At 36.3% G+C, this 72,089-nt stretch overlaps 2 protein-coding genes and 1 long non-coding RNA gene across 10 annotated transcripts; all 3 read left to right on the top strand.

Annotated features, from left to right (window-relative positions):
• Positions 1 to 7,896: 7,896 nt before the first annotated feature.
• Positions 7,897 to 18,713, top strand: LOC110799291 (probable linoleate 9S-lipoxygenase 5). Its single transcript, XM_022004519.2, has 9 exons — positions 7,897 to 8,385; positions 11,274 to 11,560; positions 15,862 to 16,102; positions 16,216 to 16,551; positions 16,631 to 16,716; positions 16,801 to 16,908; positions 16,996 to 17,300; positions 17,396 to 17,659; positions 17,757 to 18,713. The coding sequence occupies exons 1-9, from the start codon at positions 8,073 to 8,075 to the stop codon at positions 18,523 to 18,525; spliced, it is 2,709 nt and encodes a 902-aa protein (XP_021860211.2). The 5' UTR covers positions 7,897 to 8,072; the 3' UTR covers positions 18,526 to 18,713.
• A 9,836-nt stretch (positions 18,714 to 28,549) lies between these two features.
• LOC130470737 (uncharacterized) lies at positions 28,550 to 47,061 on the top strand. Its single transcript, XR_008931458.1, has 3 exons — positions 28,550 to 29,230; positions 29,311 to 29,341; positions 46,527 to 47,061. It is a non-coding gene; the product is annotated as an uncharacterized lncRNA (long non-coding RNA).
• Positions 47,062 to 47,284: 223 nt separating this feature from the next.
• Positions 47,285 to 49,762, top strand: LOC130470738 (vacuolar protein sorting-associated protein 35B-like). 8 transcript variants are annotated; one of them, XR_008931464.1, is made up of 7 exons: positions 47,285 to 47,858; positions 47,941 to 48,038; positions 48,181 to 48,265; positions 48,429 to 48,520; positions 48,819 to 48,932; positions 49,121 to 49,242; positions 49,340 to 49,762. XR_008931464.1 is itself a non-coding variant. In XM_056841258.1 (5 exons), the coding sequence occupies exons 3-5, from the start codon at positions 48,871 to 48,873 to the stop codon at positions 49,354 to 49,356; spliced, it is 303 nt and encodes a 100-aa protein (XP_056697236.1). In that variant the 5' UTR covers positions 48,068 to 48,265; positions 48,420 to 48,520; positions 48,819 to 48,870; the 3' UTR covers positions 49,357 to 49,762. The 8 variants fall into 8 exon arrangements, 2 of the variants coding, with proteins under 2 accessions (XP_056697236.1, XP_056697235.1); XR_008931461.1 differs by having other exon boundaries at positions 47,289 to 47,858; positions 48,420 to 48,520; positions 49,041 to 49,242; XR_008931462.1 differs by having other exon boundaries at positions 47,289 to 47,858; positions 48,200 to 48,265; positions 49,041 to 49,242.
• Positions 49,763 to 72,089: the final 22,327 nt, after the last annotated feature.

Raw genomic sequence — 72,089 nt, forward strand, 5'->3', positions numbered from 1 at the left:
TCTTTTAGTGTAGGACTATGTGCAAGATTTCAATCAAATCCAAAGGAGTCCCATCTAACTGCGGTGAAAAGAATACTAAGATATCTCAAAGGAACTGATGACCTATGCCTTTACTATCCAAGAAGTGGATCCTTCGAGCTAAGAGGATATGCAGATGCTGATTATGCAGGTGACTTAGTGAATAGAAAAAGCACATCAGGTATGGTACAGTTCCTAGGTCCATGCATGGTTTCTTGGGGTTCCAAGAAACAGAATACTGTTGCTCTATCCACAGCTGAAGCTGAGTATGTAGCTGCTGCAGCTTGTTGCTCACAAATTCTATGGATAAAACAACAGCTAAGAGATTTTGGTATTATCTATGATTGTGTTCCTATCTATTGTGATAACACTAGTGCTATTTGTATTTCAAAAGATCCGGTTCATCATTCCCGAGTCAAACACATCCACATCAGACACCATTTCCTTAAAGATAATGTTGAGAAAGGTTTGATCAAATTAGACTTTTGCCAAACTGATCACCAAATTGCTGATATTTTAACTAAGCCTTTGAACAGAGAGAAACATGAGAAAATGAGAATGGAACTCGGAATGATCAAGCTAAGGTAATTGCCAAATTGGAGTTCCTCTAAGGCAAAAGCAAAAATCATGGTACATATAGACTATTACAAACACAAAATCTTGTGTGCAAACATAGTTGAAGCTTACCATCGTGGCAAATTCACTCACACTTCAAATGAGCAAGGTAAGCAGTTCCTTTCAAACTAGTTAAGTCAGAGATACGAAATTAAGCAAGTCAAAGTCAAACACAATTTTTTTTCATTTTCCTTTTATTTTTATCTATTTATTTTTTTTAATTAAAAACCGAATACCCATATTCAAAGAATGTTTGGAACGGTTCCATTGGCAATAAATAGGAGAAACTCTTCACTTTCCACAATCAATCCATGCAACCCCCTTTCTCTCTCTCACACGCCTTCTCCACTGACATCACCTCTCCTTCCACCTATAAAAAAAAAACCTCAACCATGGTTCTCACAAGCAACAACACTGATCTCACATCCCTCAAACGAAAGAGAAACCCTTCATCTCCTGTTCCCATGGATACCTCACCCATTCAATCGCCAATTCCTCTTCGATCCCACAATCCAATGCTCGCAATCACTCAGGGGGAACAAACCAACACTTACATCGAAATGAAATCCCCAATCTCAAACCCTAGATCCTCCACAAGAAAATCCAAAAAACGACGAGTGGAAGCTTCTGGTGAAAACATCGAGGAAACAGAGGAGAATGCTCAAACTCAGGGGGAAGCAAAAGGGTCCAAGAAACTCACTGCAAAGGAAAACAATCTGGTCGAGGGGTTCGCAATCAACTCAACATGGTGTGAAGCCACGAAATTTAAAGAGTTGATGGAAATCCTTGAACAACAAAAGTGGGTAAGTCTGTTGAGTACCTATGCCAAATCCCCCTTAATTCCTGAAGCTATGAAAGAATTCTGCAAGAACTTTGCATGTGTTGATAATGTATGCTCAAGTAAAGTGAATGGAACTCGCATCGAATTTGATGCCTCTTATCTGGAACAGCTGTTTGGTACACCCAATAGGGGTTTTGATATGTGGCTCAAAGGTCAAATCACAGTGACCATAGATAATGTAGATGAGAAAGATATAGTTGGTTCCATTGGAGGAGATTCTAAAGTATCCACCTCCACCTCACACAACTGCTTTTCACCTCTTCAAAAATTACTGTTTAATATTGTGTGGAGAGGTGTAGTTCCTCGAACTCAGAAAAGGAACATAGCAAGTCTGTTTGATGCATGTCTCATGTATTGTCTTGAAAGGAAAATTCCCATAAACTTTCCTGCAATCATGATCAAACACTTATCCACCTGTATCCCCAAATTCAAAATTCCATACTCCTCCCTTCTTACAGAAATCTTCAAAAGCTTCTCAGTTGACCTTAGCCCATACTTTGTGATTCCCTTAAAATCCACCCAAATCCTTCAACTTGAAATGCTCCATCTATTAAATCTTAAAGTGGTTCAGGGTAAAGTCATTAGGGCTGGAAAGGAAGAGAAACAAGATGAGGAAGATCAGGAAGGAATTGCAGTTAAAGAAGAAGTGGAGGAGGAGGAGGAACTCGAACAAATAGAGGTCCCTTTACCTCGAGGGAACAGGAAGAGTGTAGGAAAAAGAAAGAGCATGAGGGTAGCAATGAAGGAGAACAAGAAAAGAGGGCCTGTCTTCATGGAAATAAATGAGGAAGGGGATGTCAAGGAGATGCCCATAGAGGAGGATGCTGTTCCACTGAATCAAGAGGAACTGCCTGAAACTGTTAGGCCAAGAAAAAGGACACCCAGATCCTCCAAAAAGTCCAAAGCTCGTCGTGTTCCATCTGAACAGGAACATGTTCAAGATCATGGGGGTGCCTGGAACACAAAGGATGATCAGATATTGGAGCTAAAGGCAACAGTTGCTCGTCTGGTGGAACTACAGGAGGGAACAGATCACAGGATTAGCTCAATGCAGGCCCACATAGGTGCATTGGTTACAAGTGTCAAGACTCTCCAAAACGATCTTCACCACTACTCAGAACAAGCCAATGCAACTCGTGCCACAATCCTCACCAAGATCAACAATCTGGAATCTTTTGAGGAGACTGTGATAGAAGAAACTGCTGGTTCTGGTTCCCCATCCCAAGCCTAAATCACCCTATCCCATGTTTCTTTTATCTTTTGCCATGGAACAATCTTTTTAATTTGCTTTCGGTTTGTATAATTTTTAAACTTGGGTATTTGTTCCATCTTATTTTGACTTGCTTGGTTACACATATCTATGCTTTCTAGTCTTGATCATTACTGCTTGCTTTCAATTTATTGTATGAGTTAGTTTAATACTTTGAGGCTAGCTTAACTTGCCAAACGTTGATCGTGGGGCACTGTGTTTGGAATGGCTATATTTCGTGCTATGCTTTTTGTTGATGTCAACAGGGGGAAGTCATGGGTGCAAACTTCCAAGGCACACTCAATCCAGTTCCTGAATCAATCTCTCTGAATCTCTCTGTAAGCCAAGGGTGCTCCTCTTTCTTCTCTCTAATCTTTCTCTTTTGTTTTTCAATTTTTATGTTCTGTTTCACAATAGTCTGTATAAGTTCTTGTTTGTTTGTACTTACTCTCTTTGTAAAAAGTTTGCAAGTGTTGTCATCACCAAAAAGGGGGAATATTGTTGTTCCTAAGTTTTGGTTGATGACACACACATATTGCAAACTTCCTGATTATGGTTGCTAAATGACTTTGAACAGGCATATGCCCAAGTTTCTATTAGGATAGGAACTTGAATAAACTGGTGAAGTTCCTGAGGTACACTTGGAACAGTCAATGGAGTTTCAGAGCTGGAAGTTGTATCTGTTCCAGTTTGAAGTCACAAGAGGAGCAACACAGTTACATATCAAGAGTTCCGAATATCCACAAGAACTATTACAGACTCATAGCCAAGAGTTCCTGTGTTAGCTAGAGAGGAACTCATCAATGTTCCTTGGCTGGAACGTCTGAAGCTTCTGAGTTGCAAGTTCCAGACAAAGGGAAGACATGAAGTCTAGGTAGTCCACTGTACTTAGAATTTTATGTAAATATTAATTATGCTAATGGTATATAGAGTACTCAAGGAACTTATGATTTAATTAGGCCATTTATTTTATTGGAAGCGATTTTTATGGAAAACATTTTCATAAATAAAAACAAGTTTTGCATATTTAATATAAAATAGATTTACGTTTTATTTTATTTAAACAAAACTTATTTTCCTAAAAATTCTCCTAAGTTTTTGTAGATAAATAAAATCTGTTTTAAAGAAATATTTTAGGGTTTGATTGAGTCAAATCACCAACTGCTTTATGGCTGAACGTGGGAAGTGGTCTTCCCCTTGTTCCTCAAGTCAAGGGACGTGGAGACCAAAGTGCTGGCAGTTAGCAGTTGAGGTTTTGAAGGGAACTAACCCTAAGGATAAACACTATAAAAGGGAAATCGTTTTTGGTTTAAAGTACACAAACATTCTGAGAGTTCTTGCTTTCCTAAAAACGTTTTGTCTAAGATTTTCTAAAACAGTTTGTGTCCTAGTTAATTCAAAGTTCCTAAGTTCCTTATATCCACACAAAAGCATTATTAATATCTAGAGTTATCCAAACACGAATTATATTTTGTATTAGTAAGGATAGAGTTATCCTGTTTAGACTTAGAGTTTAAGTCTGAGAGAGAGAAGTTAAGGAGTTGTAATCGAAGTAGATTACTGTGAGGAACACGAGTTTGAGAGGAACTTGTGTTGGAGAGATTATTGTAATCGAGGCATTACCATAATAAAAGAATTCTCTTCTTGATTAGTATCAAGAAGTTTTCACAATTGTTGTTATTGTCTTCTCTATTCTCAGTTTCTTGATTGTTTCTTAAGTTCCGCAAGAAACTTTATCAAAGTTCTAATTACAATTCACCCCCCCCCCCTCTTGTGCGTGTTCCTACTGGAATAACAAACTAGATACCAACAATACATTTTTGCATGGATATGTAGATGAAGAAATGTACATGAAACCTCCAAAAGGATACAAAGGCGAAAAATAAGGTCAAGTATGCAAATTGAAGAAGAGCTTGTATGGATCATATTAGTGAATGACAATTGTAGTATAGATCCTGAACAAGGAGAGTTATTGGAAGATCCTGAAATATACAGAAGAATTATTGGAAAGTTACTTTACTTGAATCTCACAAAACTGATATCTCATATAGTGTTCAACAACTGAGTTAGTTTATGAATGGACCAAGAAAACTACATCTTCAAGCTGTTATCCATGTGGTGAAATACTTGGCTGGAACCCTAGATTGGGGATATATTATACTACCTTGCAAATTAAGAGATCAAGTTAACAGCTTTTCGTGAATTAGATTGGGGTAATTGTGCATTCAATGCTAAGTCTCTGACTGGATATTGTTTATTCCTAGGAGATTCTTTGTTCCCATGGAAAACAACGTAGCACAAAACCACTTCAAAATCATCACACAAAAGCAGAATATAGATGCATGTCTCACACTACAAGTGAGATTGTTTGGTTAGATGGTATTTTGAAAGATCTTGGGTTCACTATTCCCAAACCTATTGATCTCCTTTGTGATAACAAATCAGCCATTCATTTGGCTCACAACCCAGTCTTCCATGAATTGGAACTAAGCACCTCAATGTGGATTGTCATTATGTAAGGGATCACTTACAAGATTGCACCTTAAATGTTCTTGATGTTCGATCTTTTCTCCAACTAGCAAATTTGATGACTAAGTCATTAAGCTAGCAGCAACACAAGCATTTATCATTCAAGTTGGGTATTAATTGTTCCCATAATTCCAACTTGAGGAGGGGATATTGAGAAAGTGAATGGAGTGCTGCTGCATAATGGAACATCTACACTTAGTTCCCTACACCTCTGCACATGTAAATATTTCTTTTGATTCACATATCTGAGGAAGCCCATCCAACAACCTTTCCTTTGTATTGATCCTAGGTAGATTTCACATGTGTTTATTTGTCTTTTTATACAATTATTCCTAGGTTAATTTGTGTAACTTCTGTATATAAGACATCAATGTTCCTTGCTGCCGTTTTTGTAACAAAATACACACAGAAATATAGAAAGAGGAACCACCTCAAAAATACCAGAATTTCTGGTGAAGAAAACTTGATTGTTTGTTAAACTTCTTTAATTGTTAATAGTCTTAATACACAATTTATTGTTATCGGACATAATTAATTAAGTAAATTATTGATTATCGCAATTTACAACATTTAATATTTTGCAATTCCTTTTACTAAAAGAAAAACAATGCCTAGCTAGCTTTCATTCTCACACTCATTCTTATTATCTTTTATCTTATCCTTTAGAAGAAATATCATCACTCAATTTTTAATATTGTAAAAGTGGTGTATTTGGTGCATTAAAGCAAATCTCAGGGGCATTTCATGAAAAATCCGTTATTTCTTTTTCCTAGCCAATTAGCCGTGGTATTTGGTATCAAATTCTTATAATATAGGCCCATGCAAATGGGAGTTGAGAGAGGTGCGCACTTCCGTAAGCCATTTTACGCACAAAAGTTATAAAACGTGTATCATATTCACCATAAAATAAGAATATTAACTACGGAGTATTAAAGAAAAATCAATGAACAAATAACGAATCAGGTACTTTAATTTGTTCTTTAAAAGGAGATAAAGCCATAAAGCTTACTATTCTTTACTGGACCCCACAAATTAATAACACCGTGTCACATGGAATTTGTCAAAAGTAAAGAAAACATTGAATACTTGCACCATCTTAGTTTTAGCACTATTCGCTTATTTTTATATAGTTATTTTTTGTGATTTATATGTAAGGAAAAATATACTCATGGGGAACTTGTTAGATTCGTCTCGAAATATACTTTCAAATTATCAAATCTTTATAATTTTTTAAAATGTATAATGAGAGATATTAATAGTTAAAATAGTGCATTGGCAAGCGTGAAATCCCAGATGATGCAATTAAAAAAAAAATGGAGGAAGTATTAGTTTTCCATGTACTCCGTAAATAACAATTTATTTTACAATAGCAATGTAGGATCAAACTGATATGGGTGTCAAATCGAGTTATTGGTTCGGTTTCGATTCGGGTCCATCGGTTCAGGTTGAAATCAGTTCATTTTGCGATCGTTTCGGTTCGGATCGGGTTAAAAAATTAATAGTTCGGTTAGGGTTATGTGTTACGGGTTCACATCGGGTCGGGTTCATATCGGGTCGGGTTCATATCGGGTCGGGTTCATATCGGTCATATATACTTGGTCGGGTTCAGGTTCATATCGGTTCGGGTTATAATCGGGTCTGGTTCATATCGGGTCGGGTTGTAGTCGGGTCGGATCAATTCGGTTCGGTTTGTTAACGGGTTTAGCCGGATTGTAATCGGGTCGGGTTCATGTTGCAAATAAAGGAAGATGGAAGTCAACAAGAGAAACAATGAGGGAACGAATAAACAAAATAACAAAGACATTGAGGGGAGTTGAATAGTAAACCTATGGTAGGTATCAAAACTTTAGCACTTACTTTCTACGAATGAGCCAAGATATAACATGTGCATTTAATACGTTGTTTATTACTAGTACTAATTTACTGGACAAACTAATATTTTAGGTCCTAGGCAGTCGCACCCCTACCCTACCCCTTAGGGTTGGGCCTGCTGTACCCCACTTAGAACAAAAAAAAAAATAGTTAAAATTTCATTAATTCTTTTTTAAAAATACGTACTTCTAGTTAAAGTTTCATTAATTTTTAGGAAAATTTGTCAAATACAGCCTAGTAAAGTTTTCTATTTGTCAATTACAACGTTAAATTTCTATTTTTTCCAATTACAACCTTAAACTTATACATCCATTTTAAATTACAACCCGAAATTATTTTCTGGCAAAAATCACCGGAAGATGATGTCATAATGTTATTAAAAAAAATATTTACATATTTTCTATAAAAAAATTAAAGCGATAAATAAGAAATAAAACAAAAAAAATAAAATTATCGAAAAAATTATTTTCTTTTGCACTTCATCATTTTTTTTAATAACGTCATGACATCATTTTCCGGTGATTTTTGTCGCAAAATGGTTTCGGGTTGTAATTTAAAATAGATGTACAAGTTTAAGGTTGTAATTGGCAAAATTAGAAATTTAAGGTTGTAATTGGCAAATAAAGAACTTTATTAGGTTGTATTTGACAAATTTGCCTAATTTTTACGGAGTAATTAGTAATCCTACTACCTATAATTTCAGGATCCGCTACTGCCAATAACCCCAAAAATCAATATACACCGTATCACATAAAATATGTCGAAAAAAAAGAAAAAAAAAAACACATAAGTATAAAACCAATAAAGCTAGCCAAAGGATCTATGTTTTCCTCAAATCAAACGTTTCACTTTTGGTACCACTAATATATCAAACCCCTTTGTATTTGTTTTTTTGTTTTGGTTTTTCCTCTGTCCAAGACTCGAAGCTGTAGTGTAGAGAGGAGGGAGATGGGTTTTTGTCCGTCGACAAAATTGATAAACATGGCCGCAGATAAATTGATGTGCGGCCGAAAAAGTGTTTATAAAGAAGTTGGAAATGACGCGACTGTGAATAGTGTATGTCATTCCCTAAACGACGACAACAATAACGGGGAGGTGCGACGACATGATGATAGTATTAAGACGAAGAAGATTAGAGGGACGGTGGTGTTAATGAAAAAGAATACTCTTGATATGACTGATGTCCGAGCTTCGTTGCTTGATCGTATTCATGAACTTGTGGGTAAAGGTGTTTCTATCCAACTCATTTTCTCTCATCCAGGTACGTCTAGTCACTTTCTCTTTCCAACTCTAGTACTTTACTTTTGAATTTTAAACACGTACTTTTGAATTACTTGTATATTATTGGTTCACAAGTTCCAAAAGCTCTAAACAACGACTGACAAAAGTCAAAAACCATGCACCCATAATAACAATTGAGTACAACAACTATGCAGTATGCACCCATAATAACAATTGAGCACAAGAACTTTTGGTATCTCAAACTTGTACTCCGTAATTCTTACTTCCTCCTTCTTATTTACATGGATATGATTGGATTTTGGACATTATTCACACAAGCTCTTTTGACTTCATTTTGTGGTATATACTTAAGAAAAAACATAGTCGTGGGGGCTCTGGTTAGATTCATCTCAATAAAAAATTTTAAATATCAAAATTTTGTAATTTTTTCTTATCCACAATTGAAGATATTAATATTTGAAAACGTACGTTGGTAAACGCGCCTAAATAATTGTGTCATTTAAAACAGCAGTGGAAGTATTTTATACACCCCACCCATCTCAATAACACATTGTATATGTCCGGGTCACTTTTTGTCTTAATGTCTTCATAAAGGTTTTGGAAACTATTGAGTCTCTATATATTCTGATTGCTCGTTTGATGATCATGATAATCATAATGAATTTGCATGCATCATTACATTAAATTATAAATTTAAGTATGTTTTTCATTTGTAAGGAAAATATCTTCGCCCCTAAAATATATAAGGAAAGTATCCTGTGAAATAAATTAAGAATGTAATTCATGTTCAAATTCCTATAACCATTTAAAATTACATTTCGAGCCTTACCTAATATGCTTCAAATTAAAGTGATGTTTTGAAGGTACAAAACGGTTTTGGATCCTCTGGAGTTCTAAAATAACTCTACAAAGTAGAGTTTGAACATATCAACCATTGAATAAAAAATCAATGGTTCATATATTATTTTTTCAAAATTCCCCCTATTTTTTCTCATCAATATGAGTCATTGATTTTAAAATATACGGTTTAGATACAACTCTACCTTGTAAGGTTTATTAAAACTCTAGAGGATCCGAACTCGTATAAAACACGTGCTCATGGCCTCGTGATTAACGAAATAGTATCATCCTTTAAAATTGATACTCCGTATCAAACTTGTGTTATCTAAAAAAGTTAGGACATACGAAGTAATAAATTAAGAGAAAACTATCCTAGTAAATTTCTAATTTCCGTGTACTTTTCCAATTAAAAAAAAAAAACATTTTAAATGACAATCCAATTTTGATATTACATACTTGTAGCCATATGAAGTCGAGTCCGTTCAAAATAAATGAGAAAAGTTTTGATATTACATACTTCCTCCGGTTTTTTTGAATGACACAATTTTTTTATCACCTTTGTCAATGTAGTATTTCAATCATTAATATCTTTAATTAGCAACGGGTAAAATTATAATAAGTTGATATTATAAATCTATTCAACGACACGATTATAACAAGAAGTCATATGACTATATTATTTCTTAAGTATAAATCACAATTGATATGTACTTAACATTATATGAATAATGTCAAATTGTGTTATCTGAAAAGAAAAAAAAACAGAAAAATATATGGTTCCACATAACTTTAGCGCATGTCTGTAGGTTAATTACGGAGTAACATTCTTCGTCGTTAAGGGTGTACAGATTCCGGCCCGGTCCTAAAATACTTGAATTTGGATCTGAACAGCACCGGAAAGGACCGGAGACCACCGGGCCAAGGATAGGTTGTTTGGGCAGATCTGTCACGTATCCTTTTTGCCAGAAGACATGATTTATTTCTTTGAGTTCTCTTATATGTGAATATGTGATTGCTTGTTTTTTAGAAAAATAATGTCTCAATCTTGGTCTTTGAAGTCTCAATCTTTTTCGATGTATACTACAGTTGTACGTCATTCACTAATCCGATCTTATAAAATGATGGTGATAACGAAGAGATATATTAAGATCAAAGGAAAGATATCCAATAGTTTATTAATAGAAACCAAAAAACCTCATTAAAATATAAGCTATTATTATAGTTGCATTTTATCTGACCTTAATTGTAATTATATATATTAAGTTATTTGTACTTGTTGGAGCTTTATGGAAATTATCTTGACTTATCTGAAATTAATTATAAAACTGATCAAACTTGATTGTAACAGATATGACCTTATTGGACCTGATTAGAACCTATTATTTTTTTTGATTTTATATTTACTGCACCTGACTGGAACTTATTTAATTAACTTATTAACCCTAATTGTAACTCATTTAAACTTATTGAATCTGAAATTTATTTTTAAGGTGAACACAACACCCCTGATTGCAAATTTCAAAAGTTGGAAGCGGGTTCAAAACCGTACCATACCTGTAAAAATTATTTTCGTACTGTCTAGGTTAGAATAATCCTGATCTAATCCTCGATCCACGAAAAATAAAAATTTTGATTTTCCCCTCCAATACAATTTTGAACCAAGGCACAATCCTTGTAGCCATATGAAGTTGAGTCCGTTAAAATAATTTAAGATTAGAACACTAGTCAAATTAGATAACCCCTGAATGTTTCCATAAAGTTTTCCACTTTCCTATTATACGTGATCTTGAATGCATTACTTTGATCATTAATATCTTGATTTCACATTAATAAAACTAAGGTGTCTTCTACTCGATCCGTGTTCATCTAACTTTCACAAATCATAATTTATTTAAACTTATCTTAATGTAACCGAACTTATTTTAAGTTGTTCTTTGATACTTGATTGTTATATTATTTAAACATATATTGATTTGTATTTATATAAACTAATATTTGTTGAAAGAACAGGGTTAATTAGTTGTAGGAAAAATTGTTGGCTGATAAATGTAGTGTATTTTTATGCAGAAAATGGATTAGGAGGAAAGTTGGGAAAGATAGCATACTTAGAAAAATGGATTTCAACAATAACATCATTAACGGCTGGAGAAACAACATTCAATGTGACATTTGAATGGGATGAGAGTGAGACTGTTCCTGGTGCTTTTATCATAAAAAATCATCATCATAGCCAGTTTTACCTCAAAACTGTAACACTAGATATTCCTGGACATGGCCCTCTACATTTCGTCTGTAATTCATGGGTTTATCCGGCTCATCGTTACAAATACAATCGCGTCTTCTTTTCTAACAAGGTACGGAGTTATACATATCATGTCTAATATATAGGCTCAGTACTTACATTTTCATTACAATTTCAAAGGCATATTACCCGATATAAGGAGATTTTGCACATGTGACCTATCATAATTCATACATACACGTACTGCCGGTCTTAATAACTAGGTCAATGCCTCATTACTTAATTTTTATTCAATTTAATTGAGTATTAACTTATTTTTATTAATTTTATAGGGCATGTTTAAATTTATTCTTATATTTTAGTCTAAGAAACATTCCTGTCTCATGTAGACGACCAATCATCATATCATATCGATATAAGGAACCGCAAGTATTGTTGTAAAGTCAAAAAAGCACATATTAATCACCATCAATACTATACTCGTCAAAATAATACATTACCGGTGTGTTAGACGGGGGAATATAAAATAGCCAGTTTCACTATCATTCTTAGTTATCCATGGACTAATTCTAGAGGAGAAAGGGAGATACACAGCTAACATTCACTACCAAAAAAAACGGTCGTTTTTCGACCGATCGAATTTTCCGACCAAACAAAATGAACATTCGTCATCGCCCTGACACCAATTAAGATTTAAGGCTTTACCATGCATCACATAAGAATATAAGATCGTGATCAACACTATCAATGGACCAATTCTGTAGTAGAGACTAGAGAGGAACAAGATTAACCCAGTTACCTATGCACAAGGCCAGTTACCGCCTCGCCGGTGGTAATTAGTAATTAATATCATCCATGGACTACTAGAGGAGGGAGATCTAGAATTATTGGGAGACCATTTTGACCGAGTTTCACTGATGTAGATATGGCTTATGGGTCCATTCAATAATTTTTTTTTTTAAAAAAAAAACCTAAAAACTATGGCCTATGGGTAGACGGGCACGGTAGTGGTAAACAGTGGCGGACCTAGGATATTTGGTCAGGGGTGGCACGAAAGTGATAGTCGTTGAGATATAAAATGACAATGTCACAATTTGGGTATTGAATGTTGGTAACTTGTAAGTACTTTTTTAGTGTTAAATTTGTATTAGTTGATTGCATGGAACTTCAAATAGTTGAGATTTTTTTTTATCAATATACACTAATATTTTATTTTATAAAAAAGTACTAAGTTTAAAGTGGCTATTATTAAGATATAGCAGTAAATAATTGGATTGAATTTTTTTTATCTGACAAAGTGTTTTTTTACAGTGTAATTGAATTAAAAATAAAGGTTAGGAAAAAAGTAGACAATGCTTCCATTGGTTTAAAATAATATTAAAAAAAAAACTAAAGCTAGAGAGAACTAAAGGATTTATTAGAAGAAAACGAATTAAAAAGAAACAAATGAGCTGAAAATTTACCAAAATTGATTGTCATGTTTATATTTATTTATACAGTGTAGTCCAATATATAAAGGTTGTAAAATAAAAATAGAACATATTTCAATTGGTGTAGAACTAATGAAAAAAGCTAAATAGACAACCAAGGGAAAAAACGAATTAAAAAGAAAAAGAAATGAAACAAATAAGGGGGACCCTAGGTTAAAGAACTCATTTCTTGTAAACCACTGCGACAACATACATTTTCATGTTTATTTGATCACGTTTAATATAACAAATATTTTTTGCTTTAATACATTTCAATATTTTTTTTTTTTTTTTTTTCGGGGGTGGCACGTGCCCCCCTTGGCCCCAACGTGGGTCCGCCATTGGTGGTAAGGTTAAAGACTCTTATTGGACATGATCTTTATTGGAATGAGTCAAGGTCAAACTGATAGCCCAACAAATTAAAATGGTTATCTATACTACGGAGTATATATTAAAATGCGTTTTTAAATAAGTTTACGTACGTGACACATGACACTCTGCTTATTAATCATTAACTTTATCTGATTTTCACATATATGGAAAAAAATGGGAAATATGGTTTGCATAAGGTTTAAATCCCCAAACTTGTGTTTAAACAATAAAACCATTACCACTAAGACATGCCAAGTTTCATGTTATCATTGCGGAAATAAAAATAAATAAATGCCAATGTTATTGATGTAGTAACACGGGGCATTGCCCTAACCCAAATACTACTCCCTCCGTCCCGGAATACTCGACCCAGTTTGACCGGCACAGAATTTAAGAGACTTAAATTGACTTATTTAATTTAATAGGTAGTAGTTGATAGTGGGGTATAATTTTAATGTAGTTAGTGAGAGGTGGGTTAAGAGGTGAGATTGGGGGAGAGTAGGGGTTGAATTTTTAATTATTTTTTGTATGGAGTAGGGGGGTAGGTGGGTTGATAGGGGTGGAGTGAGAAATAATATAATATTGTTAGAATATTTCCATTTTTAGAAATAGGTCAAGTATTAAGGGACGGCCCGATAAGAAAAACAGGTCAAGTATTCCGAGGGAGTAGTTGATATTAAAAAAAAAAAAAAAACATACGTGTGTTTAACTTTGATTTCACTTGTACTTGCTTTATCTCTTTCCTGTTTCATTTTTTCTTACTCCATAATTGACCGCCCATTAGAGATGGCTAACGTGGTAGGTTGGGTGGGTCGTGGGTGAGTTTGGTGGGTCGTGGGTCGGGGATAATTGACACACGACCCGCCTCAGTTAAAATAGGGTGGGTCGAGTCGTGGGCTGTGTCGGAAAAAATTGACACAGTACATGATGGGTCGTGGGTCGAGGTGGGTTGTGCACGTCGGGTGGGTCTGATGAGTTTGGTGGTTTACGACAGATGTGATACCGGTGGGTCAGGTGAGTTTGGTGGGTTTACATGAGTTTTACCAACTGATTTGGATAAGGTGAGTTTGGACGATTAATAACGATAAAATGTTATAAAATTTGTATGAACTTAAATTAATTAATTTTTATGTTATTCATTTACTCACATAAATGTGGTTAACATATATTTACACAATAAAGTTAGAATTTATTAGCATTATTTTTAAACATACAAAATTGTTAAATTAGGATGAGTTTTGCGGGTTGGATTCGTGTGTTGGGTGGGTTGGGTTCGTGTGTTGGGTTGGGTGGGTCGGGTACGCCGTGGCGGGTTGTGTCGGGTCCGATTGGGTGGGTCACAATATATGGGCTGTGTTGAAAAATTCTGACCCACAACACATCAACAAAATATCGGGGTTGTGTCATGGGTCATAAGTGTGTCCGACTCATGTGACCCACAATGGGCTGGGTCAAACCCGACCCACTGGCCATCTTTACCGCCCACCATCAACTCACTGTTGTCCCATGACCTGCTTCTACCCAACCCATTTTAATGTAACCAGCAACGGATCTAACATTTTTATATTATGTGGACCAAAAGTCAATTTTCTAATTTTCTTTAAAAAATGTTACAACAAGCATACTATTAAACTATATCTATATTTTGTTCTCAAACGAAAACTAGGTTAATATTTTGAGACTGGGACGTAGTTAAACGTTATGATTAAATGACAGGGGTCATCTGACATCACTTAATCCATAAATTTGTTTAAAAATATAAATATAAATATATGATGTCTTATTTTAGAGTCTGGATCCTCTAGAGTTTTAGCTAGTTAAAATGAGAAACATAACATGTGAGTTCAATAAAATTTTCAATTTTAGAGATATTGTAACATATGTCAATTTATGTACACTATTTGTATAATACTTCTTTCGTTCATTTTTACTGTCAACATTTGTCACTTTCACGCATGTCAATGCACAACTTTTATCATTAATATCTTTAAATCTCTATAAGTAAAAATTATAAAAAGTTAATATTTTGAACATACACAATAAGACGAATCTAAAAAGATCTCACATGACTATATTTTACCTTACGTATAAATCACCAACAATGAACAAAGTATAATACGTGAATAGTGTAGAAATCATAAACGTTGCGAGTATTAAAAATCGGAGGAAGTATATATGTATTATATGCATAAAATATAATATATGTTTGAACATGCTACTTCAATAAACGTTGTTACATCTCTTATGTGCAAAAAGTTACCAACTACATTAACCCGACCGGCCGCATATTTAAATCTAAGATACAGTTTTTTATACATAAATGTTTTTTAAATGATGGGGTCAGCCTTGACAGGTTGAAGTATTTTTATGTCAATGAGAAGCTGCAAAACTGAACCCCGTAATTCATCTCCAGTTTTAGTACGTAGTAATAAAATGAGGAAAAACAAGAAATTAATATCCATGGATAAAAATGAGAAAAAAATGTCATGGGGAAGAATGTGATGTGAGTAGCAATAATATATACTTCTACGTATGAAAGGTTTGGTGATGTTGATTTGCTTTCCTGCACCAGAATTACCTTCCACATGAGACACCAGAAGCATTACGCAAATATAGGGAAGAAGAGCTAGTGAATTTACGAGGTGATGGAAAAGGTATGCTCAAGGAATGGGATAGGGTATATGACTACGCTTACTACAATGACTTAGGAATGCCTGACAAGGGAGAAGAGTATGCACGCCCTGCTCTTGGGGGCTCCAATGATTACCCCTATCCACGGAGAGGGAGAACAGGCCGCAAACCAACAAAAGCTGGTTAGTAAACTATATCACATTTTCCATATGTAGATAGATTGCATAAGTGAGACTTGCAGTGTACTTTAAATCATATTAACAGAAAACATATATTGGTGTATTGACTTTGGCAGATCCAAACACAGAAAGCCGATTGCCTCTTATCAGTCTTGACATATATGTACCAAGAGATGAGCAGTTTGGACATATCAAAATGTCAGATTTTCTGGCATATGCCTTAAAATCTATTGCTCAGATATTACTCCCTGAGCTCAAATCCATATGTGATAAAACTCCTAATGAATTTGACTCATTTGACCATGTCATGAAGCTTTACGAGGGTGGTATTAAGCTACCAGTCGGGGCACTCACTAAACTCAAAGATCGGATTCCTTGGGAAATGATTAAGGAACTTGTCCGCACTGATGGTGAAGATTTTCTCAAGTTCCCTATGCCTGATGTCATCAAAGGTATTTTCTTCAACTAATTTGTTAAGTTTTACTGTAATTTTGGCTTTAAACATTGGATTTTCTTTTTATATATCCTCAGAGAATAAGTCTGCTTGGAGAACTGATGAAGAGTTTGGACGAGAAATGCTGGCTGGAGTAAATCCTGTTCTCATCTGCCGTCTTCAAGTAATAATATTAAACCTTCTGAGAAGTGAGTACTATTATGATTTATGGTTTTGGATGCTGATATTTTTAAATTAAAATTTGCAGGAATTTCCTCCAAAGAGCAAACTAGACCCAAAACTGTACGGCAATCAGAACAGTTCAATAACGAGGGAGCATATAGAAATGTACATGGATGGATACTCAACAGATAAAGTAAGTCTCTCATCTTTAGTTATTACACCATTCGATATGATTGATCTATGAATAAGAAGTTTAGTTAATTCTATTTGGATGATGCAGGCACTTAAAAACAACAGGTTGTATATATTAGATCATCATGATTCATTAATGCCATACCTGAGACGAATTAATTCTACTCCCACAAAGACATACGCATCAAGGACCATCCTTTTTCTCAAGTATGATGGGACACTGAAGCCATTAGCAATTGAACTCAGCTTGCCTCATCCACAAGGTGACAAACATGGTGCTGTCAGTCAAGTATATACTCCTGCTGAAGAGGGTGTTGAAGCCTCTGTGTGGCAATTAGCTAAAGCTTATGCCGCTGTCAATGATTCTGGTGTTCATCAGCTCATAACTCATTGGTATAATTCTTACAATATAATATATGATTACATACATTAACCTTGAGTACGGATTGATACACACACAAGTACACAACACTCAATTTTGATTGCAGGTTGTACACCCACGCGGTAATAGAACCATTTATTATTGCAACAAACAGACAGTTGAGTGTGCTTCACCCAATTCACAAGCTCCTGCAACCTCATTTCCGTGATACAATGAACATAAATGCATTGGCTAGGCAAATCCTCATCAATGCTGGTGGTGTACTGGAACGAACAGTATTTCCAGCAAAATTTGCCATGGAATTGTCATCATTTGTATACAAAACATGGGTATTCACTGATGAAGCACTTCCTACTGATCTTCTCAAGAGGTACTTTCATTAACCCACAACATCATGCATTGCAGCTTTTAATTACTGTAATACTACATTTCTAATCGTATATGCTTTTTTGCATCATATATTCCAGAGGGGTGGCAGTTGAGGATTCCAGCCACCCGCATGGTCTGAAGCTGTTGATTGAGGATTACCCTTTTGCAGTTGACGGGCTTGAAATCTGGTTCGCAATTGAAACATGGGTGAATGATTATTGCTCGTTCTATTATCCAACAGACAGTCTAGTAGAAAGAGATTCTGAAGTTCAATCTTGGTGGAATGAGATCCGTAATGTAGGGCATGGTGATAAAAAAAATGAACCATGGTGGGTGGAAATGAAAACAAGACATGATCTTACAAGTACATGCACCATCATTATATGGGTAGCTTCTGCCCTGCATGCTGCTGTCAACTTTGGGCAGTATCCTTATGCAGGATACCTTCCAAACCGCCCTACTGTAAGCAGGCGTTTTATGCCTCAACCAGGCACTTCAGAATACGTTGAGCTTGAGTCTGATCCTGAGAAAGCATTCTTGAAAACAATAACAGCTCAACTTCAGACACTTCTTGGTGTTTCCTTGATTGAGATATTATCGCGTCATTCCACAGATGAGGTTTACCTTGGTCAGAGGGATACCCTTGAGTGGACTTCAGATGCTGAACCACTAGCTGCATTTCAGAGATTTCAGATGAAGTTGTTGGATATTGAAAAGAATATTACAGAAAGGAACAATGATAACAGATGGAAGAATCGACTGGGACTGGTTAAGGTTCCATACACCTTACTGTATCCTAACTCGTCGGATTATTCAAAAGTTGGGGGACTTACAGGTAAGGGAATTCCGAATAGCATCTCTATTTGAACTACAATTTGCCAACATGGGTATTTCAAATTCTAAAATGCAAATCATTATTAATTACTCTTTGAATTTCATTGCACCTTGAAAATATTACTCCGTACTCCCTAATTGTGAAGGTTTGATAACATGTAATTGGACTCTTATGTTGTGTACTTCGTATAAGATATGGTTTTACACTTTTTTTGGTTTTATGTCTATTTAGTTGCTTCCATTTTTAGTTGAAATCAAAATCCTATGGGAACCAATGAACCATTGTGCATTTGCTATTGATTGATACTAATCTATTACATTATACTGAAACAGACACCATGTATCACTTTTTAGTGCAAAATTTTTCCGCCACAAATATTTTCTTAAAAATATATCAACTTTATTTATTTTTTATGTTCTATTCTTTTAGCTGTTTTAAAAAATAATAAAATACTCCATATAGAATATGATAATTAATAGATACCACGTGATAATAATTTACATAACATGATTTTGGTAATATTAGTAGATATATCAAATAAAGTTTAGCATATTAAGCATTTAAAATATGTAATACGCAGTGGACGAAAATTGCATATTAAATGATTAAATTAGTATGTTTAAGATTTATTAATTATGCATTTTCTTTTTGAGGAAAACTACATCAATTAAATATATATATTTTTTTAAAGTCAAATGGTAATTTTAGATATCCGTGTGTGTACATGATCTAATGTAGTGTATTTTAAAATCACTAACCTATCTATTCTATTACATTATACTAAATCAGACACCAGGAATGACACATGTCACTTCCTGGTACAAAATTTTCCCGCCAAAAACTCATTTCCTAAAAAAACATATTTACGTTATTTTATTTATTCTCTCTCCTTTTTTATAAACAATTTATGTATGAAAAAACAAAAAATAGGATTATAGAAAATATGACAGTATTAAACAATTTTGGTATTATTTTAGTCAAATCGTCATATCAATAATAAAAAATATATTTACTCAATGGTTTGGTCAAATTAACATATTAATTAGTCATATTGATTTAATATTTATTAATTACATATTAGCTTTAACGGATACACATTTCATTTAAATGTTTTATAAAAAAGATGATCAAATAACAATTTTTGAATATACGTGCGTGTACGGGACCTAATCTAATATATTAAAAGACACACCAGAAATGATACTCCTGGTGTGTCCTTGCTTTTTTTATTTTTATTTTTATTTTTTGCATCTACACCACTGAAGAAACTTTAAACTATATATTTTCCAATTTGTTTAATCGAATATAATATCTTCATATTGGTATGAAGAATATTAATCACTTAACATGGAAAGAGTTACAAATTATACTTCGCACGATTACTGATTTTCTAATACTTCGTATTACATTACATGTTACTAATAACTATAATAAAAATATTACTCCATCCGCCCCGAATTACTCGCTCCGCTTGCTTTATAAAGTCGTCCCAATTTAATTGCTATTCTCTCCGTCTCGGAATACTTGACCTGTTTTCCTTATCGGGCCGTCCCTTAATACTTGACCTGTTTTTAAAAATGGAAATATTCTAACAATATTATATTATTTCTCACTCCACCCCTATTAACCCACCTACCCCCTACTCCATACAAAAAATAATTAAAAATTCAACCCCTACTCTCCCCCAACCCCACCCCTTTACACATTTCCCATTAACTACATTAAAATAATACCCCACTATCAACTACTACCTATTAAATTAAATAAGTCAATTCAAGTCCATTAAACTCCGTGCCGCTCAAACCGGGTCGAGTATTCCGGGACGGAGGGAGTATGTTTCTATAAATGGTATGAATTGTTTAATACTGTCATATTCTATAATTGATATGACCCATTTGTATGCCTACTTTCATAAACATTTTGACACATTTTCAACTAACTATATTTTAAAAGTACCTCACTATCAGTACCACCCAATTAAACATGAAGTCAATTATATTGTCTAAAACCATGTGTCATTCAAAGCGGGTGAGTAATTCCGGATGGAAGTAGTATGATTTCACAATCTTAATAAACAAATTTCTACTGCAATATTTTTGTAGTATGATTTCACAATCTTAATAAACAAATTTCTACTGCAATATTTTTATCATACTTTTTTTATATTTTACAAACTCTTAGGCCTACTTAATGACTTTAAAAAATCACAAGAATAGTGAAAGCATTTTTAAGTGTTATTGCATGCTTATAGTATACTATGTGTTAAAAGATTATCAATTAATTCAAATTTGAGTAGTACCAATTGGGTGTGGTTAGCAAAATGAAGTCATACGTGTTGCTCACGTGCAAGTCAATGTCCGAAAAAGCTCAGTCAACGCCGTAAATTTGCCTTTGGTTGCCTTTAGCAAAAAAATTACATTAAGGTGTGATTTCACAATAAAATTATATAAGGTTTTTTCTCGCAAAATTTGGGTTATAAAAGGTCCTTTTATAACAAAATAAAGCACACGTGTTGCTCACGTGCAAGTCAATTGCCCGGAAAAGTCCAGTTAATGCCGGAAAATTTTCTTTGGTTGTCTTTCACAAAAAAATAAATTACATTAAGGTGTGATTTCATAAAAAAATTATATAAGGTCCTTTCTCGCAAAATTTGGGTTATAAAAGGCCTTTTTAGCAAATTTTGCCTTGTATTTATAGTAATAAACGAGATTATGAGTAACTTTAAGCATAGTAAACATGTTGTTGTTACTATTATTGTGTTTTTTTATTTGAATTTTACGCCATTTTATGGTTGAATTTGACTAAATATAAACTCGTATATGAAAAATTGTTAATTTGTGCGCATATTTTATATATTTATTACGAAAATTAATGAAAACATAATACTTGTTTTAAAATCAGATCTCAATCCGTTGGGTCAACCCGAACCCGAAAGTTCTCGATCTTGAACAAGCATTTATAAACCTGAACCCAAAAGTGCCCGACCCGAATTAATCCAAACCCGAAAGTAATTTTTTAAAATCCGACCCGACCGACCCGTTTGACAAGTCTAATTACTAGTCGCTCCGTATACATTCCTACCATCTATTTGCTTGTCATTTTTGTTTTTTTGATAGTAAAGTCAATTCAATAATAAAAATCCACACGACATCTACAAAACTAGAAAATCTAACTTTATCAAATACATAAAAAATTGAATCAAACAAATGTTTCCTATGTAGTTCTCCTTCCGTCCGGAAATACTCGAATCGGTTTGACCGATATAGAGTTTAATGCAATGTAATTGACTTATGATTTAATTTGATGATAGTTGATAGTGGAGTATTTTTTTAATATAGATAATAAAGTGTCAACTTTTTAAAGGGATAGTGGAAAATGACTCAATTTTTAATGTTTTATTTAGGAATATAAGTGGGTCCATGGATAAGTATAATATCAATAAAAGTTTGTCATTTATAGAAACGGTGTGAGTAATCCGGGACGGCTTTCTAAGGAAAGCGGTGCGAGTATTCCGAGATGGAGGGAGTACACCATAACTACGATCGTCGAGGAGATCTTGCAATGTGTGGTGCATCTCCCGCACATGTCGCTAGAACACACAACTTTTTTTAAGAGACAATCTAATGATTTTTTGTTGTAGCAGTGACTCGCGAGGATGATTTTCATATGATTCATCTGAACGTATTCGAAAATTTGATACCCGTTGCGATGACATATAAATATGTACTAACAAACGAAATTTACGGTAGTCCTTCAGATTTGCGATCCTGGACATTCGAAAACAAAAAAACATACTCTCTCGCAAGTAGAGAAGAACCATCCCTGTCTTTCGAGGGAGAAACGCTCCTCGCACGAGGAAGAAGAATTATTGTAAATCTAAAAAAAAAAAAACAAAGCAAAAACATAGACACAAAATTAAATTTTGGGGATTTTCATCGGTGTAAACTGATGGCAGCCCCCTCAGAATTCGTTGTTGGAGGACTAGGGTTTGAGAGATGAGGGAGATAGGAGAGGACGACCGCTTTTTTTAGTTTTGTAATTGTACCTCTATATTTGCATGTATTTTATCCATTAATTAGTTGTCTCATAGATATTACTCCCTCCGTCCCTTTTTTATTACTCATATTTTTTTTGAAGTGTCTTTTATAGTCTGTTTCATACCTTAACTGGTTATATTTTCAACTCTCTCTCTCTCTACATGAGACCACATTATCAATCCATATACACAATTTACAAGCAATGCTTAATAAAGAAAGGTTTATCCTATGGGATAATCAAAAAGTGACAAAGGAAGTATATCATTGCAAAAGACTGTATTGACAAGAAAACATTCACTTAAAAATGACACCCACATTTATTATGTCAGATATTAATTGTCTTACCTCGAGTATTAATATCGTTAAAGGTTGTGACAATATAACAATTGATCTCGCCTGGACATAAGAAAGTAAGTGTCAAAATGTAAGTATCTTGAGACAATGAGATATTATTTTGGGAGGGGAGAAAATTGAGGGTAAGAGAAAGGCAAAGGTTACTGTACGGGGTGTCCTACCGGCACCACCTGATACCGGCAGAACTCCCCATATGTAAACTTAACCTGCAGGTAATCTGGTCATCTTAGGTAAATATCCTCTACCGGCATTATTTGCAAGACCCCCTACCGGCATTATCATGAAGACAACCAACCAAGGGTCACTATCAACAGGTCGCTATCTAAGCACAAGGGACCTACCTGATCGTACCTTTGGATTGGTCTATATAAGGAGCACCTCATTTATTGCTATGAGGTACACAAACACTTAAACACACTTCTTTCTTACTCTCTAATCATCTCTTAATCATCTCTTAATCTCTCAGTAATCTTACTTAAGCATCGGAGGGGGGATCCTCGAACCACCCCCGAGGCTAGTTAATCCATTCTGTTGTGCAGATACCAACCGGCACTCTCGACAGGAATCCAGTATCCACAGTCAGCTGTTCTCATTCCACACCCGGAACAATTGGCGCTAGAAGGAGGGGACCTTATCCCTTGAAACGGTAGAACAGTCAGCATGGATCTCTCACAGAAAGACGGTAAAAAATCAAAGAAGAGTCAGGAAAAAACAACAACTCCGCAACCGGCGACAACCTCCAAATTCCAACCCTCACTTCTAAACCCCGCCCATCCATTACAAGCACAATCAGTTATAAGCCCAGCAACAAAAAACACCTCGATACCGGCACAAAAGGAATTCACAGTGGAGGACGATGATGAATTAGAAGTAGAAATCCCTGCCAGAGAGCAACCGAAAACTCCGCTGGAGCAGACACTGCAGGAGCGCCTGTCTCCCTGTCGGAAGTATTCACGGGAGAGCAATTGAAAACACTGTCAGCGGTGATAGCCGCTTTGTCAGAGCTACCAGCCTCGCAGCAGCTAGGTTCAGTCGGCAGTCTAAGAAAGACCAGGTCGGCGGTTCCCCAGTTACCCGTTAGGGATCTCCTAACCGCCCTGAATCAAGAAAACACCCCAGAAAAAAGAAAGCGCTCGGATCCAGCGGAAACAGAATGGCCTGAAGCAGAGCAAGTCCCAACCGCGGAATATGAGCGAAGAGCGCCGGTTCTACAGATAGCTAGACGGCAGACAATCCAGCCAAAGGATTCTCCTCTGTGCCGAGAAATCCTGGAAGAAAGGATGGAAAGGATAAAAATCCCGACTGGGAGATACGACGGGACGACGGATCCGGAGGATCACTGCACCACATTCGAACAGCACATGATGCTGTACACAGATTCTGATGCCATGTGGTGCAAAGTATTCCCATCCACACTCTTAGGGGTTGCAGCAAGCTGGTATAAGGGCATAGAGGCACACTCCATATACAGTTTTCGACAGCTGCAGGCGTCGTTTTTGTCACGATTTGTGAGCAAACAGAAGAGAAAGAAATCGTTGGGAGAGTTAATGTCGTTCGCTCAAAGAGATAGAGAGCCGTTAAGAGATTATCTCACCCGCTTTAACAACGAATCAATCACTATTCCCAATTTGCAGCATGAGGTTGCTGTTCTGGCTCTGATGAGGGGAATGCAAGAGTGCGAATTCAAGAAGTACCTCAGCCGGAAGTCATACACTAATCTGGGCGACGTCCTGCACAAGGCCAATGAGTACATCAGGGGGGATGAAATGATGAAGATCTCCAATGTGGTAGTGGAAACCGGCGGAAATGTCGGGTACAACCCAGGCTATAACCCCCAGGCGGAAAAAGGAGGAAACAATTTTCACCAGAACAATAATCAGCAAGGGGCAAGCTAGAGAAACCAGAATAACAGAAATGCCAATCCGCAGGGGCAGAGACCCCGGCAAGACAGAAGGGAGTCCAGAGGACTCTTTGATAACTACACTCCGCTGAACACACCGCGGACGGCAATTTACAACATAAACAACAAGATGGACGGCTGGAGAAGGCCGCCACCAATGCAGAGTAGGGAAAGGAATGTCAAGAAATTTTGTGACTTCCATAATGAGCACGGCCACCTAACAGAGGACTGCAGAGACCTCAAAGACAACATTGAGGATATGGTCAGAAAGGGGTATTTTTCACAGTATAGGGCGAGGCAAGGAAATGGTAACAACAACTCGGTGGGGGGAAACCCTACCAATTCATACCGGCCACAACAGCAAAATCAACAACAATACCCTAGAATCGAGCAGCCATATCAGCCACCTAGAATCGAGCAAAAACAGCCGGAAACCAGTGCCAGAGCAGAACAGAGGGATTGCGGGAAAAAACCACCCGTATATGTAATTTCTGGCGGTCTAGTCCACGGAGGGACAATAAGCGGCGCCAGTAGAAGTTTGGAGGAACACAGGCACATGGTAAACTATCATAACACAAGAGTGTGGCCTAACCCACCCAACATACCAGTGATGACGTTCTCGGAATCGGATTGCAGAGGCATCATTTTCCCGCATGATGACCCGCTAGTTCTTACAATCGATATAGCAAATGCCGATGTGAACAGAGTACTGGTAGACGGCGGCAGCTCAGCAAACATCATCTTCTGGGAAGCCTTCAAACAATTGCACATACCAGAGGACGAGCTTCAAAGGGTGAACTACCCAGTAATCGGTTTCTCAGGATCTACAGTGTACCCAGAGGGTAGTATACGGCTGCCGGTGAAAATCGGAGAAGGATCTGAAATGCGGGATCTCATGGTAGATTTCCTAATCATTAAAGTACCAGCGGCCTACAATGTGATCATCGGTCGCCCATTCATACATGACGTGCAGGCGGTAGTCTCCACCTATCACTTGACAATGATATATATGTCGAACCTGGAAAGGCCGGCAAAGATAAGGGGAAGTCAGTTGGCGGCAAGATCCTGTTACTTGACTGCTTTGAGAACACCGGGAAGAATGGTCCCAGAAGTAAACTTGACTACTGAGCCGGCAAGGCAAGAGGTACACTTGACTACTAAGCCGGCAAGACAAGAACATCTGCCAAAAAAGAAGAACTGCGCAAAAAGAGGTCGAACTGACTTGAACATGGAACACTTTGATGAGAGGCCGGTATCAGCACCAAGACCAATGCCAGATGGTCTGACAGAAAATATCGAGCTGGAGGTTGGAAATATGGATAGAACAGTCGTGATCGGTACAGAAATGGGGAGTGACATGAAGGTCAACCTCATAAGCTTGCCGAGGGAGCACGCAGACATCTTCGCATTCTCAGCGGATGAGATGCCTGGTATCGATCCAGAGATAATGGTCCACCGGTTAAACGCCGATAGAAATGTTAGGCCTGTAGGGCAGAAAAAACGTAATTTCTCCACGGAAAAAATGGCAGCGATACAAGAAGAGGTGGATAAACTGCTGGCGGCAGGTTTTATTGAACCATGTGACTACCCTGAATGGTTGGCAAATGTAGTAATGGTAAAAAAGCCGAGTGGGTCATGGAGAATGTGCGTAGATTTCACCAACCTTAACAGGGCATGTCCGAAAGATTTCTACCCACTACCACGGATTGATAGGCTGGTAGACTCTACCAGCGGCCATGCAATGCTCAGTTTCCTAGATGCTTTCTCAGGGTATCATCAGGTCAGCCTGCATAAATCAGACAGGAATAAGGCGGCTTTTATCACGGATGCAGGAGTTTTCTGTTATAAGGCGATGCCATTCGGGTTGAAAAATGCAGGGGCAACGTATCAAAGGCTGGTCGACAAGGTGTTTGCCGACCAAAAAGGCAGAAACGTGGAGGTCTATGTAGATGACTCTATCGTAAAAAGCAGGAAAGAGGAGAATCATGTTAACGATCTCCGAGAAACTTTTGAAACTTTCAGAAAGTACAGGATGAAATTAAACCCAAAAAAATGCGTCTTCGGAGTAAGGTCGGGAAAATTCCTGGGTTTCTTGGTCAGCGAGCGTGGCATAGACGCTAACCCTGAAAAAGTAGAAGCAATCATCAGCCTTCCGCAACCCAAAAGCGTAAAAGACATACAACGGTTGACAGGAAAAATGGCCGCCTTAAACAGATTTGTGAGCAAGTCGGCAGATAAGCAAATGCCCTTCTTCACAACCTTGCGACAAAACAAGAAATTCAAATGGGGGCCGGCAGAGCAAGAGGCTTTTGAAGCTCTAAAAAGTCACCTAAAGAACCTGCCAACAATAACAAGGGAAAAAGAAGGCGGAAAATTACAACTGTACATATCGGCGTCGCCAAAAACAGTTGCAGCAGTGCTGGTAGCTGAAACAGAAAACAAAGGGCAGCAACCAGTATATTTTGTGAGCCATGTGCTAAACGGCCCAGAAACAAGATATACATTGGTGGAAAAAATGGCATATGCAGTCCTCATCGCGGCTAGAAAATTAAGACCATACTTTGATGCGCATACAATCGAAGTGCTAACAAACTTTCCTCTCGAAAAAGCCATCAGCAAGCTAGACACATCAGGCCGGCTGCTAAAATGGGCAATAGAGTTGTCCGAGTTTGACTTGGAATTCCGGCCAAGAACTGCAATCAAAGCCCAGGCATTGGCGGACTTCATAGTTGAAGCGTCATACCAAGAGGATGAAGTACAAGCTGAAGTATGGGATGTGTCAGTGGATGGTTCAGCTGCACAGACAGGCAGTGGTGCCGGAATAATCATGAACAACAGGAGACATTTTTGAGTATGCTATAAAGTTTATGTTCAACGCGTCAAATAACGAGGCAGAATACGAGGCAGCAATCGCCGGCATCCAAATGTGCCTCGCAGCAGATGCCAAAAGAGTAACACTGACAACAGACTCCCAGCTGGTAGCAAGTCAATTCAGCGGAGAGTATGAGGCAAAAGAGCCTTCAATGGTCAAATACCTGGAGAAGTTGAGGTCAGTGTCGGCTCAGCTAGAGAAATTTAGCATTAATCTGGTACCCCGAGCAGAAAATACGCTGGCAGATGCACTATCAAAGTTAGCAAGTTCAAATGTCGCCGACTTGAAAAGAACAGTCATGATGGAAGTCATGAATAAGCGAAGTACGGAGTCGGAGGAAATACGGGTCATGGCCATCACAACTGCCTCATAATGGTACGATAATATCCAAACATACATACAGACTGGAGCCCTACCAGCAGATTTGGCAGAAGCCAAAAAGACAAAAAGGGACGCGGTTTGGTACATCATCCTGTGGGGACGGTTGTACAAAAAGTCATTTAGCCTGCCATTCTTAAGGTGCCTGATAGCATTCGAGTCAGCAAGGCTGATCGAAGAGATGCACGAAGGAACATGTGGGAACCATGCCGGTGGAAAACCCCTTGCCATCATCTGTCAAAGGCAAGGCTATTACTGGCCAACAATGTTAGAAGATTGTCGAGCATATGTAAAAAAGTGCGAGAAATGTCAAAAGTTTTCAGCTGTGATAAACTTGCCAGCCAATGATTTGATGCCCATTCTGAACCCAATTCCATTCGCGCAATGGGGAATGGATATTGTTGGACCATTCCCAATGGCGGCTGGAGGGCGCAAGTTCTTAATAGTAGCAGTGGACTACTTCACCAAGTGGATAGAAGCAGAGCCGGTAGCAAAAATAACGGCAAACACTACAAGAAAGCGCTTGATTACCAACTGATTTTACCGACCGCCGTGAAAGTAGTCAGTAAAAATAAATTTACCAACCGAAATAGAAACGGTCGCTAAATTTACCGACCGAATGTAGAGCGGTTGGTAAATTTAAAATTTACCAACCGCTTTCATAACGGTCGTAAATTTATCGACTGCATAAACTTCCATTCCGACTATTGAGCAGTCGGTAAATTCCGACTATTTTCAAAATAAATTTAAAATTTTAATAACCGCCTATATAATATATCCGACCAAAAAAGCGGTCGCTAAAATTAAAAAAAAAATAAAAAAAAAATAAATAATCAATGACCAAAAACGGTCACTAAATTAAAAAAAGAAAAAAAAAATTCTTGTCTGCCTTCCTCCTCCTTCGACCAATTTAGAGAAATTAAAAATAGAAAGTTGAAGAGCCTTCCCTCCTTCGACCTTCGACGCAGCCGGTGAACCACCCCCCTCCCCCGACGCAGCCGGTTGCCGCCACCCTAACCCCCCTACTCGGCCAGAGTGCACGACCCACCCAGCCCAGCCGTGCACGGTTCCCCCCAGCCAGCAGCCCAGCCCACGCCCAACCCCCCCCAGAGCCGCGCACGGCGCCCCCCAGCCAGCAGCCCAGGCGGACCACCCACCGGACCGGACTACTCAATCGTCGATGTTTTCCACTCCAGGTAACCTTTATTCTTAGTTTTTTCATAATATAATGCTTTAATTTTTCAAACCCTAACTTTGTTGTTTATATCAATTGTAGATCTTGTATGTGAACTCTTCGATCTTTGAAGGTAATCTTTTTTTTCTCTTCTAATTTTGTGACCCATAACTATGGAATGACTTGTTAGATAATTAATGGGTATTTTTTTCAATGAATTTATGGAATGACTTGTTAGAAAATTATGGAAAATTATGGAAATTATGGAAATTTTATGAAATTTTCAAGGAATGCCGTACTTAATTTGATGTAGGTGTAAGATTTTATGAAATTTAATTTTATGCCAAAATTTCAAGGAATTTAATTTTGATGTAGGTGTAGGTGTAAGAATTTTGATGTAGGTGTAGGTGTAAGATTTTGTGAAATTTAATTTTATGCCAAAGTTTCAAGGAATGTCATATGAGAAACAACGAATAATTTAGAGAATGAATTTGAGTAGTAAGTAAGTGTATTGAATAAATTTGTGCATGTTTAGGTGTTTATTGTAAATGCATTTTATTATTTATATTTGATTTTTATCCTTATTGGCTTGTGTTTAAGTAATTATTGATCTTTATATAAATTATAAGTAAATTATTGAACTTTATATAATTTATAAGTGCGTTTGAATAAATTATTGATCTTTATATCATTAATAAATTATTTAACTTTATATCATTAATAAGTATTGATTTTTATATAATTAATAAAATCAATTATTTGATTGTTTATTTAGAAAACTTCGAGCGGTAGTTAGACTATATAGTAGGTTTAGTAACATGATTAGTGTGAGATGTGTAGAGATTGGTTAGTAACATGTTTTTTGTGAGATGTGTAGAATTTGGAATCATGAAAAGAAGAGAGCGTAGTTGGATGTATGATAGACTCGACGGGCGCAATCTTAAGCCCGACTTTCTCAAGGGGGTTGGAGAGTTCATTGAGTTTTGCAAAGAGCATCCAACATGCAATGATGGTGACAAAATAAGATGCCCATAACGACCTATAACGACCAAATAGGCCTTAGATGTGAGTAAATACCTTTGAATGGGACTTAGAAAGTTCAAAATAAACTTATGAAACATGTTTTAAGTTTAAAATCTGCCCCTAGGTGATTTAGTTGAAAAATGGGACCGAAAACGCCTTATTTAGCCTATATATGACGTATATCGACCAAATATGACTTAAATGTGCTTAAATTGATTAGAATCGGTTTTAGAAACCTTGAATATGCCACATAAAACATGTAAATGGTTTGAAATAACAAGTTTGGTTCCTTAGCTCAAAGATGGGCGAGAAAATGACATTTTAGGCAATATATGACCTATAACGACCAAATAGGCCTTAGATGTGAGTAAATACCTTTGAATGGGACTTAGAAAGTTCAAAATAAACTTATGAAACATGTTTTAAGTTTAAAATCTGCCCCTAGGTGATTTAGTTGAAAAATGGGACCGAAAACGCCTTATTTAGCCTATATATGACGTATATCGACCAAATATGACTTAAATGTGCTTAAATTGCTTAGAATCGGTTTTAGAAACCTTGAATATGCCACATAAAACATGTAAATGGTTTGAAATAACAAGTTTGGTTCCTTAGCTCAAAGATGGGCGAGAAAATGACATTTTAGGCAATATATGACCTATAACGACCAAATAGGCCTTAGATGTGAGTAAATACCTTTGAATGGGACTTAGAAAGTTCAAAATAAACTTATGAAACATGTTTTAAGTTTAAAATCAGACCCTAGGTGATTTAGTTGAAAAATGGGACCGAAAACGCCTTATTTAGCCTATATATGACGTATATCGACCAAATATGACTTAAATGTGCTTAAATTGCTTAGAATCGGTTTTAGAAACCTTGAATATGCCACATAAAACATGTAAATGGTTTGAAATAACAAGTTTGGTTCCTTAGCTCAAAGATGGGCGAGAAAATGACATTTTAGTCAATATATGACCTATAACGACCAAATATGCCTTAGATGTGAGTAAATACCTTTGAATGGGACTTAGAAAGTTCAAAATAAACTTATGAAACATGTTTTAAGTTTAAAATCTGCCCCTAGGTGATTTAGTTGAAAAATGGGACCGAAAACGCCTTATTTAGCCTATATATGACGTATATCGACCAAATATGACTTAAATGTGCTTAAATTGCTTAGAATCGGTTTTAGAAACCTTGAATATGCCACATAAAACATGTAAATGGTTTGAAATGACAAGTTTGGTTCCTTAGCTCAAAGTTGGGCGAGAAAATGACATTTTAGTCAATATATGACCTATAACGACCAAATATGCCTTAGATGTGAGTAAATACCTTTGAATGGGACTTAGAAAGTTCAAAATAAACTTATGAAACATGTTTTAAGTTTAAAATCTGCCCCTAGGTGATTTAGTTGAAAAATGGGACCGAAAACGCCTTATTTAGCCTATATATGACGTATATCGACCAAATATGACTTAAATGTGCTTAAATTGCTTAGAATCAGTTTTAGAAACCTTTAATATGCCACATAAAACATGTAAATGGTTTGAAATGACAAGTTTGGTTCCTTAGCTCAAAGATGGGCGAGAAAATGACATTTTAGGCAATATATTACCTATAACGACCAAATAGGCCTTAGATGTGAGTAAATACCATTGAATAGGACTTAGCAAGTTCAAAATAAACTTATGAAACATGTTTTAAGTTTAAAATCTGCCCCTAGGTGATTTAGTTGAAAAATGGGACCGAAAACGCCTTATTTAGCCTATATATGACGTATATCGACCAAATATGACTTAAATGTGCTTAAATTGCTTAGAATCGGCTTTAGAAACCTTGAATATGCCACATAAAACATGTAAATGGTTTAAAATAACAAGTTTGGTTCCTTAGCTCAAAGATGGGCGAGAAAATGACATTTTAGGCAATATATGACCTATAACGACCAAATAGGCCTTAGATGTGAGTAAATACCTTTGAATGGGACTTAGAAAGTTCAAAATAAACTTATGAAACATGTTTTAAGTTTAAAATCAGACCCTAGGTGATTTAGTTGAAAAATGGGACCGAAAACGCCTTATTTAGCCTATATATGACGTATATCGACCAAATATGACTTAAATGTGCTTAAATTGCTTAGAATCGGTTTTAGAAACCTTGAATATGCCACATAAAACATGTAAATGGTTTGAAATGACAAGTTTGGTTCCTTAGCTCAAAGTTGGGCGAGAAAATGACATTTTAGTCAATATATGACCTATAACGACCAAATATGCCTTAGATGTGAGTAAATACCTTTGAATGGGACTTAGAAAGTTCAAAATAAACTTATGAAACATGTTTTAAGTTTAAAATCTGCCCCTAGGTGATTTAGTTGAAAAATGGGACCGAAAACGCCTTATTTAGCCTATATATGACGTATATCGACCAAATATGACTTAAATATGCTTAAATTGCTTAGAATCGGTTTTAGAAACCTTTAATATGCCACATAAAACATGTAAATGGTTTGAAATAACAAGTTTGGTTCCTTAGCTCAAAGATGGGCGAGAAAATGACATTTTAGGCAATATATTACCTATAACGACCAAATAGGCCTTAGATGTGAGTAAATACCATTGAATAGGACTTAGCAAGTTCAAAATAAACTTATGAAACATGTTTTAAGTTTAAAATCTGCCCCTAGGTGATTTAGTTGAAAAATGGGACCGAAAACGCCTTATTTAGCCTATATATGACGTATATCGACCAAATATGACTTAAATGTGCTTAAATTGCTTAGAATCAGTTTTAGAAACCTTTAATATGCCACATAAAACATGTAAATGGTTTGAAATGACAAGTTTGGTTCCTTAGCTCAAAGATGGGCGAGAAAATGACATTTTAGGCAATATATTACCTATAACGACCAAATAGGCCTTAGATGTGAGTAAATACCATTGAATAGGACTTAGCAAGTTCAAAATAAACTTATGAAACATGTTTTAAGTTTAAAATCTGCCCCTAGGTGATTTAGTTGAAAAATGGGACCGAAAACGCCTTATTTAGCCTATATATGACGTATATCGACCAAATATGACTTAAATGTGCTTAAATTGATTAGAATCGGTTTTAGAAACCTTGAATATGCCACATAAAACATGTAAATGGTTTGAAATAACAAGTTTGGTTCCTTAGCTCAAAGATGGGCGAGAAAATGACATTTTAGGCAATATATTACCTATAACGACCAAATAGGCCTTAGATGTGAGTAAATACCATTGAATAGGACTTAGCAAGTTCAAAATAAACTTATGAAACATGTTTTAAGTTTAAAATCTGCCCCTAGGTGATTTAGTTGAAAAATGGGACCGAAAACGCCTTATTTAGCCTATATATGACGTATATCGACCAAATATGACTTAAATGTGCTTAAATTGCTTAGAATCAGTTTTAGAAACCTTTAATATGCCACATAAAACATGTAAATGGTTTGAAATGACAAGTTTGGTTCCTTAGCTCAAAGATGGGCGAGAAAATGACATTTTAGGCAATATATTACCTATAACGACCAAATAGGCCTTAGATGTGAGTAAATACCATTGAATAGGACTTAGCAAGTTCAAAATAAACTTATGAAACATGTTTTAAGTTTAAAATCTGCCCCTAGGTGATTTAGTTGAAAAATGGGACCGAAAACGCCTTATTTAGCCTATATATGACGTATATCGACCAAATATGACTTAAATGTGCTTAAATTGCTTAGAATCGGTTTTAGAAACCTTGAATATGCCACATAAAACATGTAAATGGTTTGAAATAACAAGTTTGGTTCCTTAGCTCAAAGATGGGCGAGAAAATGACATTTTAGGCAATATATGACCTATAACGACCAAATAGGCCTTAGATGTGAGTAAATACCTTTGAATGGGACTTAGAAAGTTCAAAATAAACTTATGAAACATGTTTTAAGTTTAAAATCAGACCCTAGGTGATTTAGTTGAAAAATGGGACCGAAAACGCCTTATTTAGCCTATATATGACGTATATCGACCAAATATGACTTAAATGTGCTTAAATTGCTTAGAATCGGTTTTAGAAACCTTGAATATGCCACATAAAACATGTAAATGGTTTGAAATGACAAGTTTGGTTCCTTAGCTCAAAGTTGGGCGAGAAAATGACATTTTAGTCAATATATGACCTATAACGACCAAATATGCCTTAGATGTGAGTAAATACCTTTGAATGGGACTTAGAAAGTTCAAAATAAACTTATGAAACATGTTTTAAGTTTAAAATCTGCCCCTAGGTGATTTAGTTGAAAAATGGGACCGAAAACGCCTTATTTAGCCTATATATGACGTATATCGACCAAATATGACTTAAATGTGCTTAAATTGATTAGAATCGGTTTTAGAAACCTTGAATATGCCACATAAAACATGTAAATGGTTTGAAATAACAAGTTTGGTTCCTTAGCTCAAAGATGGGCGAGAAAATGACATTTTAGGCAATATATGACCTATAACGACCAAATAGGCCTTAGATGTGAGTAAATACCATTGAATAGGACTTAGCAAGTTCAAAATAAACTTATGAAACATGTTTTAAGTTTAAAATCTGCCCCTAGGTGATTTAGTTGAAAAATGGGACCGAAAACGCCTTATTTAGCCTATATATGACGTATATCGACCAAATATGACTTAAATGTGCTTAAATTGCTTAGAATCAGTTTTAGAAACCTTTAATATGCCACATAAAACATGTAAATGGTTTGAAATGACAAGTTTGGTTCCTTAGCTCAAAGATGGGCGAGAAAATGACATTTTAGGCAATATATTACCTATAACGACCAAATAGGCCTTAGATGTGAGTAAATACCATTGAATAGGACTTAGCAAGTTCAAAATAAACTTATGAAACATGTTTTAAGTTTAAAATCTGCCCCTAGGTGATTTAGTTGAAAAATGGGACCGAAAACGCCTTATTTAGCCTATATATGACGTTTATCGACCAAATATGACTTAAATGTGCTTAAATTGCTTAAAATCGGTTTTAGAAACCTTGAATATGCCACATAAAACATGTAAATGGTTTGAAATAACAAGTTTGGTTCCTTAGCTCAAAGATGGGCGAGAAAATGACATTTTAGGCAATATATGACCTATAACGACCAAATAGGCCTTAGATGTGAGTAAATACCTTTGAATGGGACTTAGAAAGTTCAAAATAAACTTATGAAACATGTTTTAAGTTTAAAATCAGACCCTAGGTGATTTAGTTGAAAAATGGGACCGAAAACGCCTTATTTAGCCTATATATGACGTATATCGACCAAATATGACTTAAATGTGCTTAAATTGCTTAGAATCGGTTTTAGAAACCTTGAATATGCCACATAAAACATGTAAATGGTTTGAAATGACAAGTTTGGTTCCTTAGCTCAAAGTTGGGCGAGAAAATGACATTTTAGTCAATATATGACCTATAACGACCAAATATGCCTTAGATGTGAGTAAATACCTTTGAATGGGACTTAGAAAGTTCAAAATAAACTTATGAAACATGTTTTAAGTTTAAAATCTGCCCCTAGGTGATTTAGTTGAAAAATGGGACCGAAAACGCCTTATTTAGCCTATATATGACGTATATCGACCAAATATGACTTAAATGTGCTTAAATTGCTTAGAATCAGTTTTAGAAACCTTTAATATGCCACATAAAACATGTAAATGGTTTGAAATGACAAGTTTGGTTCCTTAGCTCAAAGATGGGCGAGAAAATGACATTTTAGGCAATATATTACCTATAACGACCAAATAGGCCTTAGATGTGAGTAAATACCATTGAATAGGACTTAGCAAGTTCAAAATAAACTTATGAAACATGTTTTAAGTTTAAAATCTGCCCCTAGGTGATTTAGTTGAAAAATGGGACCGAAAACGCCTTATTTAGCCTATATATGACGTATATCGACCAAATATGACTTAAATGTGCTTAAATTGCTTAGAATCGGCTTTAGAAACCTTGAATATGCCACATAAAACATGTAAATGGTTTAAAATAACAAGTTTGGTTCCTTAGCTCAAAGATGGGCGAGAAAATGACATTTTAGGCAATATATGACCTATAACGACCAAATAGGCCTTAGATGTGAGTAAATACCTTTGAATGGGACTTAGAAAGTTCAAAATAAACTTATGAAACATGTTTTAAGTTTAAAATCAGACCCTAGGTGATTTAGTTGAAAAATGGGACCGAAAACGCCTTATTTAGCCTATATATGACGTATATCGACCAAATATGACTTAAATGTGCTTAAATTGCTTAGAATCGGTTTTAGAAACCTTGAATATGCCACATAAAACATGTAAATGGTTTGAAATGACAAGTTTGGTTCCTTAGCTCAAAGTTGGGCGAGAAAATGACATTTTAGTCAATATATGACCTATAACGACCAAATATGCCTTAGATGTGAGTAAATACCTTTGAATGGGACTTAGAAAGTTCAAAATAAACTTATGAAACATGTTTTAAGTTTAAAATCTGCCCCTAGGTGATTTAGTTGAAAAATGGGACCGAAAACGCCTTATTTAGCCTATATATGACGTATATCGACCAAATATGACTTAAATATGCTTAAATTGCTTAGAATCGGTTTTAGAAACCTTTAATATGCCACATAAAACATGTAAATGGTTTGAAATAACAAGTTTGGTTCCTTAGCTCAAAGATGGGCGAGAAAATGACATTTTAGGCAATATATTACCTATAACGACCAAATAGGCCTTAGATGTGAGTAAATACCATTGAATAGGACTTAGCAAGTTCAAAATAAACTTATGAAACATGTTTTAAGTTTAAAATCTGCCCCTAGGTGATTTAGTTGAAAAATGGGACCGAAAACGCCTTATTTAGCCTATATATGACGTATATCGACCAAATATGACTTAAATGTGCTTAAATTGCTTAGAATCAGTTTTAGAAACCTTTAATATGCCACATAAAACATGTAAATGGTTTGAAATGACAAGTTTGGTTCCTTAGCTCAAAGATGGGCGAGAAAATGACATTTTAGGCAATATATTACCTATAACGACCAAATAGGCCTTAGATGTGAGTAAATACCATTGAATAGGACTTAGCAAGTTCAAAATAAACTTATGAAACATGTTTTAAGTTTAAAATCTGCCCCTAGGTGATTTAGTTGAAAAATGGGACCGAAAACGCCTTATTTAGCCTATATATGACGTATATCGACCAAATATGACTTAAATGTGCTTAAATTGCTTAGAATCGGTTTTAGAAACCTTGAATATGCCACATAAAACATGTAAATGGTTTGAAATAACAAGTTTGGTTCCTTAGCTCAAAGATGGGCGAGAAAATGACATTTTAGGCAATATATGACCTATAACGACCAAATAGGCCTTAGATGTGAGTAAATACCTTTGAATGGGACTTAGAAAGTTCAAAATAAACTTATGAAACATGTTTTAAGTTTAAAATCAGACCCTAGGTGATTTAGTTGAAAAATGGGACCGAAAACGCCTTATTTAGCCTATATATGACGTATATCGACCAAATATGACTTAAATGTGCTTAAATTGCTTAGAATCGGTTTTAGAAACCTTGAATATGCCACATAAAACATGTAAATGGTTTGAAATGACAAGTTTGGTTCCTTAGCTCAAAGTTGGGCGAGAAAATGACATTTTAGTCAATATATGACCTATAACGACCAAATATGCCTTAGATGTGAGTAAATACCTTTGAATGGGACTTAGAAAGTTCAAAATAAACTTATGAAACATGTTTTAAGTTTAAAATCTGCCCCTAGGTGATTTAGTTGAAAAATGGGACCGAAAACGCCTTATTTAGCCTATATATGACGTATATCGACCAAATATGACTTAAATGTGCTTAAATTGATTAGAATCGGTTTTAGAAACCTTGAATATGCCACATAAAACATGTAAATGGTTTGAAATAACAAGTTTGGTTCCTTAGCTCAAAGATGGGCGAGAAAATGACATTTTAGGCAATATATTACCTATAACGACCAAATAGGCCTTAGATGTGAGTAAATACCATTGAATAGGACTTAACAAGTTCAAAATAAACTTATGAAACATGTTTTAAGTTTAAAATCTGCCCCTAGGTGATTTAGTTGAAAAATGGGACCGAAAACGCCTTATTTAGCCTATATATGACGTATATCGACCAAATATGACTTAAATGTGCTTAAATTGCTTAGAATCAGTTTTAGAAACCTTTAATATGCCACATAAAACATGTAAATGGTTTGAAATGACAAGTTTGGTTCCTTAGCTCAAAGATGGGCGAGAAAATGACATTTTAGGCAATATATTACCTATAACGACCAAATAGGCCTTAGATGTGAGTAAATACCATTGAATAGGACTTAGCAAGTTCAAAATAAACTTATGAAACATGTTTTAAGTTTAAAATCTGCCCCTAGGTGATTTAGTTGAAAAATGGGACCGAAAACGCCTTATTTAGCCTATATATGACGTATATCGACCAAATATGACTTAAATGTGCTTAAATTGCTTAGAATCGGTTTTAGAAACCTTGAATATGCCACATAAAACATGTAAATGGTTTGAAATAACAAGTTTGGTTCCTTAGCTCAAAGATGGGCGAGAAAATGACATTTTAGGCAATATATGACCTATAACGACCAAATAGGCCTTAGATGTGAGTAAATACCTTTGAATGGGACTTAGAAAGTTCAAAATAAACTTATGAAACATGTTTTAAGTTTAAAATCAGACCCTAGGTGATTTAGTTGAAAAATGGGACCGAAAACGCCTTATTTAGCCTATATATGACGTATATCGACCAAATATGACTTAAATGTGCTTAAATTGCTTAGAATCGGTTTTAGAAACCTTGAATATGCCACATAAAACATGTAAATGGTTTGAAATGACAAGTTTGGTTCCTTAGCTCAAAGTTGGGCGAGAAAATGACATTTTAGTCAATATATGACCTATAACGACCAAATATGCCTTAGATGTGAGTAAATACCTTTGAATGGGACTTAGAAAGTTCAAAATAAACTTATGAAACATGTTTTAAGTTTAAAATCTGCCCCTAGGTGATTTAGTTGAAAAATGGGACCGAAAACGCCTTATTTAGCCTATATATGACGTATATCGACCAAATATGACTTAAATGTGCTTAAATTGATTAGAATCGGTTTTAGAAACCTTGAATATGCCACATAAAACATGTAAATGGTTTGAAATAACAAGTTTGGTTCCTTAGCTCAAAGATGGGCGAGAAAATGACATTTTAGGCAATATATGACCTATAACGACCAAATAGGCCTTAGATGTGAGTAAATACCATTGAATAGGACTTAGCAAGTTCAAAATAAACTTATGAAACATGTTTTAAGTTTAAAATCTGCCCCTAGGTGATTTAGTTGAAAAATGGGACCGAAAACGCCTTATTTAGCCTATATATGACGTATATCGACCAAATATGACTTAAATGTGCTTAAATTGCTTAGAATCAGTTTTAGAAACCTTTAATATGCCACATAAAACATGTAAATGGTTTGAAATGACAAGTTTGGTTCCTTAGCTCAAAGATGGGCGAGAAAATGACATTTTAGGCAATATATTACCTATAACGACCAAATAGGCCTTAGATGTGAGTAAATACCATTGAATAGGACTTAGCAAGTTCAAAATAAACTTATGAAACATGTTTTAAGTTTAAAATCTGCCCCTAGGTGATTTAGTTGAAAAATGGGACCGAAAACGCCTTATTTAGCCTATATATGACGTATATCGACCAAATATGACTTAAATGTGCTTAAATTGCTTAGAATCGGTTTTAGAAACCTTGAATATGCCACATAAAACATGTAAATGGTTTGAAATAACAAGTTTGGTTCCTTAGCTCAAAGATGGGCGAGAAAATGACATTTTAGGCAATATATGACCTATAACGACCAAATAGGCCTTAGATGTGAGTAAATACCTTTGAATGGGACTTAGAAAGTTCAAAATAAACTTATGAAACATGTTTTAAGTTTAAAATCAGACCCTAGGTGATTTAGTTGAAAAATGGGACCGAAAACGCCTTATTTAGCCTATATATGACGTATATCGACCAAATATGACTTAAATGTGCTTAAATTGCTTAGAATCGGTTTTAGAAACCTTGAATATGCCACATAAAACATGTAAATGGTTTGAAATGACAAGTTTGGTTCCTTAGCTCAAAGTTGGGCGAGAAAATGACATTTTAGTCAATATATGACCTATAACGACCAAATATGCCTTAGATGTGAGTAAATACCTTTGAATGGGACTTAGAAAGTTCAAAATAAACTTATGAAACATGTTTTAAGTTTAAAATCTGCCCCTAGGTGATTTAGTTGAAAAATGGGACCGAAAACGCCTTATTTAGCCTATATATGACGTATATCGACCAAATATGACTTAAATGTGCTTAAATTGCTTAGAATCAGTTTTAGAAACCTTTAATATGCCACATAAAACATGTAAATGGTTTGAAATGACAAGTTTGGTTCCTTAGCTCAAAGATGGGCGAGAAAATGACATTTTAGGCAATATATTACCTATAACGACCAAATAGGCCTTAGATGTGAGTAAATACCATTGAATAGGACTTAGCAAGTTCAAAATAAACTTATGAAACATGTTTTAAGTTTAAAATCTGCCCCTAGGTGATTTAGTTGAAAAATGGGACCGAAAACGCCTTATTTAGCCTATATATGACGTATATCGACCAAATATGACTTAAATGTGCTTAAATTGCTTAGAATCGGCTTTAGAAACCTTGAATATGCCACATAAAACATGTAAATGGTTTAAAATAACAAGTTTGGTTCCTTAGCTCAAAGATGGGCGAGAAAATGACATTTTAGGCAATATATGACCTATAACGACCAAATAGGCCTTAGATGTGAGTAAATACCTTTGAATGGGACTTAGAAAGTTCAAAATAAACTTATGAAACATGTTTTAAGTTTAAAATCAGACCCTAGGTGATTTAGTTGAAAAATGGGACCGAAAACGCCTTATTTAGCCTATATATGACGTATATCGACCAAATATGACTTAAATGTGCTTAAATTGCTTAGAATCGGTTTTAGAAACCTTGAATATGCCACATAAAACATGTAAATGGTTTGAAATGACAAGTTTGGTTCCTTAGCTCAAAGTTGGGCGAGAAAATGACATTTTAGTCAATATATGACCTATAACGACCAAATATGCCTTAGATGTGAGTAAATACCTTTGAATGGGACTTAGAAAGTTCAAAATAAACTTATGAAACATGTTTTAAGTTTAAAATCTGCCCCTAGGTGATTTAGTTGAAAAATGGGACCGAAAACGCCTTATTTAGCCTATATATGACGTATATCGACCAAATATGACTTAAATATGCTTAAATTGCTTAGAATCGGTTTTAGAAACCTTTAATATGCCACATAAAACATGTAAATGGTTTGAAATAACAAGTTTGGTTCCTTAGCTCAAAGATGGGCGAGAAAATGACATTTTAGGCAATATATTACCTATAACGACCAAATAGGCCTTAGATGTGAGTAAATACCATTGAATAGGACTTAGCAAGTTCAAAATAAACTTATGAAACATGTTTTAAGTTTAAAATCTGCCCCTAGGTGATTTAGTTGAAAAATGGGACCGAAAACGCCTTATTTAGCCTATATATGACGTATATCGACCAAATATGACTTAAATGTGCTTAAATTGCTTAGAATCAGTTTTAGAAACCTTTAATATGCCACATAAAACATGTAAATGGTTTGAAATGACAAGTTTGGTTCCTTAGCTCAAAGATGGGCGAGAAAATGACATTTTAGGCAATATATTACCTATAACGACCAAATAGGCCTTAGATGTGAGTAAATACCATTGAATAGGACTTAGCAAGTTCAAAATAAACTTATGAAACATGTTTTAAGTTTAAAATCTGCCCCTAGGTGATTTAGTTGAAAAATGGGACCGAAAACGCCTTATTTAGCCTATATATGACGTATATCGACCAAATATGACTTAAATGTGCTTAAATTGCTTAGAATCGGTTTTAGAAACCTTGAATATGCCACATAAAACATGTAAATGGTTTGAAATAACAAGTTTGGTTCCTTAGCTCAAAGATGGGCGAGAAAATGACATTTTAGGCAATATATGACCTATAACGACCAAATAGGCCTTAGATGTGAGTAAATACCTTTGAATGGGACTTAGAAAGTTCAAAATAAACTTATGAAACATGTTTTAAGTTTAAAATCAGACCCTAGGTGATTTAGTTGAAAAATGGGACCGAAAACGCCTTATTTAGCCTATATATGACGTATATCGACCAAATATGACTTAAATGTGCTTAAATTGCTTAGAATCGGTTTTAGAAACCTTGAATATGCCACATAAAACATGTAAATGGTTTGAAATGACAAGTTTGGTTCCTTAGCTCAAAGTTGGGCGAGAAAATGACATTTTAGTCAATATATGACCTATAACGACCAAATATGCCTTAGATGTGAGTAAATACCTTTGAATGGGACTTAGAAAGTTCAAAATAAACTTATGAAACATGTTTTAAGTTTAAAATCTGCCCCTAGGTGATTTAGTTGAAAAATGGGACCGAAAACGCCTTATTTAGCCTATATATGACGTATATCGACCAAATATGACTTAAATGTGCTTAAATTGCTTAGAATCGGTTTTAGAAACCTTTAATATGCCACATAAAACATGTAAATGGTTTGAAATAACAAGTTTGGTTCCTTAGCTCAAAGATGGGCGAGAAAATGACATTTTAGGCAATATATTACCTATAACGACCAAATAGGCCTTAGATGTGAGTAAATACCTTTGAATAGGACTTAGCAAGTTCAAAATAAACTTATGAAACATGTTTTAAGTTTAAAATCAGACCCTAGGTGATTTAGTTGAAAAATGGGACCGAAAACGCCTTATTTAGCCTATATATGACGTATATCGACCAAATATGACTTAAATGTGCTTAAATTGCTTAGAATCGGCTTTAGAAACCTTGAATATGCCACATAAAACATGTAAATGGTTTAAAATAACAAGTTTGGTTCCTTAGCTCAAAGATGGGCGAGAAAATGACATTTTAGGCAATATATGACCTATAACGACCAAATAGGCCTTAGATGTGAGTAAATACCTTTGAATGGGACTTAGCAAGTTCAAAATAAACTTATGAAACATGTTTTAAGTTTAAAATCAGACCCTAGGTGATTTAGTTGAAAAATGGGACCGAAAACGCCTTATTTAGCCTATATATGACCTATATCGACCAAATATGACTTAAATGTGCTTAAATTGCTTAGAATCAGTTTTAGAAACCTTGAATATGCCACATAAAACATGTAAATGGTTTGAAATGACAAGTTTGGTTCCTTAGCTCAAAGATGGGCGAGAAAATGACATTTTAGGCAATATATGACCTATAACGACCAAATAGGCCTTAGATGTGAGTAAATACCTTTGAATGGGACTTAGAAAGTTCAAAATAAACTTATGAAACATGTTTTAAGTTTAAAATCAGACCCTAGGTGATTTAGTTGAAAAATGGGACCGAAAACGCCTTATTTAGCCTATATATGACGTATATCGACCAAATATGACTTAAATGTGCTTAAATTGCTTAGAATCGGTTTTAGAAACCTTGAATATGCCACATAAAACATGTAAATGGTTTGAAATAACAAGTTTGGTTCCTTAGCTCAAAGATGGGCGAGAAAATGACATTTTAGGCAATATATGACCTATAACAACCAAATAGGCCTTAGATGTGAGTAAATACCTTTGAATGGGACTTAGAAAGTTCAAAATAAACTTATGAAACATGTTTTAAGTTTAAAATCAGACCCTAGGTGATTTAGTTGAAAAATGGGACCGAAAACGCCTTATTTAGCCTATATATGACGTATATCGACCAAATATGAGTTAAATGTGCTTAAATTGCTTAGAATCGGTTTTAGAAACCTTGAATATGCCACATAAAACATGTAAATGGTTTGAAATAACAAGTTTGGTTCCTTAGCTCAAAGATGGGCGAGAAAATGACATTTTAGGCAATATATGACCTATAACGACCAAATATGCCTTAGATGTGAGGAAATACCTTTGAATGGGACTTAGAAAGTTCAAAATAAACTTATGAAACATGTTTTAAGTTTAAAATCTGCCCCTAGGTGATTTAGTTGAAAAATGGGACCGAAAACGCCTTATTTAGCCTATATATGACGTATATCGACCAAATATGACTTAAATGTGCTTAAATTGCTTAGAATCAGTTTTAGAAACCTTTAATATGCCACATAAAACATGTAAATGGTTTGAAATGACAAGTTTGGTTCCTTAGCTCAAAGATGGGCGAGAAAATGACATTTTAGGCAATATATTACCTATAACGACCAAATAGGCCTTAGATGTGAGTAAATACCATTGAATAGGACTTAGCAAGTTCAAAATAAACTTATGAAACATGTTTTAAGTTTAAAATCTGCCCCTAGGTGATTTAGTTGAAAAATGGGACCGAAAACGCCTTATTTAGCCTATATATGACGTATATCGACCAAATATGACTTAAATGTGCTTAAATTGCTTAGAATCGGTTTTAGAAACCTTGAATATGCCACATAAAACATGTAAATGGTTTGAAATAACAAGTTTGGTTCCTTAGCTCAAAGATGGGCGAGAAAATGACATTTTAGGCAATATATGACCTATAACGACCAAATAGGCCTTAGATGTGAGTAAATACCTTTGAATGGGACTTAGCAAGTTCAAAATAAACTTATGAAACATGTTTTAAGTTTAAAATCAGACCCTAGGTGATTTAGTTGAAAAATGGGACCGAAAACGCCTTATTTAGCCTATATATGACCTATATCGACCAAATATGACTTAAATGTGCTTAAATTGCTTAGAATCAGTTTTAGAAACCTTGAATATACCACATAAAACATGTAAATGGTTTGAAATGACAAGTTTGGTTCCTTAGCTCAAAGATGGGCGAGAAAATGACATTTTAGGCAATATATGACCTATAACGACCAAATAGGCCTTAGATGTGAGTAAATACCTTTGAATGGGACTTAGAAAGTTCAAAATAAACTTATGAAACATGTTTTAAGTTTAAAATCAGACCCTAGGTGATTTAGTTGAAAAATGGGACCGAAAACGCCTTATTTAGCCTATATATGACGTATATCGACCAAATATGACTTAAATGTGCTTAAATTGCTTAGAATCGGTTTTAGAAACCTTGAATATGCCACATAAAACATGTAAATGGTTTGAAATAACAAGTTTGGTTCCTTAGCTCAAAGATGGGCGAGAAAATGACATTTTAGGCAATATATGACCTATAACGACCAAATAGGCCTTAGATGTGAGTAAATACCTTTGAATGGGACTTAGAAAGTTCAAAATAAACTTATGAAACATGTTTTAAGTTTAAAATCAGACCCTAGGTGATTTAGTTGAAAAATGGGACCGAAAACGCCTTATTTAGCCTATATATGACGTATATCGACCAAATATGACTTAAATGTGCTTAAATTGCTTAGAATCGGTTTTAGAAACCTTGAATATGCCACATAAAACATGTAAATGGTTTGAAATGACAAGTTTGGTTCCTTAGCTCAAAGATGGGCGAGAAAATGACATTTTAGGCAATATATGACCTATAACGACCAAATAGGCCTTAGATGTGAGTAAATACCTTTGAATGGGACTTAGCAAGTTCAAAATAAACTTATGAAACATGTTTTAAGTTTAAAATCTGCCCCTAGGTGATTTAGTTGAAAAATGGGACCGAAAACGCCTTATTTAGCCTATATATGACGTATATCGACCAAATATGACTTAAATGTGCTTAAATTGCTTAGAATCGGTTTTAGAAACCTTGAATATGCCACATAAAACATGTAAATGGTTTGAAATGACAAGTTTGGTTCCTTAGCTCAAAGTTGGGCGAGAAAATGACATTTTAGGCAATATATGACCTATAATGACCAAATAGGCCTTAGATGTGAGTAACTACGTTTGAATGTGACTTAGCAAGTGAAAACAAAGCTTATGAAACATGTTTTAAGTTTAAAATCAGCCCTTAGTTCTTTTAGTTGAAAAATGGGAGCGAAAATGTCTTATTTAGCCTATATATGTTTTAAGTTTAAATGTGCTCAATTTAATATATTTGTTATGAATGGGTGATAATCATTTTAATTCGTGTAGGAAAACTATGAAAAAAATGTTGCTGAATGTGTTGAAAAAGGCATTGCTAAAGATCCAAACCAAATCTACTTTGAGACAGTAGGTGGGAGAAAGAAGGGAAAGGTCCCCGGGCTGGGGAGTGGAGACTCTCTATACTTTGCACCATCTAGAAGGGGTGGTAGTTCTTCTAGCTCATACACCCCATCTATTTATTCTCAAATGTCATCTCGATTGGAAGAGACTCAACAACAGTTGACCCAAAAATCCATTGAGCTTGAAACAACAAAAAATCAGATGTTAAAGGCTATAGAGGACGATCTACTTTTGAGGCAAAGGGAGAGAGAAGAAAGAGAAGCAGAGCGACTAGAGCACCAAAGGGAGATGGAAAGGGAGAGACAAGAGAGAGAAAGGGAGAGACAAGAAAGAGAAGAACATGCCGCCCAGATGAAAAAGGCAATGGAGTCTTACGAGCGGATGTTCAGTCAATGTACTGGTTTTCCTTTCTCGCAGTCGCAGGACCCTTGAGATCCAACCGGCGGCGGGACACCTTTGTGTTAGGTAGTAAGTATTCTTGTATTAGTTTGAACTAGTTATAACTTTTCGTATTAACATGTTTGAACAACATTATGTGTATTATGAATCTTTGTTGTATGACTTTGAACAGGTTTAATATTATAACATCGATCAGGTTTCATACGATTTTACAGAATTTATATAAATTCGTATATATACAGGCATATATAATATTTACAGGTACATATATAATCACTAGTGGAAAAACAATCATTTGCATCACCACATTTGCCTCGCACATTTAAACATGTGACGCAATTGACAGTTCTAAGCTTTAAAATTAGTCATTTGCGTCGCAGAATTATTAATCTGCGACGCAAATGACTCTAAAATGTTCTCAGAGTCATTTGCGTCGCAGATTAGTAATAATGCGACGCAAAATATTACCTCCTTTGCGTCGCAGAATTACTAATCTGCGACGCAAATGACTCTTTAAGTCACCTGCGTCGCAGATTAGTAATTCTGCGACGCAGAGGAGGTAAAAAAAATTCGGAAGTTTTTAATTATTCCTTCTCCCCTCTTTTTCTCTCTCTTCTTCTTTCCAGAACTCCATTCATGAGATGTCAATACCTCTCAATCTTTCATTCATTTGAAATCTCCTCTAACCACTATACGTATTTTGCCTTTAATTTACCCGGAAAAATCAAGATTTGCGAAAACACGGCTCGAAGAGAAAAATCCTAGATTCCGCCGCGAAGAAGGAGACATTTCAAAGCAGTGCAGCTCGATTGCTAGCGAGTCTCCGATCCAATTCTGCGAATTAGTTCGTCGGCGATTTAGGTACAGTGCAATTTATGTTAATTAGGGTTCTTGTTTATCAGCCTACGGTGTATAGAAGATTTCAAGGGTTCTTGTTTATCAGCCTATTTCTAGGGTTTTTAAGGTTGGGTGAAACGCCAAACCGTTGGAGCTGGATCTTCGGTTAACGTCGCCGCCGTCATTGATTACCTTATTTCTTAGGTATTTCCCCCCTCTTTACCATGAATCCAACTTCAATTAATTTTTACTTTTTATATTGTTTTGATGAATTGTGTTAGTTAGTTTGTAAATTCGAACATTTTTAGCAATTGTTTGAACTTTTGATTGAGGATTTTGATTTCAGATGGTGCCTGATATTGTAGAGGGTGATGGGTTTGTTGGGAGGCAGCCTCATATCAAGTATGAGCTCAGAGATAGTCCTGGTCTTGGTGAGTATTCAATTTTTAAAATCAATAGTTCTTTGGAAGTTAAACTATTTTCTTTCATATTTTTAGTTGTTTTGATATTTTTGTTGCTTACATTGTGCTCACACAAATTTAAACATCAGTTTGATGCTTGTTGTGTTGTTCTAATATGATTTAGTGAATGTAGGAGGATACAACCAATGTGTATTCTTCAACTGCAGTTATAGTAGTTCGGATACTCCACTGAGTGAGGGTCAGTGCCATTGGTTTTCTCCCAAGGTGAGGCCTCTATTCAATTAGTAAAATAAGGAAATGTTTTTTCTATTCAACGCATTACTATCGGTCTGTCGAATGACAGTTTCAGCTTAGCCAATTACTGTAACCGGTTTCTCACAGCAGGATTGAAGTTGTTTTATTATAAATATAGGGTTTGATCGTGTTGGTTAGTTTGTCAATTCGAGTATTTTGAACTTTTTAATTGAGGATTTTGATTTTTTTTTTAAGTTGTTAGTTTTTTGTTGATCTGGGTAGGTTTGGAATTCCTTATCGTGTATTTAATTGGTTTTCCTTTATGCAGGGTTCTACTTTGCTTAAAGCGGGCTCTAAAAATCGCAAATGCCGCTCAACAGATGGCTAATGCTACTCGGGGTAGTGGTGGTTTAGTTATGCTGTTCATTGAAATCATCAATAAGTAAGCTCTCTACTTGCTAGAAAAGTTTGTTTTCTGACCGTGTTGGATGTTTGAATTTCCATGATAATTCACAGCATATTTAAGTTTGGAGTTTGCCATCATATTTAGGTATCTCTATTTTTTTGAGAAGGGAAACAACCAAATCACCGTCAATACAATCCAGGATCTAATGGAATTAATTACTACAGAGATGCAAAGTGATAATGCGGCAACAGATTCTGCTGCTGAAGCTTTCTTTGCAAGCACATTGCGGTACATCCAATTCCAGAAACAAAAAGGTGGCGCAGTTAGTGAGAAATATGAACCTAATGTTAGTTTTTTTGTTGATCTGGGTAGGTTTGAATCATTTCTTGAGACTGAAAACAAGCTGTTCAGATAATTAATGAATTTCTAAATTTTTATTGTAGGAGAACTGAAAAGTTAAAACTTGAGAAAGGGAAACAAACTCGGTAACAATTGCTCTTCAATCCGCTAAACTTGTGAGAATTGTCGCCTTTGATCTTGCTCTTGGGACTCTTGAATGGTTCCCTCATTTGTCTTTGAATACGCTGACGCTGACGCTGCGTGCTACGTGTGTCATGGGAAGTTGCTTATCCAAGCATGATCTCAACTCTCAAATTGATTTGGTAATTGAAATTTTGAAGCGTCCAGGAGAAGTCCTCCCTGTTTGTCTTAGTGTCGCACGAACGCTGTAAATTCATAATTTAGTGTGCTTCAATTTTAATTTCTCGGCTTTTTTTTTCTCGGTTCAAATTTTTATTTTTATTTCATATTGTAATTTGTTTGATTTTGGTCTGACAATGGAGTTTTTTTCATCTGCTTGAATGATATCTTGGGCCTCATTCGTTTATGGTTCACTTAAACTTTTATGTTAAAAGTGTAGTTAGGTTATCAACATGTTGGCTGATCTATGGTGAATTTGCCTTTTATTGGGTTGTAACTAAAATATTAAAAAACGAATTTTTTTTTTTAAAAAAAAGTCATTTGCAACGCACATTTAGCTAATGTGCGTGGCAAATGACTTTTTTTTTTCGCCTAAAAGTCATTTGCGTCGCACATTTAGCTAATGTGCGTTGCAAATGACTTTTTAGGCATGGTGCTGAAAAGTCATTTGCGTCGCACATTTAGCTAATGTGCGTTGCAAATGACTTTTCAGGCATGGTGCTGAAAAGTCATTTGCAACGCACAATTGCTAAATGTGCGACGCAAATAAGGTTCATTTGCGTCGCACAAATGTGCGACGCAAATGACTTTTAGTCATTTGCGTCGAGAGCTTTTGCCACGCACGATGTGCGACGCAAATGTGCTTAAAAGTGCGATGCAAATGACCCTTTTTCCACTAGTGAATATTTATACAGGCATATATGCGATTTTACAAAATTGGCTGCAAATGATATTTGCATAATTACCGACCGCAAAGGCAGTCACAAATTTAGTGACCGCCACTAAAGCAGTCACTAATTTAGTGACCGCTACCAAGGCAGTCACTAATTTAGTGTCCGCCTAGGCAGTCACTAAATTAGTGACCGCCACCAAAGCAGTCACTAATTTAGTGACCGCTAGGGCAGACACTAATTTACCCACCGCCAACAAGGCAGTCACTAAATTAGTGACCGCCTAGGCAGTCACTAATTTAGTGACCTCCACCAAGGCAGTCACTAATTTAGTGACCGTCTAGGCGGTCGCTAAATTAGCGACTGCCTTAGCGGTCACTAAATTAGCGACTGCTTGGCGGTCACTAATTTAGTGACTGTTTATTGCGGTCGCTAATCCTGTCGGTAAATTTTAGCGACCGCCTTCCAGTTGGAGTTTCCTAAATTACCGTCCAGGTGAAAACTGACCGCTTTTTTGCGACCGTTGGCGGTCGCAAAATATTTTACCAACCGTTTTTCGCGTTTTACCAACCAATTTTAGCGGTTGGTAATTAATCAATTTCTTGTAGTGAAACTAGGTGAAAAAGTTCATATGGAAAAATATAATAACAAGGTTCGGGCTGCCGCAGGCAATAGTTTTTGATCATGGGTCACAGTTTGATTGTGCACCCATACAATGCTTCCTGGGATTATACAGAGTAAAGTTGGCTCACTCGTCAGTATGTCACCCACAGAGCAATGGGCAAGCAGAGGCGGCGAATAAGCAAATCCTGGCTGCGCTGAAAAAGAAGCTAGAAGACTGTAAAGGCAAATGGGCAGATCTTATGCCAGACATTTTGTGGTGCAACAGAACTGCTATCAAGGAGGCTACCGGCGAGAGTCCGTTTAAGTTAAGCTTCGGATCTGAGGCAGTCATACCGGCAGAAATGGCTCTGCCAACCATGCGAATCCAGCATTACGATGAGGAAAGAAACGATCAGCTGCTGCGACATCAGTTGGATTTCATGCCAGAAATCCGCATGAAAGGAGAAATCAGTTCGGCAGCATACAAAAGCAGAATGAGCAGAGCGTACAACAAGAAAGTGAAACACCGGCCTCTAGGAGTAGGAGACCTGGTACTGCGAAGAACGGCGGCAACAGGAAAAGGAAATGCTCAAGGAAAGCTGACAGCTAATTGGGAAGGACCATACCAGATATGGGAGGAAATTGTTCGTGGATCATACCGGTTAATGCAAATGGATGGTACCGCGCTCAAAAACTCCTGGAACGCCAGTACTCTGAGAAAGTACTATGTTTGAAAAAACTGTAATGATGATGTATGAGCAGACTGATTGAAATAGCAGTCTGCATTTTGCTGTTATGTATAATTAGGGCGGTCCTCACATACGACCAGTCCATAAATGAAGGAAGAAAAAAGCAAAAAACAAACGCTGCATAAATCAACACGCAAAGGTAATGTATGGATGTGATCAGTAGCTGTAAAGAAAATAAATGCCGTATGGGCACTTTACTGTGAAGCGTAGCAGTCCATAATAAGTTGATGTGATAAGTAACTTTGGAGAAAATAAATGTCATTAAGGGGCACTCTATTGTGAAGCGTAGCATTCAACGAAGTGTATGGATGTGATCAGTAGCTGTAAAGAAAATAAATGCCGTAAGGGGCACTTTACTGTGAAGCGTAGCAGTCCATAATAAGTTGATGTGATAAGTAACTTTGGAGAAAATAAATGCCGTTAAAGGGCACTCCATTGTGAAACGTAGCATTCAGCGAAGTGTATGGATGTGATCAGTAGCTGTAAAGAAAATAAATGCCGTAAGGGGCACTTTACTGTGAAGCGTAGCAGTCCATAATAAGTTGATGTGATAAGTAACTTTGGAGAAAATAAATGCCGTTAAGGGGCACTCTATTGTGAAGCGTAGCATTCAACGAAGTGTATGGATGTGATAAGTAGCTGTAAAGAAAATAAATGCCGTAAGGGGCACTTTACTGTGAAGCGTAGCAGTCCATAATAAGTTGATGTGATAAGTAACTTTGGAGAAAATAAATGCCGTTAAGGGGCACTCCATTGTGAAGCGTAGCATTCATCGAAGTGTATGGATGTGATCAGTAGCTGTAAAGAAAATAAATGCCGTAAGGGGCACTTTACTGTGAAGCGTAGCAGTCCATAATAAGTTGATGTGATAAGTAACTTTGGAGAAAATAAATGTCGTTAAGGGACACTCCATTGTAAAGCGTAGCATTCAACGAAGTGTATGGATGTGATCAGTAGCTGTAAAGAAAATAAATGCCGTATGGGCACTTTACTGTGATGCGTAGCAGTCCATAATAATGTTGATGTGATTAGTAACTTTGGAAAAAATAAATGCCGTTAAGGGGCACTCCATTGTGAAGCATAGCATTCAACGAAGTATAAAAATGAGATCAGTAGCCGTAAACGAAGTGTATGGATGTGATCAGTAGTTGTAAAGAAAATAAATCCCGTATGGAACTTTACTGTGAAGCGTAGCAATCCATAATAAACTGATATAACTAATAGCTTTAGAGAAAATGAACGCCGTTAAGGTGCACTCCATTTCGAAGTATAACATTCAACAAGTTAAACAAATCATATCAGTATGAGGAACATTCATTTCGAAATATAACATTCAACAACTTGGCAATATAGTAATACCGGCATAATTGGAAGTATCATACGCAAAATGAAGTAAATATGAAATCAAAAATTACTTGTTATAAATACATGGCCACAAAAGGAAATACACGAAAAACCAACAGCCATCACCCAAAAAACTTGCGAAGTGATTAACTGATAACAAGGCACAAAGGGATGCCGAATAAAACCGACACCGCCACGATAATACGTGTTAGGTTATGATACATATGATAATACATAAATCATGCGGAAACAACCATTAAGCCAGGAATACATATTATTTACACATAATCATATAGCATAATTTAGATGCATACTCTTTGTTGCGTGCCTTCCCTAGCTGCGCCCGAACAGAACAAGAACAAGTCTTTTAGGACTCCAAGTGTCGTCCCTCCGTAGATAGTCCACAGCACGTCCGGATCCGCCTTAAGATTGACCAACTAGAATCGCCCTTAAGGTACTAGAATTTTCGGCACTCTTAGGTAAGAAATATGGCTGAATTTTTCTCTCAAAACTCACTTTGAATACTTGAATTAATCTCTGAAAATATGTGACCCTAGGCACGTATTTATAGAGTTATGGAATGGGAATTGGAATCCTAGTAGGATACGAAGTAATTAAACTTAGAATCCTACAAGAACTCTAATTAATTAATTTATCCTCTTAGGAATAGGATTTTAATCATATACTAATTCTAATAGTTTTAGGAATCGTGCATGAACACAAACTCACACACACACGGCAGCCACGATGGGCCGCCCATGCGTGTGCGTGCGAGCAGCAGCCCACGCAGCGAGGCCATGGCCTTGGCGCGCGCTGGGCCTGCCTTGCGGTGGGCCTGGGCGCTGCCTTGGCTGGGCGCGCGTTTGGCTGGGCGCGCGTTTGGCTTGCTGGGCGATGGCCCGACTTCGTGCTGGGCCTTCGTCCGGCAGGCCTCGTCCGATGCTAATTCGTACGATACGATTCCGATTAAATTCCCGGTTCCGGAATTCATTTCCGATACGAACAATATTTAATATTTCCGATTCCGGAATCAATTTCCGTTTCGAACAAATATTTAATATTTCCGTTTCCGGAATTATTTTCCGATTCCGATAATATTTCCGATTCTGACAATATTTCCGTTTCCGGCAATATTTCCGATTCTGGTAATATTTCCATTTCCGATAATATTTTCCGATACGTATCATGTTTCCGTTTCCGGCAACATCTACGACTTGGATAATATTTATATTTCCGATACGATCCATATTTCCGTTTCCGGCAATATCATCGTTTCCGGAGTATTCATTTCTTGCCTGTGACGATCTCAGCTCCCACTAAAACCAAGATCCGTCGATTCCGAATATCCATAGATGGAGTATCTAATGCCATTAAATACTTGATCCGTTTACGTACTATTTGTGTGACCCTACGGGTTCAGTCAAGAGTAAGCTGTGGATTAATATCATTAATTCCACTTGAACTGAAGCGGCCTCTAGCTAGGCATTCAGCTCACTTGATCTCACTGAATTATTAACTTGTTAATTAATACTGAACCGTATTTATTAGACTTAACATAGAATGCATACTTGGACCAAGGGCATTATTTCCTTCAGTCTCCCACTTGTCCTTAGGGACAAGTGTGCATTTCCTAACTCCTTTGTCGCTCGATGCTTGCTCTTGAACATAAGGTAAGAGTTGTCATCCTTATTATGTCCAGAGGTGTTCCTCGGTTTCAGAGTTCAACTGATCAAATAAACAGATAATCATAGCCTATGATTCATCCGAGCACGGCCATGCATTTCACAGTTTCTAGCTCTCCGAGTGGCCTTGTACAACTTTTAAGCATCTCATCCCGATTTATGGGAGGACAATCCCAATCTTGCGATCTTGAGATTAGACTTCGTTTGATAGGTGATTACCTGAGCGTTGCCTTTATAGCCTCCTTTTACGGTGCGACGGTTGGTCAACGTCAAAGCAACCAGTTCTCAAACAAGTAATCTCAAATCACTCAGGTATTGAGGATTTAGTGTCTAATAATTTAATGAAATTTACTTATGACAGACTTTCATCTCTTACAGTAAAGTTTCATAGGTCTTGTCCGATACTAGTCTTCCCAAAGTAAGTATCTATGCAAATGATTATGACATTGCCATGTCCACATAGTTCAAGAAACATAACTACTAGTCATCTTGCATTCTAGTCGTCTAACGTTTTCTATGCGTCCAATTTTATAGAAAACTCCGACTAGGGACCATTTTCAACCTTTGACATTCAAGTTCACTTGATAGACATTTCTTAGTCACAGGACTGGTCCTGACAGTCTATCTTGAATATATCGTCAAATTGAAGGGACTCATCATTTAATAAACCACAAATTAAATGGAAAAATGAACTCTTTTCATTTATTGTGAATGATTAACCAATAATGTTTTACAAAGATTTAAACTCTAAAACTTCAAAACATTAAACAGAGACATCAAAGCCATTCTCCAATATGCTTGATTCCCATAGCTGCAGTGTGCGAGTTGTGCTTCGCCTGCGGCAGAGGTTTAGTTAATGGATCTGATATGTTGTCATCAGTTCCAATTTTGCTTATCTCGACTTCTTTTCTTTCAACGAACTCTCGTAGAAGGTGAAATCTACGAAGTACATGCTTGACTCTCTGGTGGTGTCTAGGCTCTTTTGCCTGTGCAATAGCTCCGTTATTGTCACAATACAGGGCTATTGGTCCTTTAATGGAGGGGACTACACCAAGTTCACCTATGAACTTCCTTAGCCATATAGCTTCCTTTGCTGCTTCATGTGCAGCAATGTACTCCGCTTCAGTTGTAGAATCCGCAATGGTGCTTTGCTTAGCACTTTTCCAGCTTACTGCTCCTACGTTGAGGCAGAAGACAAACCCAGACTGTGATCTGAAATCATCTTTGTCGGTTTGGAAACTTGCGTCCGTATAGCCTTTAACAATTAATTCATCATCTCCACCATAGACCAGGAAGTCATCTTTGTGCCTTTTCAGGTACTTCAGAATGTTCTTGGCAGCAGTCCAATGCGCCTCTCCTGGGTCTGACTGGTATCTGCTCGTAGCACTGAGTGCGTACGCAACATCCGGGCGTGTACATATCATAGCATACATTATTGAACCAATCAATGATGCATATGGAATCCCATTCATTCGTCTACGCTCATCAAGTGTTTTTGGGCACTGAGTCTTGCTTAGAGTCATTCCATGAGACATGGGTAGGTAGCCTCGCTTGGAGTCCGCCATCTTGAACCTATCAAGCACCTTATAGATATAAGTGCTTTGACTAAGTCCAATCATCCTTTTAGATCTATCTCTGTAAATCTTGATGCCCAATATGTACTGTGCTTCTCCTAGATCCTTCATCGAAAAACATTTCCCAAGCCAAATCTTGACAGAGTTCAACATAGGAATGTCATTTCCGATAAGTAATATGTCGTCGACATATAATACTAGGAAAGCAATTTTGCTCCCACTGACCTTCTTGTATACACAAGATTCGTCTGCGTTCTTGATGAAACCAAAGTCACTGACTGCTTCATCAAAACGTATATTCCAGCTCCTGGATGCCTGCTTCAATCCGTAGATTGACTTCTTTAGCTTGCATACCTTTTTAGCATTCTTTGGATCCTCAAAACCTTCAGGTTGTGTCATAAACACAGTTTCTGTTAAAACGCCGTTTAAGAAAGCAGTTTTGACATCCATCTGCCATATTTCGTAATCGTAATATGCAGCGATTGCTAACATTATCCGAATAGACTTTAGCATTGCAACTGGTGAAAAGGTTTCATCGTAATCCACACCGTGGACTTGCCTGTAACCTTTTGCAACCAATCTAGCTTTGAAAACTTCAAGTTTCCCATCCTTGTCCTTTTTCAGTTTGAAAACCCATTTGCTTCCAATGGCTTGGTAGCCATCTGGCAAATCGACCAAATCCCATACTTGGTTTTCAGACATGGAGTCTAATTCAGATTGCATGGCTTCTTGCCACTGCTTGGAGCTAGGGCTCGTCATAGCTTGTTTGTAAGTCGCAGGTTCATCACTTTCAAGTAATAGAACGTCATAGCTCTCGTTCGTCAAAATACCTAAGTACCTTTCCGGTTGAGATCTATATCTTTGCGATCTACGCGGGGTAACATTTCTAGATTGACCATGATTCTCACCAGATTCTTCTAAAGATCTCTGAGTTTCATCATGAATGTCATCTTGAGCATTCTCTAGAGTTTGTTGTTCGACTCGAATTTCTTCGAGGTCTACTTTTCTCCCACTTGTAATTTTGGAAATGTGATCTTTCTCCAAAAAGACACCATCTCGAGCAACAAATACCTTGTTCTCAGATGTATTGTAGAAGTAATACCCCTTTGTTTCCTTTGGATAGCCCACAAGGATACATTTGTCAGATTTTGGATGAAGTTTGTCTGAAATTAATCGTTTGACGTATACTTCACATCCCCAAATCTTAAGAAAAGACACATTTGGAGGCTTTCCAAACCATAATTCGTATGGAGTCTTTTCGACAGCTTTAGACGGAGCTCTATTTATAGTGAGTGCAGCTGTATTTAGTGCATGTCCCCAAAATTCTAATGGAAGTTCGGCCTGACCCATCATTGACCTGACCATGTCTAGCAAGGTTCTGTTCCTCCGTTCCGACACACCGTTCCATTGTGGTGTTCCAGGAGGAGTCAATTCTGATAGAATTCCACATTCTTTCAGATGGTCATCAAATTCATAGCTCAGATATTCACCGCCTCTATCAGACCGCAGTGCCTTAATCTTCTTGCCTAATTGATTCTCTACTTCACTCTGAAATTCCTTGAATTTGTCAAAGGATTCAGACTTATGCTTCATTAGGTAGACATAACCATACCTACTGAAGTCATCAGTGAAAGTGATAAAGTAGCTGAAACCACCTCTAGCATTTGTACTCATTGGTCCACATACATCTGTATGGATTAAACCCAATAGTTCATTTGCTCTTTCTCCAACTTTAGAGAAAGGTTGCTTTGTCATTTTGCCAAGTAAACATGATTCGCATTTACCATAATCCTCTAAGTCAAATGGTTCTAGAATTCCTTCCTTTTGAAGTCTTTCTAAGCGTTTCAAGTTTATATGGCCTAATCGATAATGCCACAGATAGGTGAGATCTGAATCATCCTTTTTGGCCTTTTTGGTATTTATGTTATATACTTGTTTGTCGTGATCTAATAAATAAAGTCCATTGACTAATCTAGCAGATCCATAAAACATCTCTTTAAAATAAAACAAACAACTATTGTCTTTTATTAAAAAGGTAAATCCCTTAGCATCTAAGCAAGAAACTGAAATGATGTTTTTAGTAAGACTTGGAACATGGAAACATTCTTCCAGTTCCAAAACTAGCCCGGAGGGCAACGACAAATAGTAAGTTCCTACAGCTAATGCAGCAATCCGTGCTCCATTTCCCACTCGTAGGTCGACTTCACCCTTGCTTAACTTTCTACTTTTTCTTAGTCCCTGTGGATTGGAACATAAGTGTGAGCCACAACCTGTATCTAATACCCAAGAAGTTGAATTAGCAAGTATACAGTCTATAACGAAAATACCTGAAGATGGAACGACTGTTCCGTTCTTCTGATCTTCCTTTAGCTTCAAGCAATCTCTCTTCCAATGCCCCTTCTTCTTGCAGTAGAAGCATTCGGATTCAGAAGTGGGTTGACTGACCTTCCTCTTTACAGATTTGGCGCCAGTTTGCTTAGTTGGGCTGGCCTTGTTGCCACCTTTCTTAGCATTCCTCTTCTTTCCAAATTTCTTGAACTTGCCCCCACGCACCATAAGCACATCCTGCTTATCACTTTTGAGCGTCTTTTCAGCGGTCTTCAGCATACCGTGAAGCTCAGTGAGCGTTTTTTCCAGACTATTCATACTGTAGTTCAGTTTGAACTGATCATACCCACTATGAAGAGAATGGAGGATGGTGTCTATAGCCATTTCCTGAGAAAATTGCTGATCCAGCCGACTCATATTCTCAATGAGTCCAATCATTTTGAGAACATGTGGACTTACGGCTCGCCTTTCTTAAGCTTGGTCTCAAGAATTTGCCTATGAGTCTCGAATCTTTCGACTCGAGCCAGATCTTGGAACATGTTCTTCAAATCACTGATGATTGTGAAAGCATCTGAGTTGATGAACGTTTTCTGCAGATCCGCACTCATGGTGGCGAGCATTAGACATTTCACATCCTTGTTGGCATCAATCCAACGATTGAGGGCTGCCTGAGTGACCCCGTCGCCTGCGGCTTCGGGCATCGCCTCATCTAGGACATACTCCTTTTCTTCCTGCATAAGAACTATTTGCAAGTTCCTTTGCCAGTCAAGGAAGTTTTTCCCGTTCAACTTCTCCTTTTCGAGAATTGATCGAATGTTGAATGAATTGTTGTTTGCCATATTAAAACTACAATTGAAAAGAATAAACAAATAAATAACCATTCACAGTTTCTCTTAATAAACTTAAATTCTAGCATACATGCATAATTCAATGTTTATTAAGCATTTTATTCAAGTTATGTGTTCCGGCAGGTGTGAATAAAATGATTCCAAGATCCTAAAATCATTGAAGAACTAAGCACAGTTTGTCGACTTAATCCTAGAACATCTTAGGTAAGCAAAAGCCTTTTGCTAATAGTCTAGAAACTATTCTTGGTTGATAGGTACGTCTAAGAACTTATTAGGTAAACCTATCGATTTTGCCACGACATAAAAGGACTCCTTACTTATATCGTTGAGTTTCACCAAAACTAACATGTACTCACAATTATTTGTGTACCTTGCCCCTTTAGGACCAATAAGTAACACCTCGCTGAGCGAAAACTATTACTAGATTGATGTAAAGGATATCCAAGCAAGTGTATATTTTGGCATGGCACCTTTTAACTCAATTTTTAAGTTTGGAACTTAAGGCTCTTACTATGTTGGTTAGATTTTAAGTGAACTAAAATCCTTAATCATGCAACATAATCAAGCCATAATCTCATGCATAATTAAGACATATTTAAAGCAATAAATAACTTAAAGCATGCATAAGATAAATGTGATCTAGTATGGCCCGACTTCATCTTGAAGCTTTGACTTCAAAGTCCGTCTTGAAAATCTCCGTGGGAGGCACCATTTTCTTCAAATAGGATAAGCTATAACTAATTACAACTATTTGATGGTACGCAGACCATATTTGAATTGAAAAATAACTTTGGTACTTTAGACCAATTACATTCAAATTAATGGTACGCAGACCATATTTTCTATCCTATTTGGGCCATACTAGTCACTTCATAACCTGCAAAACAGTACATATACAATATATACCATTCACCCATTCATTATCATGAATGGCCCACATAGCTGGTTCGTAAAACACATTATGCATCACGTAAACATTTGCAGCAATTAATCAAGGGCACCAATAATCTACCAATTATTCAGTCCTTATTAATTCTAATCAAGTTGTTTTAACCTTAAGAATTTGTAGACCTAATCAAGAGTTTATGACTAAAAAGGGCTCCCACTTAAACCAATAAATTCATATGCTTTACTAATTTTAAACATAAAAATGTATTTCTAGTATAACCGGAAACATACAAATTTAATTAAAATTTAAAGCTCATATAAATTTATAATTGAATCCAAAAAGTTTAATTTAATTTCAGTCGTATTTAAATTAATTCATGATTTTAATTTTAGTAAAATAATTAGAATAAATAAAATTTATTATAATTAGAATATTCAAAATTAAAATCCAAGAAAATAATTTAAATTATTAATTTTAAAATTAATTAAAATTACGTAAACTGAAAAATTTCAAATTAAACATTCAAAACGATCTAATCGCAACGCAAACACCCTACGCATTGCACGCCCATGGGCCGCACGCACACAGCCATCGCTGGCCATGTGCGCGCAGCCCATGCGCTCGTCGCATAGCTGCTGCATCTCCATCGCAAGCCATCGCACGCTGTGGTGCTTGCTGCGCGCGCGCCAGCGCTCGACGCACACGAGCCATCGCTCGCTGTGCGCGCTCGCCAGCGCACGCTGCGCGCGCTCCATCGCTCGCTGTGCGCGCGAGCCATCGCTCGCTGTGCGCGCGAGCCATCGCTCGCTGTGCGCGCGAGCCATCGCTCGCTGTGCGCGAGCAATTGCGCGCGTTCAACACTGGGCGCCGCGCTCGTGGCACGCGAGCTTGCGCTCGCTGCGCGCGCTTGCGCGAGGTAGTGCGCGTTGTGGTGCAGCTTGCTTGCTGCCCACACGCGACTGCCATGGGTTGCCTTTCGCCCATGCCCATACGTCCATAGTTCGTGGCCCACGACACAAGGCAGGGCTGCTGCCTTGTGCTCGTGCACCATGCCTTGCTCATTGTATTCGTGCCGCACGGGCGACGAGCTCCCTTGCTCGTCGTCGCATGCCCGCACTATACAACACCCCTTAAGGGTAACACGAAGCGTCCATTGCTTTGTGCGTGCAAGTTATATGAACGAATCGCAAAAAAAAAATTAAAATTTATATTTAAAATTAATGACAAATTAATAAATAATATTAATTTCATAATTTTAGGGCGAAAAATCGAAAATTTATTATTCAATTGATTTCCGATTATTATGGATTCAAGCCTAGGTCATAAAAAAATTTAAAATTTATCATAAATTTACAATTTTTATGGTGGTTTTTAATCATAGGTTTCTAATTAAATTATAATTAATTATGAAAATCAAATTAATTCTAAATTATTCTAATTTTCAACAAATTAATCATAATTACAAATTAGATTGCATAATTAACAAGGCTAGGCATTCAAACTTGTTAAACATATACAGTAGGTCAATCAAAAATTCAAGATTTATCAACAAGAATCGCAAATATTTAATTTAACATCTTAAATTTACGAAATTTTGCATTCGAAAAACTAAAACCTTCGAAAAGTCATAGTTAAGCTTCGAATTTGAGAATTCTGGGTTCGGTAGAAAAAAACTATTTTTGTCAAAATTTTAGAATTCCTTTTACATGCGGAATTGACATAAAAATCACTCGATTTGGATGAGTAACGAAGAAACTGCCGAAAAAACTGCGTACGTATAATTAAATAAACGCAATTTGCAATTAATTAACAATTACGAAAATTAATCACCCCTTTTAATTCATGCAAATTTGTAATATTTAACCATGTTCATGCAATTTAGATTATGAAAATAATAAGGGGCTCGTGATACCACTGTTAGGTTATGATACATATGATAATACATAAATCATGCGGAAACAACCATTAAGCCAGGAATACATATTATTTACACATAATCATATAGCATAATTTAGATGCATACTCTTTGTTGCGTGCCTTCCCTAGCTGCGCCTGAACCGAACAAGAACAAGTCTTTTAGGACTCCAAGTGTCGTCCCTCCGTAGATAGTCCACAGCACGTCCGGATCCGCCTTAAGATTGACCAACTAGAATCGCCCTTAAGGTACTAGAATTTTCGGCACTCTTAGGTAAGAAATATGGCTGAATTTTTCTCTCAAAACTCACTTTGAATACTTGAATTAATCTCTGAAAATATGTGACCCTAGGCACGTATTTATAGAGTTATGGAATGGGAATTGGAATCCTAGTAGGATACGAATTAATTAAACTTAGAATCCTACAAGAACTCTAATTAATTAATTTATCCTCTTAGGAATAGGATTTTAATCATATACTAATTCTAATAGTTTTAGGAATCGTGCATGAACACAAACTCACACACACACGGCAGCCACGATGGGCCGCCCATGCGTGTGCGTGCGAGCAGCAGCCCACGCAGCGAGGCCATGGCCTTGGCGCGCGCTGGGCCTGCCTTGCGGTGGGCCTGGGCGCTGCCTTGGCTGGGCGCGCGTTTGGCTGGGCGCGCGTTTGGCTTGCTGGGCGATGGCCCGACTTCGTGCTGGGCCTTCGTCCGGCAGGCCTCGTCCGATGCTAATTCGTACGATACGATTCCGATTAAATTCCCGGTTCCGGAATTCATTTCCGATACGAACAATATTTAATATTTCCGATTCCGGAATCAATTTCCGTTTCGAACAAATATTTAATATTTCCGTTTCCGGAATTATTTTCCGATTCCGATAATATTTCCGATTCTGACAATATTTCCGTTTCCGGCAATATTTTCGATTCTGGTAATATTTCCATTTCCGATAATATTTTCCGATACGTATCATGTTTCCGTTTCCGGCAACATCTACGACTTGGATAATATTTATATTTCCGATACGATCCATATTTCCGTTTCCGGCAATATCATCGTTTCCGGAGTATTCATTTCTTGCCTGTGACAATCTCAGCTCCCACTGAAACCAAGATCCGTCGATTCCGAATATCCATAGATGGAGTATCTAATGCCATTAAATACTTGATCCGTTTACGTACTATTTGTGTGACCCTACGGGTTCAGTCAAGAGTAAGCTGTGGATTAATATCATTAATTCCACTTGAACTGAAGCGGCCTCTAGCTAGGCATTCAGCTCACTTGATCTCACTGAATTATTAACTTGTTAATTAATACTGAACCGCATTTATTAGACTTAACATAGAATGCATACTTGGACCAAGGGCATTATTTCCTTCAATACGATGTTCTAAATTAAAATTACATCAACATTAAAGTGCCCTAACAGCATTTGCCAAAAAATCAAAAGCCAGCCGCCAAAAAATAAAAATCCTAACAAGTATGAGGCCGACTGGGAAAAGAAGAAGATCCGCAAGAGGAGGGAGGTGATGACTGCCGAAACCGTCAAACGGCATGCTCATCATCAGACCAATAGGCTGCTTCCGGAACATCCAAAGGAGGCAGGGTCCTCTGATTAGCATTGCAAATCACCGCCTCGGGTAGCTCCTGAGGCTCAAAGCCGGTAGCAACCTTATACAGCTCTTTCTCCTCATAACCATCCTCAAACTCTTGCCAACCATCCTCGTCCAGCTTCTTCACATGGCAAACGACCCGATGCGCAGCACACCAACCGCTGTTATGGCGCAGAGTCAGAATGTCATTAAACCAGTCAGACTGAAGAAGTTTATCAACAGCCTTCTTGGCGGCAGATTTCTTCACTCCCGGCAAGCTTTCATTAACACTCGTCAGCTGTTGATTCAAGCCGTCTGCCCTCTCAGTCCTGCAACCTAGGCTCAATATCCTTGAGCCGTTTATTAGCCGCCTCCAAATCAGAAGCCGCAGTATCCAACTTCTTCCTGCTGTCTTCCAGCAAAGACTCAGCATCCTCAGCCCGCTTCCTTAAGTCGGCCATATCAATGTTGTTCTGAGTCAGCTGCAGCTGATTCCAGCGATAAACATAGTACAAGTCCATGCTGGACTGAACGGCCTGAACATAAAACAAGGAAGGGAATCAAAACGGCCCTCAACCGAAAGAACATATTTCAAATAAAAAATATATATATAATAAATGTATATACAAAAAACAAGATAACATACCTTGTAGAGGTCATTAAAGTGTTGAGCAGCAGGGGCATCAATCTGACCTTGTGGCCTGTCAGCAGGCGTTATCAAATCTTTAAAAGAACGGTAGCCTAAGTCACCACCGTCCTTAGCTGAGTCAGTAGCCACCGACTCCCCACACAACAAGTCAATGGTGGGATAAAATTGATCGGTAGGTTCGCCGCCAGGAGTCTCGAACCATGACTTCATTTGCGGCGGAATTTTGAAAGGAGTATCCTCGATCCAACCACCGGTGCGGAGGGGTAGGTGATAATTCAGCCTAGAATCCCCAGACTTGTTCTCGCTGTGACTAACAGGAGGCATACTAGAATTACCACCAGTAACAGCAGCAGAAGTAGCTTGGCGGTGGAAGTCCTCAACAAAGCCGCCGACAGGACCCTCGTCCAAAATCTCAATAGAAGCTTGAGGAGACGGCTGCACCTGAAGGGTGGTATCAGTAGTTTTCTTGGCGGCAGACTCCAAGACAGGCTCATTCGTCTCAAAATCGGCGAGAACATCATCCTCACCGGTGGCCTTTGCCCTCTTAGTCGGATTAGACCGGCTAGAATTAAGAGACGACCTTTTTCGGCGGGTTCCACCTCGGCCTGTAGGATTGGATTGCATTGTGGATGAGGGCGGAGCTTGAGAAACAACAACAGAGGAGGATTTGGATTTGCAGGCGGCACCCACGCGATTCTTCGCAACTGTGGTAGTAGAGCGACGAGAGGAAGCTCGTGTCGAATACGTTGATATTGTGTCGTATTTAGCTTTAGGTTGAGGAGGCTGCGTGCACACAGGTCTCCAATTCTCGTCAAAACCAAGAAGTTCTCTATCCAAGGTTTTCGTACCTGAAAAAGACGATAAAGGAATTAATACCGGAAAGACACTTGTACAAAATAAAGGAAAAAATGAGTATTTTCAGCCGGGAAAATCAACTAATGGTGTGTTTACCAAAGCAATGAGTATTGCATAAGCCGACAGAAGACAACGGTTGGCTACCCAAAATATAATAGGCATCACTACAAGAAAACATGCATTTAGTGACGGAAAAATCAGTCACTAAACATCAAAATTCAGTCGCAAAACGTCTTTAGCGACGGATTTGTGACTGATTTGATCCGTCGCTAAAGACCTGGTCGCAAAATTTTAACTGTCTCAGTTTTACGACCGACAATATTATCAGTCACCAAATGGTAACCACTAAATCTGTGCTTTTTTTATGACTGATTAGTAATCATCGCTATTTTGTGACCGAATTTTCTAGTTACTATGTAGCGACCGACACTTTATTAGTGCCTAATTTGTGATGGTTATTTCGTGACAATATAGTGACCGTATTACGCAGTCACAAACTACCGACCACCAATTTCGCGGCAATTTAGTGACCGTATCATGTGGTCACAAATTAACAACCAACGATCTCGTGACAATTTAGTAACTGTATCATATAGTGACAAATTAACAACAACGTTTAAGAAGTCGCTAAATTAGTACGAATTGGTACTGGCTAATTCCGTCGTAGTTTAGTGACTAAGTGATTTTAGTCGCTAAATTGGTACTAAATGTGTTAACTAAAAAAGTCAGTTGCAAATTAGCCACTTTTTTAATTTATTGGTGACGAAGAATTTTTAGGATAATAATATTTGCAATATATATTACTCTATATAACCCAATGAATTCTACTTTTTGTTGTGAAAAAATCATTGTATTAAACTCAAAGAAAATGGTGTTTGTACAAGCGAAAACAAACAAACACCTAGAGAACGACACCTTGAAAGCCATAAAGGTAATACAACTCTTAGCAAAGTTAACCATAGTCAATTATGGTAAAAAAAATGCTTGAGCTCAAACAGAAAAGATAAGGTCTTCAACTACTATGAAAACATATAAAGTCTTCAACAGCTACTATGAATTCCCTACTTCCCTGCAACTTTAATTTGGCTTAAAATCTCTATGGAATTGCTTTAATTTGGCTAACTGAGCAAATTAAAAGCTGTTAGGATAGAGCTTCACACCCTCCTTAACAGGGCATGCTAATGTACTTGTGCTTAGATTGAATCAATTCAAGAAAGTAAATTGGCCACTCTTGAATGTTGTTTCTTCCGCCACCAGTTGCCTTCTTCTTTCAGCTGCAAAGTACAAAGCTAACAACCAGTATAAGGCTGTAGTAGTGTGAATGGAGTGTATAAAGCTGAAATCCCCATCCTTATACTTTAAAGGTTCACTGTTTTCATAAAGTACAACAGAAATTAACTTTAGCATACTGATTGAGAGGTAAGAACAGTTTAAAAGTTTGACAACTTGAAGAGGCCTTACCATATGCAAAGAAAATTTTGAGAAACTCCATAGATCGAGAAGCTAGACTTCCTGAAACAAATAGAGAGATATTTTTCACAGTTGGAACTGAGAGCTTTGGCCAGATCTTTAGAGTTTGTCGTTGTTTTAACCCTCCTGTTCTGAACTCGGCATTTGGTCCTGTTAAAAAATTTGTGTGCTCTCAAATTCATTAGGGTAACTATGATGAAAAGTTACCAGTTAAAAAATTTTCATGGGTAACTGAAAGTATACCAACTGTATTAGCACCGAACAGACTAAAGGGAACATATTAGCAACTGTATCATCTCCTGCAAAGAGAACAATACAGACCTGCAAATGCACCAAAAAAACCCACTAAATTAACCTCAAATCATGATGCGTAGGGCCACTACTGCACTTGTGTCACTACTGCTATTATGTAATTAAGAACACCTAGAGACTATAAGCTTTAACCCAAGAGCCATAGATAGAATTGTCATCATATTGTTCTTGATAAGATGTCCTGCTACCAACTTGAATTTAAATCAGGTAAAATCTTGTATGTTTGATATGCTTTGTATTTGGTTGTTTATTAATAAAAATGATTAATAACATTATTGTCCAATCAAAACTAAGCAACAGAGAACATGGTAAGTGGTTATACCTTTGATCCATGTGAAGTCTTTGGTTGACATAAAGAGGCACAAGCAAGTAGAATCGTGCAGAGTTCCCAAAAGAAGTCCCTGAAGAGTGTATCAGGCAATAGCTGCCCATAATATGAAGATGCATATAGAAAGATAATTGAAGATACTTGCAATAAAATAAATGGTACAACTTACAAGTATATTCCTCATAACCTTTTTTTGTCATAAGAGTGGGAGCCTATCTATCTAGTAAAGTGTCAAGGGAGTGATTCTAGAGACCTGTCGGTTCCCATTTGCGTCTATCAACATTTTTTCTTCCTCAGCTTTGTTCCTAAAAGAAACTAGACCATTATGTTCCATAACAAACTAATAATTGCAGTGTTGTAGACGTGTAAATGAAGTGAAAAGAATTCTAGAATAAATATCATGAACTTTATATGCACGTTAGCCAGCAGCAACGAACTCAAATGCATAATCAATAGAGGCACAACCCAGCACTTACTGAATGATCAACCAAGGGGCGCATACTGTTACAAATTCCTTAACAACAAGTGAAGTAGTTTTCCAATCCAGAAAGGATTTGTGGTTAGAGCTTCACCAACTGATTGACTGTAGTCTTTAGCATAAAAATAAGAAAATATTACTAAGAAACACAATATGATTCTTTAAAACCTAAAGTTAGAAACTACCCCATCAAACGTCGTTAGAAAGACTGGGATGGGTTCCTATGTAACATCAACCCCGACAAACTGGCAAAAGTCAGAGATACCAGGAAGTCTTTCCTGAAGTACCTCCGGTGGCAGGTAATCTAAATGTTACTAGTATCAATTATGGATTTTAGATGACTATCTATACGGATTAGCTATCAGAATTCAAAACACTTACAACTGATGCTACAAATATCAGTATAAGTCTATATGAGCCCCATGAGTGTCAAAAAATTGTTGCAGTTAGATACCTGTTAATTACAATTTCCAGCAGAGCCCAATAGAAAAATCACAACAAATAAAGATGGAAATTAGTTCTTGGCTACTGTGGCTAGGAACTATACTCAAAGCTTTGAAAAGGATAATGCAATAATGCCAAGACAAATTGAACCAAACCAACATGTTGGGACTTCTACTTTATTGGAGGAATAGAACCTAGCAAACTCGGGATAACACTACATGTAGCTAACTGAATGGGAAAAGAACCGAGCTAATCAAAATTATTCCACAGAATGGTAATGCCAACATAATTGCAATGGCCTTTACTTGAAAAATTCAGATCAAAACAAAATCCCATATTTCTAACTCACAAATTCACTAACTTATCAACTGATAAAATAGGTAAGTTTAAATAAAATCAGATGCTAAATTTTTAAGTACAAAGCTCATCAATATATACACTCAAGAATTGGACCTTGGCTATTTACATAGTTTCATTGTAACATGATGGATAATTAATCAAGAAAAACTCCTTCTGTTTTAACAAATAAAAGAAAATAACGAGATATTGAATCAAAGCTATGTTCCATATCTTACCTCTGTATCATCCATGTAAATCGCATATGACGTGATTGAATTTGACATCTTTTTCTTCCCCCTGTTACAAGCCCACATATATGTGAAACACCATCAAACAAGCTAATGAGTCAACATAAAACCAACCAATGGTGATACACGCTGATACAAACAAGGCTGTATAGAAGCATACCAGGATGTCAGAACCTGCATAACATTATAACACCAACAACAAAAAAAATATTCAGGGAAATTTGTCCGTCAGACACAAACTTTATTTAACATATACTACATAATAAGAATGTCAGTTTCTACATTATAGATGCCACACTCTAATTTAATTTAAGTTAAAAGCTTTACTTTATTATATTATTAACAATAAATTCATCTTTCAAATCATTCATGTAAATAGTCATTAAGTATATTCAACAGAATTCTTTTACTATCCAACACTAAACATTGGGTCCAGTTTTGCAATTTTGACATAAAACAAAGTTGTATTCTTTCTGTATCAATTTCCAGACCCATACCACCAGGTCTAGCAGCCTCATTCCTGTTTCAAACCGATACCAGAATGCTAACCAAACACCCCCTAAGTCAATAAAAGTCACAAGATTGCAGAATTGTACAAGAGATAATATAACCAACCATCACAAAATGACAATAACGACAAAGAAATTACTTGAGTGAGAGCTGCTATATGTTAAAGCAACCTAATCCAAGGCATACAACAAAATAGAGCAAAAGAAAAAAGAAAAGCATCAAAACCAACTAAGCCAAGGCATAACTATATGTTCAGTTTGTCTGGTTAAAGGAACTTCGACTCTCGTATTTGGGTCTAATTGCTACTGAAAACAAAACTAGTTGAAAATCATATATTCCTATTCTATCCGATTAGTTAAGATTAGTGAAATTAATACTAGTTGAAAACCCTCTATTCCTATTCTATACAATTTTAAATTTTAATTATGCAGCCAAAAATTAAATAATCTTGAATGCCGGTTACTTCAATAAATTAAAGAGCCTCATACTCCCGAATTTTGATTAATTCTCCCAGTTGAATAAACCCAAAAATTCAATGAATATCCTTACCCAGATTAAATTAGTGAGAATAACAACCAACAATAACAACAAGAATAACAAGAACATGGTCGAAATCATAGAGAAATTAATCCTAACATCCAATTGATCAGTTTACAAATAACTACAGCAAAATTATAAGAAAGATGACAGTACCTGAATTTCAATGCGTGAGTTATTCTTCGTATCGGTGCCGCCTGCTCGGAGTGATTTTTTGTGCTTTCTTTGAATAATTTTGGGAATAGATGCGTAGAAGGAGAGAGATAGAGTAATTGAGGGAAGATAATAAAACCTAATTGCAGTTTCATAACCTGATAAATGCAAATATTGAGAGAGTTTTTGGAGGGAAAAAATTGGTGGTTTCTCTCTCAGAATCGTGGAGAAGATTACGGGAGATCTCCAACTGAATGTGGAGAAGAATACGGGAGATGAGCTTTTTTTTTACTTCCTTGCTTGAGTAGGAGTGCCAAAGAAGGAAGATGAGTTAGCGGAAGTTGGGTGGGTTAGCATTGATCTGTTTGTTTCCGATGAGTGATTGCGTTCCACCTTCAAGGAAACTTTGCTTGTTTCCTTTTTATTTTTAATTTTAAAAAAATCAAGTGCTACCCTTTTTGGAAATATGTTGAGTAGTTTTTAAGAGAATAGTTATCAAATACCTTGGTTTTGGTCTTCAACCTAATAAAATATAATATTTTTTCATTTCTCTCTCCCCAACACCAAACTCAACACCAACAACATTTAACAACATTTATCAAACACCAAAAATTCATATCTCTCCTACATCACCCTTACCCCACCTACATTTATATCTCATGATATTGTTATGGATAAGTATATATAATCAAATTATTAGTGGCATAATTAATCGTTATTAATTAAGTTAGTGACATATTAATTGTTTATTAATTAAATTTTATAATCGGCTAATAAATATTTAATTAAAAATTAAACTAAGTAAAACTTCACTTGTTAAGGTATATAATTTATATTAATAATAAACTTAACTTGTTACCTAAAAACTCGATCATTACAACCCTAAAATAAGTGGTATTGCATACTACTAACATATAACTAATGAATCACTAGTTTGTCTACATTTTTGCCATACATTTTCAATAAGGTCTTCCTTGAAAGATTTGTGTACTTCATAATCACACACTCGAGCTCTATTGGCCATATATGTTGATAAACTTGCAATGCGCGGTTTGGGTAATATTCAAAAGGTTCATCGATGTTCATCCTATTTTGCCTTAGCCTTGTACTAGTTGAAGGTTCTGCTTGTTGTTCCTCATATTGTGTTGGATCATAGTAGAGTACTAGAGTGCATATTTATTAAACAACAAAAAATGAGTTGTTAGCCATTGTTTAAGTTTTTGTTAACAACAAAAAAATTAAACAAGAGAGAAGAAAATAAAGATTTTTTTTGATCTAAAATGGATCAATATTAGTGTCTATTTGTAGAGCATAAAAAAATAAAAACATTTATAATTTTTTTTTTTTTGAGTTGTAATATTTTTATTTTATGGACATTGTAAATTTGCAATAGGTATGTATTTTTAACACAACAAATCTATGTCATAAATCACATTGCAATTTTAAAAAGAAAAATAGATAACCAATAATTTTGGTCCCCATAGGACACATGTCAATATCTCCAAGCAAGACTTTGATTTTCCATTTGGTGTTCATGAACACCAAATTTTGTTTGGTTTCATTATCTCTCTAACTTTCTCACTCATCTCTCTACTCTTTTATTATTTTTTATTCACTTCTCTCTCCTAAACACCAAACCAAGGTGTTTGATAACTATGGTCTAAGGGGTTTGACTATCTGTGAAGTTCGTATTTGATTATTTCTTATTGTTACTTTATACTTTATAGTAATATTTTGTGTTAGCAATGGTCTTGATTTGACTCACATATCCTACCCGAAAAAAAATTTCTTTTGAAATTTATATTCCCTTCGGGTTCTTTATGTACCCAATTATTATAGTCTCGTGTTTATATGATAAAAAGAGGTAGTTAAATAATGGACAATAGTGGGTAACGTAAGATATATGATAGAAATGTGTAATTATTATGGTAAAAGGAGTAACATGGTGAAATAAATATACGGAGTACT

Source organism: Spinacia oleracea, chromosome 3, assembly GCF_020520425.1.
Source record: "Spinacia oleracea cultivar Varoflay chromosome 3, BTI_SOV_V1, whole genome shotgun sequence".
Classification (NCBI taxonomy): Eukaryota; Viridiplantae; Streptophyta; class Magnoliopsida; order Caryophyllales; family Amaranthaceae; genus Spinacia; species Spinacia oleracea.

Coding starts and splice junctions, on each gene's coding strand:
- LOC130470738 (XM_056841258.1), top strand. CDS start 48,871: ATGGCTAATGCTACTCGGGGTAGTGGTGGTTTAGTTATGCTGTTCATT. Junction 48,933..49,040: donor TTCATTGAAATCATCAATAA/GTAAGCTCTCTA, acceptor CATCATATTTAG/GTATCTCTATTTTTTTGAGA.
- LOC110799291 (XM_022004519.2), top strand. CDS start 8,073: ATGGGTTTTTGTCCGTCGACAAAATTGATAAACATGGCCGCAGATAAA. Junction 11,561..15,861: donor GCGTCTTCTTTTCTAACAAG/GTACGGAGTTAT, acceptor TTCCTGCACCAG/AATTACCTTCCACATGAGAC. Junction 16,909..16,995: donor ATGGATACTCAACAGATAAA/GTAAGTCTCTCA, acceptor TGGATGATGCAG/GCACTTAAAAACAACAGGTT.